The 72,089-nt window shown below is 36.1% G+C and overlaps 2 protein-coding genes across 3 annotated transcripts; one reads left to right on the top strand and one right to left on the bottom strand.

The window, feature by feature from the left end:
* Nucleotides 1–12,126: 12,126 nt before the first annotated feature.
* Nucleotides 12,127–19,879, top strand: LOC129279372 (uncharacterized). Its single transcript, XM_064111157.1, has 2 exons — nucleotides 12,127–12,368; nucleotides 16,602–19,879. Exon 2 carries the CDS (start codon nucleotides 16,631–16,633, stop codon nucleotides 18,206–18,208), a length of 1,578 nt encoding a protein of 525 aa, XP_063967227.1. The 5' UTR covers nucleotides 12,127–12,368; nucleotides 16,602–16,630; the 3' UTR covers nucleotides 18,209–19,879.
* A 5,187-nt stretch (nucleotides 19,880–25,066) lies between these two features.
* Nucleotides 25,067–34,302, bottom strand: LOC129278578 (activating signal cointegrator 1 complex subunit 1-like). Of its 2 annotated transcripts, none has more exons than XM_054914720.2 (9): nucleotides 34,221–34,302; nucleotides 33,129–33,309; nucleotides 32,625–32,843; nucleotides 32,104–32,282; nucleotides 30,539–30,628; nucleotides 29,597–29,643; nucleotides 29,019–29,138; nucleotides 28,403–28,613; nucleotides 25,067–27,542 (listed from the first exon to the last, which is right to left on the bottom strand). In XM_054914720.2, exons 2-9 carry the CDS (start codon nucleotides 33,265–33,267, stop codon nucleotides 27,426–27,428), a joined length of 1,122 nt encoding a protein of 373 aa, XP_054770695.2. In that variant the 5' UTR covers nucleotides 33,268–33,309; nucleotides 34,221–34,302; the 3' UTR covers nucleotides 25,067–27,425. The 2 variants fall into 2 exon arrangements, with proteins under 2 accessions (XP_054770695.2, XP_063967228.1); XM_064111158.1 differs by having other exon boundaries at nucleotides 33,129–33,302; nucleotides 34,221–34,273.
* Nucleotides 34,303–72,089: the final 37,787 nt, after the last annotated feature.

The following is a 72,089-nucleotide window of genomic DNA, read 5'->3' as shown; positions in this document are numbered from 1 at the left end:
ATATTCCCCCAATGTTATGCACAAGCGACACACACAGCTACACCCTTTCACACAGGCAATAAGCAACGCACATGCATCGATCGCTTATCGCACACACCGAGCGGAGACACAGAAAAAAACCCAAAACAAACTAACTTCGCCCCATAGAGATGTATACTAACTACGTTACTAGTATACATCTCTATGCTTCGCCCACAGATCACGCAAGAAGCGAAATTCCCCGTGGTAAGCTCCGCCTACTTTCTTGCATACATCACAAGGTGGCGCTATATAATATCGATTTAAATTGGAAACAGAATCATGGATCAACCGTCGAGAAGTGCATTTTTCTCTTCAAACATTGCCTCAGATTTTCAGTTTTTAAAAACACTTCCCGAACATGTTATGATCCCAAACTTTCACATGGGTATTTTTGAGCTGTTAGTCAAATGTTCATACCATTTTCAAAAAGCAATATGATAATTTTTTAAATTGCTCACAAAGTGAAACAATCCCTTTAATTGTCAGTATATCATCGAGGATCTAGATCTGGTACAGTTACATAAACTGAACTTTGTGAAATCTTGAAATCTACGCTGAAAAATGTTCAGACTGAACTTCCCCAACACAGATAAGCGCACGTGGGACAGTGTATAATTATTGCTTTGAGCGTCGGGCCCGACGCTCTACCCGAATCCTGTGCTTATTTGCTGATTTCTCAGCAATTACACAATTTCTTCCAGAATCCTTTGGCACATGCGTTTTATTTATACAAACAGATACTTTGGTGGTCATTTCATTGGATTCTGTACGAACTCATTTTGATATCGTTACCAAAACTAGCATTTACCTTTAAGTAAAATTAATAATGATTATGTTTATTTTCAATTTTAAACACATAGTTAATAACTATGACAGTAGAATTAAAAGATAAGAGGAATAAGAATAAAATATAAAAAGGGAAGGAAACAGAGTGGGAAGTGGGGTACACATACTGTACTTGCAATTTAAAAAATAATTATTTCAAATTGCAATAAATATGAAGCATTTTTTTCCTCTTAAATTTGCCCTTAAATCTTACAATGAGGTTTGTGAGGTATTGTCATTGTTCTTCTCAGGTTTTTTCAGGGGTGATGTCAGGTTTTTTATTATGGGGGGGGGCAAACTGAATGTGAAATTACTGTTATGTTTTTCTGTTGAATGGGGTTTTACCATCTAGATCTGTCTTTTTTGTAGTCTCATTGTTTTTTCCATAGTTTTTCACTGCTTGAATAATCGGAGGAGGCAGTCATCCTCCTGTGGTACTGCCCAGAATATGTTAACATTTTGGAAAAAAATATCTTATTTTGAATTTAAGGGCCTTTAATAATATGAATAATAGCTGGATTTATTACGCGATTTTTGCCAAGGATACAAAACACTGCTATTATTACCCCGACTTAAGCTATGCTGCCATATAGGCACTCAAGTATTCAAGGAATTTCTTCCTACTAGGAACACATTCACCTCACCTGGGTTGAGTGCAGCTCAATGTGGGTTAATTTCTTGCTGAAGGAAAACACCCCATGGCTGGCAATCGAACCCACGTCCCTCAAATTGAAAGGCAAGAGTCATAACCACAAGACCACTTTAGCATCAAAGTGAATATCAGACTTGTTTCAAATTGCAGCACTTGCATACATAACTGATGTTGGTCCAATATTCAACGTCTGTTACTCTTGCGTGGAAATAATAGAGAAATTGTATTAGTGGTATAACCATAATTATGTTAAGCTGTTGTTGGGAAATCAGAGCAGGGAATTCAGAATTTGAGAGACAAATCTTCAACAAAAGCTGAGAGACTGAAAACTGAATTCAAGAGTTGAGTGGCCTTTTAAATATGTAATTTGCGTCCCACCCACATTTTTGGGTGGAGTTTCCATACAAGACAACTTCCTACGTCCCCCTCTCTCCCTTTTCTCTCCCTCTTTCTCTCCCCCTCTCCCTCTCTCTCTCTCCCTCTCTTTGTCTCTCTTTCTCTATATCTTGTGGCCTGCTTAGGGAGCGGTCCGATCTCAATTGCTATGATGCGTTCAGTGGCAAGGGCGGCATGGCAGGACAAAGTTTGAACAGGGTTATAAAGAGGAAGAGACCGTGAGAAGTGCCGATACTCAAAGCAACCCAATTTGTACAAGTTCCTTTGAATAATCACCGCCTTTGTGTGATGTTTTACAGCTCGCGTGCCTTGGTTTCATCCGTACGCCGGTGCTGGGTGTCCGTCCATCATCTTGTTCCACGATAGCATCCCGCACGCACGGAAAGATGCTGAAATCCCAGAAGTTACTTGTTGAATCACTGGATTTATATTATTATTCTTTCTCATCTCCCTTACAGGTCAAAAGCTCTACTCGAGAGCTTTATATAGCAAAGTATTTAAAGGAAACTACAGAATGCAAACAAGGCAGACTGGATGGTAGAAATGAAGGGAGAAGGGTGAGTTGTTTACGTCTCTCTCACTGTGATTGTTTTAATTGGATTATTTCATTGGATATATCTTGTGAATTTATAGCAAGTGCTGTGAGTATGAATAACACTAATGCTGGATAAAGCATTAATTATTGGATAATATTAAGGGATAAAGATTCTGTGTATAGGTCATTAGTATTAAAAAAGAATTTCTAATTGTTTTTTCAGTATTTTTTCAGTATTCATTTTGTTAGAATTTGAATTTGTTCCCAATGATTGTTAAACGCAAGTCTCTTTCTATATTAGAGTATTCTGTTTTATGATATTTTATACTACTTTAATTCAATGAAATCTAAAATGATACCCACAGGCTTATAAATACCAATATACGAGAAATTGATTATTCATAATTTACATTTTTAATTTGGAGGTGCATTTAATATTGTCTTTTTTTTTTCTTTTTTTTTCTTGTCCATTAACTATTTTTATCTATCCTATATCTTATTAGGACATAATTTTTTCTTTTTGTCTTTTTTCATCTTTTTTTACCATTATATAAAACCTACTTTTGGAAATACAAATACCATTTAACATTTAACCATTTAAGTCAAAATATATCAATACAATACCAGTGTAGCCACTAGCCACTCAAGTATAGAAAAAAGGGTTAATTCAATCACAATAGATAAATAATTCAGTCAAATTAATATATGATTGATTGAATTAAATGAATTGATGAAAAATTAACAGAATGAACTGCTATATCAATTCTATGAATTTATATATTAATAGAAATTTATTGTTGATAATTCTATCCTAAGTAATTTGAATTTTTATTTATTTGAGAGAGAAGGGTATTTATTAACTTCCAATGTAATTTTCTTGATTTGGGGAAGTTTAAATCTGACTTTGGATTTTATTTAACTTCATTTAGGCTTTGTTTCAACTTTGATTAATATAATTTCCAATTATATATGTAATGTAAAAAATTAGATAAATGAATGGAACATGGGCAATTATTTAAATGAAACATGAACTAGACTAGCATGAATATAGGAATCTAGACTAATTTCTGCAGCAATAATGAGAATGAATCTTTGGGAGCAGATCACTTAATTAAGTCTTTATTTCCTTTTTTTCATCAATGTAATAACCACCCAGTTCTTCACTTGGTGAAATTCAGTTAAACCTGGGATACTGTTGTTTATACACCAGCCCATCTTTTCTGTAATTTATATCCCGGAATTCCATCCGAAACTACCCAAAATAAAAAAGAAAGACTGACCAAAATCCCCATTGAACATACACTAATCAGTCAAAAAAATTTTTTTTACTTGAAACGAACAATCTTAGTCTTGGGTCGCTCTTATTATTCAGTTGTTCCAAATTTTCATTATGACAAAAAGAACAAACATTTTTGCAATAGTGGACTCTTGAAGATTAGGGGAAAAATGAGTAATGTGTGCTCTTGATTTTTTTTCTGTTTGTTTTTACTACCTACATGTACATGTATAAACAAACTGTAAACATTTCTTAACAAATATTGTGGTATGAATTTTGTGAAAAAAGGAAATTCTTCATGACTGTAGTGAGTATAATATTGGGTATTTGTATAGTGCACATATTCACCCTTTCAGTTTCTCAAGGCAACTCCGGCTAAACATAGAGGTAGAATGGTCCAAACTAGTCTACCAGTTTTGGTGCTCACAGCTTTTTTGGGAAAACTTATTTCCTGTCGGTACCTATTTACCTCACCTGGGTTGAGAGCAGCACATTGAAAATCAATTTCTTGCTGAAGGAATTTATTCCATGGCTGGATTTGAACCCATGACCCTCTGTTTCAAAACCTGGAGACTAATCCACTGGGTCACAATGATCCACATATTAAAGATTGTATTAAAATGTAGCATTAGTAACGCTAGGTGATCGAGCATTTGCTTGTGTAGCCCCCAAGCTCTGGAATAGCTTACCCCTGGAAAGCTCTGTCCGTAAACAACTTTAAATCAAAGCTCAAAACACATCTATTTAATTACGAAAAGCATTTTAGGAGTCCTATAAAGCGCAGTAGATTATATACTTTGTGGATACTTTTTGCACTCTATGAATATGTTATATTATATTATATGATATCATATCACATTACATTACATTACATCACATCACATTACATTACATTACATTCCATTGTATTGTATTGTATTGTATTATATTATATTACAGTACATTATATTATTATATGAATAAACCATATGAGGAAGTTGAGGTCATCAGATGATAAGTATCTCTTAAATGTAGCTGTGACATAAAAAGAACTAGCATTTTTAGGGGTGGGAGCTACTTGTTACAAACTGCTGCCAAAATCTGCAACATTTGAATTGCTTTCACAATGCAGCGAATGTGAATAATCCAGGGCTCTTTTCTTTTTCCCCAAAAGCTCTTTTCAGCAATGTTGGGGGCAAAATTGCCCCAAGCCCCAAATAATTCTTTGTTAGCTGATACATTATCATTCAAGTTTGGAAATGATGTTATATGTTTTTGCCTTCATTTTAGTTTCGAGATCATATATCATTATCATGCACTCCCTTAATAGATTAAGGTAAAGCCGTGGGCGAGGGTGGGGCTATTTAATATATCACACGCCCACCCCTTGTTGCCATGGAAATGGGTATTTGTATGTGGGTGGGGCTGAACAATTTTGTCAAGCAGTGGGGGTAGACAGACGTGTAGTGTGGTTTCACGTGACATGATTTCATATTGATATTTATCATTTTCCTTGAGAGTTTTAAATGCTTTTGTCGCTTTTTTGTTTGAAGACATTGGATGATGTCCTGACATGTTTCTAAACTCTTTTGGAATATACACTGTGATAAGATTGTGGATATTCCTTGTTTTTAAGAGGCATCAGTGATAATTCATTTTGGAAGATCTAGTGCATAGAAAAACATATATGCTGTAGGTATGTTTTAATTTTATCAATATTTATTTATATTACTCTCAGGTTACATCCTTCCTCTTCAACTTCCTACTTATGTTTTCTTATTATTTTTCTCTTTTTTTACCTTTTTTGTCTTTCTCACTCTATTACTTTCTCATTTTCTTCTTCTTTTTCTTCTTCCTCATTTTTTTCTTGTTAATATTGTGCTTTATTCTTTTCCTCTTTTTAAATTCTTCTTCCTTTTCTTCATTTTATTCAACATTTTCTCCTATTTTCCTTCTTCTTATTCCTATTCTCCTCTTTGTTTTTGTTTTTGTTGTTGTTCTTCTTCTTCTTCAGTGGTTATTTTTGTAGTTTTTGGTCATGATGTTATTATTATTTGATTATGTTTCTATAATTATTTAATTATGACTATCATCATTGTAAAATAAGCATATTTCATAATATCACTCAAGGGAGATACAATTTAATCTTGCGATTATTATGAATTAAATAGAAAGAAAAGTAGCAAACTCATTGTAAATGTTGAGTAATCGTTTCTTTTGTACATTGAGTGATGCAAATGTGACTTATTTATTTCACATTTATGAATTTGGGGTCCACAATGAAAGACTGAAATATTACTTCCTTTTTTAACAATGACTATTATTTCTTTTTTTCAAATAGATTAGGTTTAGGCTCTTCTGTTGAATAGTTAGTTGAAATTACTAATTCATGACCAGGATTTCCCACTGTGTATGGAAATACAAACACCCAAAGTATGACCTTATCATGTTTTATCGTAAGGTTACTTAATTATAAAAAAAGGAAAAAACTGTCTTTTCAAAGTCCAGTACCATTCCCAATGACTCAGTTCACACTGTACCAGTTGTTCCGTGGTACAAACACATGGGACTGTGATGACACATTCCTACCCACCCTCCATTCATTCATTGATGACTATTGTTGATATCATGCATGGCTGCGTTCACATGTGGACTGTAGTCTCGTCTCCTAGACCCGTTACAAATCTCATGGCTTCATTTGTGGGAGTAGAGGTGGCATATTTGGATCATATGAAATTGCTTCACACAAGTGGGACTAAAAAAATAGGTAAAGAAATGAAATGGCCTTTAATGGGATGTCAAAAAGGGGGAAAATTATAAAAGAGTATGTTTTAGGGTATATTTCCCCATTCTCCCCATTTTTGTATGTTTGTCCAATAAAGAATTAATGTTTTGTTGATTCTTTATGGTTTTATTACACAAAAGGAGCATAAATATGTGAATATATTTTAAAATTAACTACTGAATAAAATTAGTGCCTTGGGGGGTATAGTTTAATAAGCTGTGATTGAATATGTGTGCAACAACATAGATAACTGCCCAGGGTTGTTTGATTTAAATCATGATTTAAATCACGATTTATATCATTTGATTTTTTTTCAAAAAAATCACTGATTTAAATCAACTTTTTTTGAAAAAAAATTAGTTTTCTCTATTTTCTCTTCTTCTTAACAGATACTTTCAATGTAATCATTTTCATTTCTGTTCCACATGCTTTAGAGATACTTTAAAAGAATGATACACCCTCATGGAGTCTGATTTAACACCGCTGTTTTATTTTCAAATTGTAAAACAAGCAAAAAAAGTACCAAATAGGGTCTGATTTTCTTCCAGACATGATGCTTATTCATGCATCACAAAAGCTGCAAAATCCTTTGTTTATTAGCTATTACCAGCTGTTAGTTGGGAAGTCCCCCATGTGATAGTTCTAGGAAATATTCCTAGCTAAAATCCCCCATGTGATAATTCTAGGAAATATTCCCAGCTAGAATTCCCAAGGGCAGTATAGGAACCCTAACAGGCCTTTAATAATGTCAATTTTGTTGGAAATTATCAAGTTCTTTGAGTACTTCATGCATTGGAGTAACACTTTGGATGTTTTGAACTGACTGATATAAAAATTTCAAGAGTTTAAATGTATACATAATACATAACATTACTTGGGATTCCATAAAATGTCCCTCTCTATAATGCAAATAAATTTAAAAAAAAATAAAAAAAATTACCTGTATATAAGTGGATTATTGTGTCAAATAGTACAATACACAATGTTCAAAAGACTACTTTAACCACTATTATTGGTGTAAAACAGTTTAAATATAGTTTAAAACTTGTTAAGTGTGAACATTATTTTTTCGTTGGAAAAAAATCTGATTTAAATCATAAAAATCCGATTTAAATTTAAAAAAATCCGATTTTTTTTATTTTTAAAAAAAAATAAAAAAAATCAACAACCCTGTAACTGCCCCGCCCCCTTTCTGGAAGTATTGCCCTAAATTTTTAGGGTTCTGCAATCAATATACATGCCAATATGGTAGTCTGACCTTTCCTGGTGCCTGTAGTTCTTAAATGTTAGGGTTTGTTTGATTGGCTGATAAAAATTATTTTGAGCTCTATGTTTATTCATTTATTATTATTTTATTATTATTATTATTATTATCATTATTGTTATTGTTATTATTATTATTATTATTATTGCTTTGTTTAGTTTTCACATAGTTGTTCTTCTTACTTATACATGTAGGAAGAGGTGAAGGGGATGGGGCATTGAAGCTTGCTGCTAGGAAATATCTCCACACTTGCTGTACCTTCGAACCTTCATGTGTACTCTGAATAAATTTTGTAACATAGCTGATTGCACTAGATAATATGATCTCATAACAAACAGCTTAATGTCAGATCCTTGATCTGAAGATACTAAAGTAAATGTCTTTGAAAGAGCACCGGGGGGGGGGGGGGCTTCAGCTCTCATTCTCTCAATTACCATGTACAAAAAAAATGACCATCAAATTGTGATTTTACATTGTAACATTTGTTTCAATTCAGTCATAGATGTAAATGTAAATATTCTGAACTGCCTAAGTCTTGCCCAATACTGGTTGAAATTAAGAGTGCTTTAAAAAGATTAACCTCAATTTTTGTTTGGTTATATGTAAGTCTTATTAATTTTGGACCAGTGAGATTATTTTATATATTGTAAAGTTTTAATTGGAAGTAAAAATGAAATTATGACCAATACAGCATTTCCTATGTTTAAGGATTTCTGCCCTAAGCTTATGTCTTGAATTTAGGGGTTGAGGCAACTTAAAGCAACCTATCATCCTCGTAAATTTTGTTGGATCAGTCATCTAGTTTCTTATCTGTCTAATGACCTTCTTATATAGGAAAGTAATTTCAGTGTCAGTCAAATTCATCACATGCAAGAAAAGAAGTCTGATTATAAAGACTATATTGGTGATAAATACTGTATTCCACCCACCCTCATTTTATGAATGAGTGGATGGTTATCGCATTCTATAAAGTAAAAAAATATGTCTGAAATCTTTGGAACATTGGTCATTTCAGGACATTTAAAGTAAATTTTGAATATTAAAATAGGCTTAGCTAAAACATTTTATTTTTTTACTGTAAAATATTGGTGCATCTTGGCATCCATCGAAGCAATGCCTTACAATATGATCACTTTTGGAAAAAAAAGGTTCTGTATAGTAGACTATTGCCTATGTTTATGGGTGCATTTACACAACCCAGTTAACGTTGCACCGTGATTCATCCATTATTGCTCTATTTTGTAAACTCTAACAAACATGCAGTGTGACTCAAGCCGTGGGGTGGTACAAATACCTCCATGAACTTACATACAATTTGTATTTCTGCAAATCATGCCTGTATTAACTTTGGGTGGGGTTACTATTTATGGAAATGGGCTTGCTAATAAATTCCAAGCTTTCTGCCCCCATAATCTACACGTTTTTAAAAAGGATGGGTGTAACCATATAGAAAATGTTAAACACTTGTTAAATTAGCTCATTCCAATTTCAGAACCCCATTCGAACAGCATGGATTTTATTTGGAAATAAGGGAGCTATATTCTCAACCGGATAGAGAGAGAATCTTAAACTTGTACAACAGGAAATTATTTGATGCCTGCAAAAGCAATTTATTAGGTAAAATCATATTTTCTTTTTATCTTATCAATTTTTTTTCTCTTTCTTCTTTATCATAATAGGCATACATTGATAGATATACTTTATATACTTTTTTTGGTCAAAATTTTGGACAACCATGGATCATAACATCATGACACTCTGTTGGTCAAATTGTTGACCAATCGAAAGTCAACATTAGTAATTGGTCACAATTTCCCCTCAATCTCGGTTGTTTTAGTGTTAAGGAATTGAGATTGCTCATTCTTTTTGTTTTGCATTTTTATTTGTTCAATCTTCAGGATGTGGACCCTCCATCTTTTATTCCAATACTCTGGCTTCAAATGGATAAGCTTAATACAGATTATTAACATCAGTCTTGTTTAGTCAAGCCCTTCACTTGATTTAAGGGGTCTGAATACAAAGCCTACAATGACTTGCGTACTGGAGGCCCTCTCATGTTTTATATACATGTATGTGTGAAGACCCACTTGTTGATAAGTTTCAGTCAGGGTCTGTGCCTGCAGGCTAAATCTTGTTGGTGAATGGAGTGTTTCAAAGACTCAAGATTTATATTTTCTACTGTAGTCTTTGTATGAAGACCTACTTGTTGATAAGTTTTGATCAGGGTCTGTGCCTGCAGACTAAATATTGTTGGGAAATGAAAAGAGTTCCAAAGAGTCATTCATAATATTGCTCATGATATCACTCGACAGGGGTAATCGGCTTGAAATCAAATGAGGGAAACAGACGGAGCGAAAGAATGGGTGACCGACGGGCGTGGATTACGTACCCTCCCTGGTCACATGACCAAAGTGGGAAGGGCGAATCGTGACGTGGGGTCTCACCCTGACATTCAGTGATTACACTCTCGATTCATTCAAGTCACATGATTAGGAACAAGACGTCTAATTCTTGAGATCACTTGTTTTGATCTCTTTCTCTGATTTCTGTGGCTTTCTAGGTTATACCTCCCCTCAATCTGTGCCCCTCTCTGCATGCTTCTCTCCTACCCCCCCCCCACTTAACCCATTTTTTCTCTCTTTGTCTCTTACCCACCCCCATCCGCCCTCCCTCTGTGTCTCTTTCCCTATCTCTCCCTTCCCAAAGTTTTTTTTCTCCTTTCTGATTTGGTTTCATATTCTCCTTTTTCTACTCTTTAATAATTCAATCAGAGTTTACCCACCCCCCCCCCCATTTCCTTCCCATAGCCTCATCCCCCCCCCCCCTTTTCTTTTCACTCTCTCCCTCTCTCTCTCTGCCATGCACTCACCACATAAATGTACACCCTCTCATTAATGACCTCTGTTTGTGATCCTTCCTCCTGGCTTTGTCAGCACTGTTTACTGCGGTCAAGCAGGAAGTTGATAAGTTTACATCGGTAACTAAGGAAATTACCAGATACAAATATGCAGATATTCATCCGTCTGAGTGTATTTGTGCTGCGAGGTGATGACCGTCCCTTTTTAGGGTTCAGCGATACCACAAGGAACTGGGTGAAATGTTGATATTTGGTTCCACCATGTGATTGTATGTTTGAAGATGTGTTGTCATGGTGATTTGGGATTGTTTTTTAATGGACCAATCATTAGTTCTGTCCTTCATCCTGTTTTGTAAGTACTTAGATGTATGATTTCAGTAACAGACTTGTTTAGAACATGATCTGCCTCTATTTGATTAGAAACAAATGATGTGAATGACCAGCTACTTTTTTTCTTTATTTTCCCTTATTTTTATTATTTTTAATGGGTGTAGTTCAGCATATCTTCTATAAAGCTAGTTCTCCCACCCTAGGAATATGTTCCGCATTTCTTTGTCACTCTATATACCCCCTCCCCTTTTCTTCCATTTCATCCATGTTTATGTTTTTTCTTCCTCATCCCCCTACCCCCCCCCCCCCCTCTTTCTCCTCCCCCTATATTATTCATTCATTTTTCCTCCCTTGGCCATTTTCAAACATTGTTATTGCTCATTCTCCTTTATTACATATCCCATACTTTACCCCTTCATCTTAATTATTCTTCTGTCTGCACCCCCTCTCCTTTATATTTCTTCTTTTTAGATCTCTCAATCTCTTTCTTGAATTATCTTTGTTATTCATTGTTATATGTGCAATAACTGCCTAACGATTACTACACATAACTTCCCACGATATCCCATGATGAGAGTCATTGATACAAACCATATCATTCCACAATTCTGTAATAGGCTTGTGATATTAATCATTTATCTTCCTTCATCATCACAAAGCTAATTTAGGCTGGGCATCATTTTCTATCTTTACACCCTTTGTTTTTCTTTTCTTTTGTTTTATTAATTACAACAGTCAAAATCCCTTCATTTCACCGTGGAGGGAAAAGGAAAGAATTTGCTGTGAAATATTTGTTTGGTGTTTTTTTTTCAGCATACCTTGAAATCTTCCATGATGTTATTACTAGTGGGCAGCTTGTTTTGAAATGACTGTCCATTTTGATGATGATAGGTGATTCCCCTCTGGTGATGTCTTCTTGTAATGAAGGATGTCGGTCATGATGCAATCTCAGACCAGTGCCCTGTGACACAACACTAAGCAATCGATCTTAGGATTGATCTTTGCTATTGATTGACTGTAATCACCAATGCTTTGAATGGTGAAAACTGGTCCGATGATCAATTGCGAAGCTGTGTGCAATAGGCCCACATCAATGCATATGAATCATCATACTTGTTGGTGCAATTATTGCACAATCAGTTACTCATAATATCAAACATGCATGTCTGTTCAAGAAACCATCATTCAAACTCTGAGTGGGTCTGTGTATAAGGATGTAGTCTGCTGTGCAAACCCTTCACTCGAGTTTAGGATCTGAATGTGCAGCCTACTGCCTACTCATGCCTTGTGTACTGAAGGCCCTCTCGCCCTGTATTGGAACAGCAAGTCTTGTTAGTTGTATGTTGTGCTAGTCTTTGCGTGGAGACACACTTGTTGATCAAAATTCCAATCAGGGTCTCTGCCTGCAGACTAATAAGGATGTGTAAATGACACTTTGTCTTTGAAATGTGAGTATGAAATGGGCTTGTTGCAAGAAATTTAGAAGTTGAATTGCCACTTTGTCTATGCTCACTTCGTCTGTAATACTTTATTTGTTCTCATTCCAAATGGTCTAATCCTACAACCTGTTAACCATTTGGTCTAATAAATTACCATTTAGCCCAGTTACCATTTCGTCTAATTCCCATATAGGTCATATCCATTTATCAACTTGGTCTAAAACCATTTAGTCTATTTGACAATTAGACCAAATTGAAAGTAGACTCAAATGTGGTATTGGACTGAGAAGTAGACCAGGACCCCATAACACAAAGCTTAGCGATGAATAGCAATTATGAAAGAACACTTCTGATTGGTTCCTGGTCAGTATTTTGTGCCATTCCAAATGGTCTAATCCTACAACCTGTTAACCATTTGGTCTAATAAATTACCATTTAGCCCAGTTACCATTTCGTCTAATTCCCATATAGGTCATATCCATTTATCAACTTGGTCTTAAACCATTTAGTCTATTTGACAATTAGACCAAATGGGCTTAGCTCATGTGGAATATCTGAGAAGAATAAGAGAATTTAAATTGTGACGATGGGCTACACATTGGGTGATTTCAAGTTCAGTGTTGACCTTTTGGTGTTGGTGTTAGGTCAATTTTCACAAGATTATAACACCAAACATAAAATGAAGATGGTCCCGAAGAGTCACTCATGAGTGGTAGAGATGTCAATAATGTGATCTGGGGCCCGTAACACAAAACTTAGCAATGATCGTAGAACATTTTTCTACGATTGATTGCATAGACTACAGTGTACGATCAATCGTAAAAATCAAGCGTAAATCAATCGCTAACCTTTGTGTTACAGGACCCTGGATCAGTTTTACAAACTCTGAATTAGTTTTAGAGCTAGGGGATGCAATCCAAATTTCAACACCAAGACAAACACCGGACTTGAAATCACCCATTGATCTTGATACATTTAGATTGATGTAAGCTTGCTTCTTTTAATGTTATGTCACCAGATTAAACAAAAATTTATCAAAAACAATTTCACAAATAGCCTATGATAATATTGAATTTATGATATCTAGTATTATGTTTCCTTTTGTATAGTTTTTTTTATTTGTTCTTCGTCTTTGTCATTTTCTTTTTATTCTTCATCTCCTCATCATCCTTTTGTTTTCTTTCTTTTCTTTTTTTTATTCCTTGCCTCCTCTTTTCCCTCAATCCTTTTCTTTCCTCTCATCTTCTGAAGGGGGGGAGTCTTTTCTCTCAGGAAAGAGTCTTTAGAAACAAAAAAATGTTTCCTTTTATGGAGTCATCAAAATACATTGTACAGTACCTAAATCTTAATAAAACATGAAACGCAAGAACAAAAAAGGCCATATTCTAGGTCACTATCTAGGCATTCAGAAACCTGAGTCATTATTTCCTTTTCGCTTAGAATATCCATTTCCGAAAGAATAAAATATTGGGAATATTCTGTCTAGTTATCAGTATTGTGACATAATCATCAAACCACTGGTAGAACGTGCAGCTATGTCATTTTTATCAGTGAAGTTTCCTGTCACGCGAGGAAGTACTATGGAAATAGGAAGTAAGCTTGTAGCAAGTAGGAAAGTAATTCGGAAGTATAGAGAGAAGAGGCCTCGTTACTACCCATTGTGACTGAAATATAACTTTAAAAATGGCATTCTGGGAAGATCATCATGGATTTAACACAAAAGAATATTGTGGGGAATCCCACTTGGAAAAAAATGTATCAAATTTGATGCTAGGATTGTTTCCTGAAGTTTTTATTTTCCTTTCATTTTTCCACCGGTAATCGTTTTAGAACCATATTAGGTTTCCCATGTTGGGTCTTTTATAATTTTTAATGATTTTGTTGGTTCTGGTTATACTTCATGAGTTTTGATATAACTTACATTTTTCAAGTAGCATTTTCCATCATTTATTATTAAAAAATGTTAGAACTGTACTACTACTACTACTACTGCTGCTGCTGCTGCTGCTGCTACTACTACTAGTACTGCTACTACCACCACTACTTTCTACTGTTACTACTACTATTACTACTACTACTACTACTACTGCTGCTGCTCCTGCTGCTACTTCAAATTCTTCTTTTTCTTTCTCTTTTTCTCCTCTTCTTTCTCAGGCAAGGTCAATGGGATAACCCAGCCTGAGCCATAACTAAAACTTCTATTAAATGGGACCTTCTGCTTTTGCTCTTACATTAAAAATAAGAAATTACATTTTGCAGGGCCCTCAGGAAGATCAGCTTGTAATTGAACTGGTTGATAGCTCATACCAAATAACATCCCATCTCTTCTAGATACTTTATATTTGATACATAATGTATGAACCATGCTCAGGAAAGTACAAGAGAAAAGAAAAAAAAGGGGAGGACAAAGAAAATAGATAAATAGGAGTTATAAATCAAAGAAACTGGTAACATTTAAGAGAAACTTACGCGCTAGCTCGGGATAGAGCTGCATGGAAAGAAGTTTCTTTTCCACAGGGTTGAGAGGAGTTGGAATAACTTATATTACCCTCCTATTGCCAGCTCCGTATAAGAACAATCACACACGTGTGAGCTATTTTGTTTTTCAGTTAACAAGCAATAAGTTGAATGATGCATTAACAACATGTAAAAAGCATCATTTCTGTGATAACTTGTGATATATATTGATCAGTTTCCATATTAAAATACCTTTTAGACAGTGTTCTAGCTAGACCCATTTTAGTGGTGGTTGCTATATTTCACAGCATTACAAAGTCTTTCAGGCTGAGTTTAGTGGTCTTAAAGCTAAAGGTGAATCAACATCAATGTAAAACAATCTGACATTAGCAAATCATTGAAAATAAACTACTAAAATAAAATAATATAATAATGTTCAATGTAAATTATGTAAACAAAACAAGATTAAACATGGAAATGAATGCAAGTGCAATTCCTCTTTGCAAGGAGTTGGTTTTGAAACACTTTTTATTTGAAATTAGTGGTGGACGGAAGCAGCATTTTTCATGATGAGTGGTGGTCAGAAATCTGTGCCGGTTGGGCGTGACCACTGCTGTCCACTGTAGCTATAACTCTGTTCATAGATATTAAACTTCTTAATCCATTTCTTCCTGCATAGCCGCTATGCTGCTCTCAAGATTTTTTATCAGACATTTCTATGTAAATATTTCATGAAATTATTTCTTCAAAGTCAGGATGTAATGAATCAAATACCTTTCACAAATTAATATAATTCTTAATCCATATCTTCCTGTAAATCCATTTATATAGCAATACTCTTGCAAGACTTTTTATCAGACATTAATTTCTCTGTGAAGGTTTCATGAAATTATTTCTTCAAAGCCAGCTAGGTCAGCCTTTTTAATCGATCGATGAAAACAGGACAGTCATAAATCGGTCAAATTCTATGAATGGTGTTGAGGAGGTGTGTCATGTATTTTTTATTTCACTCCCAGTCACCGCACTTCCTTCGAGCTTTATGTCCTATGATATCCTGTCCATTTCATTTTGGGAATGAGTTGTCAAAATGCTGGGTAATATTTTGTTTGTGTTGGGATTGTTTTTCTTTTGGTTTAATAGGTGCTAGGATGGGGATGGTAGTGATGATGAATATAAATAATGTTAAAGGGGACTTTACCTTTTGTGCTTCCTCCCTGGAAAATTATGGTAAAAGCTTTGTTATAAAGCTTGTCTTCCTACACTCAGATGACAGATTTGTTTTTGATGTGCTAAGCATAACACAACCTACAAGGCAAGCAGTGTTTGTTTTTGAGATACTCGATCTCAAATTTTATTTATTCTTTTGAGAGGAAAAACATTTGACCCATCAAGAGTTATTTTTATTTGTAAGTTCCAATCTATTTGATCAATAAGGAGTGACGTGGCTTCAAGAATTATTCACTATTTATTCGTTATCTTCAGTTTTCCTTTTTTAATGGAATATTTTATTTCTTTAATTCATCATTGAACTGATTCAATCATTTTTTTTTCATCTTTTTTTTTCTTCAAGAAATGGGGGTAGATTTATATACTTTTTAAAATATTCTTGTTACAGTCAGTGTATTGTGGTGTACTTTTCAATATCTTCTGTTTGATAGATAATTTGCCTTCAGTTTTATTGAATTCTTCTACAGTTAGATGGCAATGGATCACCTTTATTGATTTTATATACTTTTTTTTCTTTTGGAGACTAATTTACCTTTCTCCTTTTCTCTGTGTTTTCAGGTATAATTGTTCAAGATATATACTCCAATATGCATCCTAAACTGAAGAACTTCATGCGAACAGAAGCGATGGAATGTGAGATTGCAACGAGCCAAACAGCCACACCTGATGCTGCTGGTGCCATAGAGAATGCATCAGGACCACAGGAGATGGCAGCAACAGTTGCTGCAACACCCAGTGATCCTGGAGCAATCAAGGCAAGGCTTGCTGAAGAGACACCATGTCCACTCCAAGGTACTGAAGCCGAGGAGACGCAGGAAGCAGTTCCGAAGCTGAGACGGAGCAGGAACTCCAAGAAGGGCTCTGAGGATCAAGGTGATGAGGATTATGATACAGATGATGAGCTCCAGTGGTGCAGCAAGGGCATCGCTGTGTTCCTGTCACCAGAAGATGAGAACGAGAAGAAAGGAGAGGCGGACGAAGGTGACAGCATGGAGGTTGATCTATCAAGAAGGTTGGAGACCTTGTCCTCATCTGAACAAGAAAAGAGTAAGTCTATGCTGGCTTGCTTTAAACCAAAGCCAAAATGCTCCTCTCCAAGCCAGCTCTATCCTTGCGGTGCAGCAACGGATGAAGGTAGCCGGATACCGCTTACATCAGGTGTGCCTTCCATGATATCCCTATCAGCGGTTAAACCATCAATCCCTGTTACACTTACTTCAAAACCAGTCTCTCCCCCATCTATCCCTCACACATACACACCAGCTAATGATATCGATATGGATACAGGTGAATCTACAGCTATGGCAGGGGACACAGAAGAGGACCAACTAAAAAAGTGCAGACAGTTTGTTAAGTTGGAGTTGCCAGAAAGCAAGAAGGACTGTCATGTTGGTTTGGTTGGGAATGCTTCTATGTATGCACATTACCCTTTTACTCTAATGGATAACTTGCCACTCATCGTTAAGACTGAGCCCAGCACTTCCCCTTCGTTGGCAACACACTTGCAGAACACTGCCCTTACAGGACACTCATTCATCTCACGTGCATCTGGTCAGAGCAATGGTTTGTATGATTTGCATAGCCCCATTGCTAATCTACCACCAATGCCACTAGGAGATTTCATGAGGATGAGTTTAAATCAACATGTTCTATCACTTCATGGACAAAGACCACACTCTCTCTTCCAGAAACCAAAGACAAAGGTACAGTCCGTCGGCACCACAGCCAAAATGTTCACGTGCCCGCAGTGCGGCGCCACCTTCAAACACCGTCATCATGTGGTTCGTCATATGAGAGCTCACACAGGGGAGAAGCCATTCCGATGCGAGGAGTGCGGCGCCATGTTTGCCCGTAAATGTATCCTGACCAATCACATCCGAACGCATACGGGCGAGAAGCCGTACGTCTGCGGGGAATGCGGCGATGCGTTCAGTCGGAAGCATCATCTTGTGATCCACAGACGGACGCACACCGGGGAAAAGCCGTACGTGTGCCCTTTCTGCCCGACGGCCTTCGCCCGCTCGCACCATCTCAACCGACATCTGAAGACTCACTATATGCCAGAGGGCCATCTGAACAGGAGTCCACTACATCCTGACCAAGCCATCAACCTGCCAGAACATGTCGGAGCTGTCGCTGTCGACTTGAGCATCCCAAGAAGTTAAAAGCCGACCCTCAACTCAGGTTCTTGAAACAGTCACTGACTGACAGCATCCTTATTGTGACAAGAAGATATGATCAAATCATAGAAATTAAAATTACTCTCACTTCATATACTGATGGGAATAATTTTTGTTTCTAAATTGTGCTTTCCCACTGCTTACTGATCCTTTTTTTCAAAATGCACTAGGTTCAATGTTTGCATGAGTCTTTTGTATGGATTAGAAGTCAATGTTAAAACCTACGCAAAGGTGCTCTTTTCCATTCTTATATTGGGATCCTTAGGGTTGTTTACCACATAAATGTGTTATGGGACATGGTAAAGCGGCAGTGGGAAAGTACCTGTCTATTCTTGCATTCCATATAATCGGATGTAATATATCGAGTTTCCACTGCCAAGGAATTTCACATTCACTGCCTTCTAAATATAGGTGTAACCATATGCTAGTAAATTTTCAACTTCTTTTCTTAATTCTCCATTTTGCTTGAAATAAATTGCACCACAAGAGCGTTTTTTCATGCTAGTAAAATTTTTCAAAAGCTTAACATTTTATTCACTATTGAATTTACTCTTGGATGTACATGTAAAATGGAATGCAAGTTTAGACAATTATTGCCAGTGTTCGTATCTATATGTAAAAATATTTGAAGTAATTTATTTTTATTTATTTGAATGGAACAGAGTTTATTTATACAGTTTATGACTTATCATATTGATTTTATTAAGGTCAATGGAAAAATAACTGGTCTTAATGTATTGTTAAATGATGCATTCAGCCAATAAGACGGAACATTAGAAATTCATGTTTCAATGACTATGTGCAATGAATATAAATTATTTGTTTAAATGAGTTATTTCAGAATATGGGGGTTCAGACATCAAGACTATTGTATGCTCATCTCACCTCTCTTTGTAGGGAAATGAGTAGGATGGGGAGTGTACTTTAGTCTTTGATTCTAGACACCTTTCTTTCTTTAAATGTGCAGGAAAGTTAAAAGTTTACAAGATACTGTACTTTCTAAAAAAATGTAAAAAATTGAATGAAATATGGCATTTGAAATGTCATTTAAATAGTAAAGATATGAGGTGATAATATTGCTTTTTACATTATTCATGAAACAAATTTCATTTGAAACTAGAAGTGATTGATACGGTGAAATGTTATGAAGTGGGCATTATTACATTGCATTTTGCAAATATGGGTCGAGAATCAGTTCTAAATAGAGTATGGTATACGGGATCTAAATCAGTCCTCTTTCGTATTCAAAATCCTTGTATAATCTCAAGATTTACAACTGGATATTTGAGTGAAGAGAGAATAATCATTGATGTTACTGCGAAATTTTATTAAGATAGGTATGTGGATAAAAGTTTATTTTAGACCAGGGTGGCGCCAGGTTTTTGTTTCAATAAAGGTGTCAAGACCTGAAAAAAAAAAATTTCAATTGAACAATAGGGGTAGAAGAGTTGCATTGCCCAACCCTCTCTTTTTTACTCTTCGTTTCCTTTTTTTCCTCTTCTTTTTTTTCCTTCTTTATATCCACTACTTCACAAATTATAGGGGGCAAATTATAGCGGTCTTCTGTGGCGCAGCTCCTGATTGTAGAGACATGATTAAGATTGTGAAAACTTTTTTTCTTAAGAATGAAACTATACGTGTAAATCCTTTCCTTTGGCATTATCAATAACAAATTTGAGTACTTTTCTCCATCCATTAGATATGAATTAATTAATTTATTGATTTCCTTTGGTATTTTTTGTTATTAAAAAGTAAACATTACTTGTAGTAGTACTGTAGTAGTACTTGAAGAAATGTCTGTTTGAATACTCAAGGAGTGTGTATCTCAATTGTAATCATGTTTTTGTGTGTACACTGTAATATGTCTTTCGTGTTAAACTTGCCTTTGAAATATTTACAGAGAGATATAATGATATATTGAAATAGTGTTATATTTATTGTCAAAGACATATAGTGTGTTTCATTATTATCTAAAACGTTTGTAATTTTGTATAGTTGTCTTGTCGTGTCTTATTGTGTCTGCTGATTTTCATTAGGGTTGGGTACCCAGCGAGCACACTTATTAGAATTTTTCAAAACGTTCTTTTAAGGCCAATCCATGTTTTTGAAACGTTCTTTTAAGGGTACTTATGTATTTGTCTTCAATGAACTTTTTTTTTTTGTAACATACATATTTAGTTTGGACTTGTATGGTTTAAAAAATAATGTGTTCAAAGTATCCTATTGAAATATAATACATCGGAAACCTTCAAAATTTCAACATTCTAAATACGTGTTGACTTAATGTCCAATAACAAAGTTGGAAAGTTTTCAGAACATTCAGAAAAAGTCCTATTAGTCTATTACAGAAATCAACCAGTTCGAGGGTGTGCTTAATATTATTGATAACATAGAATTGGATGTGTTCAGACTAGTATGCATGTGTTGTCGTTTTGTAAGGATATAGTACAAGACTCCATGGGCATGGAGTTAAATAAGAAACAGATTATGCATGGCATTTTGATTTTTTTTAGTCACCTATATTTTGTTGTTGTTTTTTGTTATTTATTTTTCCATCCCCCCCCCCCCTTTCAAGCGAGTCCATGGACATGTTATTGGAATAAGACGTTGCTGAAAAATCAACAGAGTAAAGTTTTCAAAATCATGCAACATTTCTTTTTAAACTATCCAACTCTTCAGGGGAGGCTTCTATGGTCAAAGAATTGTGTTTAAAGGCGACCGCACACCTTACGACTGGTCGGCGACTCGATTTCAGAATAAAATGTAGTAGAATTTGATGCTAATATTGAGACTTGGAATATCTTACTGTGTAATGTTCTAAATCATCATACGAATACCTATGTTCAAATCTGTGACTATGCTATCATCCTCCTTAGAATAAAAAAAATCTAGTCGTAATGACGTCATAGCAGTCGTACGATTGACTACGATTTGAAACTAATTTGGCCTTTACTCAAAAATAAAAGCTTGCAATCTTTCAAAATGGTTATATTAGTATTCTTTCAATTGATTTCAACCTCAAATAAAATGATATGTTCCATTCACATTTTCAGAAAATAAGCAAAATGCGATTTGTTCCAAAATCGGATCGCGAACAGTCGTAAGGTGTGCGGTGGCCTTTATGAAACTTTGATAAATAATAGTCATTTGGGAGGAGTGTGTCATAAAACATAAGTTATGTACAACTTTACAAACGACTGGTGATCCTTTCTTGTAGTAAATGATATACACCAAATTTTCATTGATGTTGATTTAGCTTCTAAGAAAGGGTCACTAGTCATTCGTAGTTTTTCGTAACTTACGAGCAGCTTGATGAATCACCCACCTGACTGAATGGACAATTCTGATTGGTTGAAAATTACGCTACTTTTTGGATTCAATTGCAAATATCCCTTCAATGGGGCCAAGACATTATGTTCGCAACATGTTTCAAAATGTTAAAAAAACATCTTCCTATTCATTACTGTCTGCAGATTGTCACTCTATCTTTAAATCCTTCTTGACGGTATAAGAAGGGTGTGGTGTATAATCCTATGCAAAGATATCTGATATTCCAGTACTTAGCACCTTTTTCTTCGTGGTTACAAAGGTGGCAGTGTTACTGTGTATCATTTCTCCTTATATTCTAAGCCCTGTTTCTTAAAGAGTTAAGTGTGAGTTTAATGTGACTTAAGTGTAACTTAAAATTATCATCAATGCCAATATGCGCACATGATATTAATAATGTCTCCGCTGAAAATGCAGTATTATGCCGTGTTTGAGTATATCCTAACCAATAATGGTAATATGTGGCAAACTGCAAGCAAATGGAGTGCCGTGGTGTACAGATGGGGGGCTAGGGGCACTTGCTCCCCCCAAAAAAAATCACAACCATGAAAAAAAAGAAAGGAAAGAGAGAAGGGTGAAATATGATATCTAAAAAATATTATGTCAAAATTTGTCACAACATTGGATGTTTGTTATAAAATTATCAAAGTTCTTAATCGCAAATTGTTATAAAGTTTGGCCGATACACCACATCTAGACCCCTTAAAATGTTTGTCTCATCACAGCCTTCATGCATATTCTGAATAAGATGTTGGGTTTTAAAACACAAGCAAATAAAAAAGACCCCCCCCCCCCCGAAAGCATGCATAGTCTTGTATTGAAGTAATCTCTCACAGAATAGATATGACCTTGTAAAAGCCCATGGAGTCCTGTTATTGAGAAACAGTGCTATATTTAATGAATCCCTCATTTATAGGTGGAGAAAGATGAATATGTATGTAATTAAGTTATTCATATTTATGAGAGATTTCATCTGAGAAGTGTATACACAAAGCATGTTAGGTAGCAAAGGTGAGCATGCAGTATTTGATTCAGAAATATTAGGTATAAATTTATGGAAATATGAAGGATGTGTACCCTATAAAGGAAATAAATTATCATTATTTCTTAGGAATACCTTAGTATATTTCCTTAAAATGAAATACTGCATATTATGTTACAATAAGAGCTTATTTGTTAGGTTTTGGGGTTGTTTTTTTATCCATGTAAAAAATGATATTTTTCCCCTTCAAGTTTTATATTTCCTATATATTTCTACACTCAAGTCTGTGGGATAAAGATTTCTTTTATGCTATTCCAGCTGAGCAGTGATCACAATCTTTACTAAATTCAAAGAAATAGATGGGTAAAGTCCACGTTTTTTTCCTGCTGGTGTTTTGTGGTCAGTCCAGAGTGGGTAACAGGAACAAATACAGGGGCCCGTTGCAGAAAGAGTTGCGTTTAAACGCAAGTCAAAAAATCAATCGCAAGTCCCAAATGCGCGCTGTTGATTGGTTGAAAATCAAGTTGCGAATGATTTTTAGAGTTGCGATTGATTACAACTCTTTCTGCAACGGGCCCCAGATCCTGTTGACAGTTGTGAGAATTGGTCAGTATGGTATCTTTGATGTGTCATCGTGGTTAGAAAATACTTAGAACCGTCCTTCCTTAATCTGAGGTGTATACCTTGAAATATTTTAAAATGTAATCCGTTGTAGCAACATTTTAATGAAAAGTTGCCAATCTAGAGTGTGTACTGATTAGCTTCAGTTTATGATCGTATAGAGTCAACTAGCCAAAGAATATCAACTCCTTAATTTAGAAATGTTTACAACAGATTTTTATATTATAGTCAGAGAAGTTTTATACATGTACATGAAAGGAACATCATTCTGAATGATGTTATACTATCATCAAGAAATTATATAGGATGTTTGGGTATGACTGGCAAGATTTTCATAGTGTATACCATGTATTTCATGTTGCCTTATGCGTATGTATGAATTATTTGTTGAGATGATTTATTTTTCTACACAGCCAGTGGTCTTTGTACACAAGAAGCAGAGCTCTTAGTGAAATAATGAATATTTAAAATTATTTTCAAGATATGTTGTGAAATGTGTCTTTCTCTCTGCTCTGCAGTACATGGATGAGATGAATTTTGGTGTTTATTGTCATGACGATGGTAAAGGTGATTCTGCTGATTGTGATGATGGTCATGAAGATATGTCAGATTGAAGATTTGAATTATTTGTTTAAGAGAGCGCGATAAACTGGTGGTGACTGAATTATGTGAAAGTAGCGATAGTGATGACGACTACAGCGGAGGCAGTGGCAGCTATGATTGATGATGATAATGATCATTGGTGGTGGTGGTGATGATGATGACGACGACGACGATGATTCATCATCATTGATGGTGGTGGTGTAGGTGATGGTGATGATCATTGGTGATGGTTGTGGTGGTGGGGTGGTTGCCATAGTGCTAGAAGCCATGAAAAGTATATAGGAATACAAGTTTGAGCTGATTAATGGATGTAGAGAGGTTACATCAGAAACCACATTTGTAAATTTAGCCCCAATAACATCATCAGTAAATAACAAGTACAGAACACTGATAACTAGGCTTCTGCTGAACTTTGCTGGAACAAGGAATGGACAAATCCACATTGAATTTCAGACAGTGATCTCAAAGAAGTACACAATTTTCATAAATTCAAGATTCATATGCTTTGGTCTTCAAATTGGCAACAATGATTAATTTTCTACTCATTTTTATACTTTGAAAAAAAAAACATGAATAAACAAGTTATACAGTATAACAAAGGTTAAACTTGTTGATAGAAGCAGAATCGAAACAAAAATTTGCCATATCTCATTTTTTAATAGCATGTTAGCTGTATTCATTGTGTTGCCAATTTAGAGTGTGTACTGATTACATAGCGGGAGACACTTTCGATACAGCCTGATTTCCTTGCAATATAAATAAATTTGTTATCATCTGAAGGGGAATTCCACATCATTTATAATTCTGTTCTGATTTTATGTCGATCGTTATCTATTTTGATCGATTGCACAATAATAGCCCAAATAGAGAATATTTTCGGAATGTGCCAATGGAATTCCTGATATAGGCAATGGGAAATTCCCCAATGAATATTAGTTGGCTTTATTGTTTCCCTGTGTTTCTTGCACACTTTTCTTTTTAATTTCTTTCCTTTTAAAAATATATCAAAAAAGGAATCCTGGACTTCTGTGTTTTTCTTTGATTTCTGCTTCAAAATGTCAAAATGAAGGACAGAAGTAGAATGAAAACAATAACATTCCCACACAAATTAGGTAAAAGAAAAAAACATGATTTTTTTTCTTGTCTTTTAATTATATTTCATCATTTCAAACTTCATAAATGTAGGCCTATCTATTTCTATCTCTCATCATTTTAGATGATGAATTATGTGCAATTGACGTGAAGGCAGGTTTAAAGATAACCTAAAGAAAAATGGAATGACAAAGGAGAACCCCATTTTATGAAAAGAATTTGAATTTGATATATACTTTATTGAAGTCACAATAAAGAAAGAAATTTACAAAGTCAATACAAAGACATAATAAAGATTGAGATAGGCCCAGGTTATGACGCACTACTGTCAATGCAGGGCAGTAGTATAAAACTTAATGTATTTTCCAGACCAATAAAATATTACATTGTTTGTCTTTTATTACTTAATAATATTCTTTAAACATATAGAGTATTTCAGCAGTAGATGTATGGTTCATCCTTTCTTAAAACTGGTCATCAATTCAAAGACAGAAAAATATTCACTTGAAACGATTGTACTTGCAAATGTTGTGTTCTATCATCATTATTCTGGACTTCTTGCATTTTCTACAGGGAAACTCTCTACAACGCATCAATTCCTTTGAAAATGCAAGTCAATCACAATGTAGAGCTGAGAGGCTTTTGTCGAAAGTTGTTGGACCGGGACAGCATCAGAATCTCTTGACTCTGGACAATGACATATTTGCAATTGTTCGTCCGGTGCAAATCTTTGGATGATCTGCTGTCCCAGTCCACCAACTGTCGACAAAAACCTCTCAGCTCTCCATTGCGATTTTGATTGCATTTTCAAAGGAATCGATGCGTTGTAGAAAGTTTCCTCGTAGAAAATGCGAAAAATACCTATGACCTGATCAACACGTTTTCCTGGGGTGCATTTCACAAAGCATGATTTTCTATAACATTTCATACAAGCCACTGACATCCTTGCATTTGATTGGCTGGGAGCTGGTTTGTCAGCAGAAATAAGTGATAACTTCCCTCGTGAAATGCTCTAGCTCCTAGCATATTTCTGGAAGGGCTTCAATAGAAGCACAATGTATGTAATGAACTGAGGATTATAATAATATATGTATGTAGTTAACTGAGGATTATAATGATAATAAAAAATAGAGTATGACTATGACTCTAAGACCCGTATTCTGAAGTCTGGTTTAACTTAAACTCGGGTTTAAAGTTGTGGTTTAAGTATGGATAACCAATTGTTACATAAATCACTAACAGTAGAGATATCATATTACAGCTCATTTGGCTCTCAAATCATTCATAATTGTCTAAGAAGTTTAAACAGATCGTCTTCACCATCGATGAATCAGGAAAGAGCAAAGTAAACATAAGAAACATACAACTTAATAAAAATTTTGACACTTTTGGCTTCCCATAATTTTAGCACAGAGATAGACCATGATCTAAGTTAAACCTGACTTCAGAATACGGGCCTAAGGACCCTTTCTCACAAAGAGTTGTGACTGATCCAATCACTCTCAAATTATGGAAAGCAATGAATATTGTAATTCTTTGTCTTGATCATACTGTGCAATCAAGTTCACAAACCATCAATGTGATCAATCGTTAAGCTTTGTGTTACTGGCCACAGGATGGATTCAATGTAGGTCAAGAACCTTCGATACTGCCTGACACACCGTCCAGCATAAAAGTCATTATGAAGAAATTAAGTTGAAATGACATACACGCTTGAGGGAATAACATCACAGAAATGCCATAATTGAAATTGATGGATCTATCATAACACTCCATCTAGTTTGAATGGATCAATCATAAATTTTGTAAAACAGGGCCCATTGGCCTTTAGTCAGTACATTTGATATCTGTGTTCCTCTGAAAGATTCTTCAAGCATTATGATTCAATAAGAAATCCTCCATTGCCAGTAAAGAGAAACAGGTCTATAACAACCACCCAAAGGGGGACAGGAAAGAATGGTCTTTATAAGAAGATATTCCTTGTGCTGCACTCAACCAAGGTAGGTGTTTCATAAAGCTGATCGTAAGTTAAGAGACACTTTAAGAACGACTGGTGATCCTTTCTTGTGGTAAATGGCATATTCATTGGCGATGGTTTAGCTCGTAAGAAAGGTTCACCAGTCGTTCTTAAAGTCACTCTTAACTTACCAACAGCTTTATGAAACGGCCCCCAAGGTAAGGTAAAAAATACCAGCAGGCAATACTGCCTCAAAAAGCTGTAAGCAAGGGAATCTGTGGACTGTCTCAGCCAGGGTTACATAGGAGCACCTTGAGCGAGGTCAATATGTGCGCTTTACGAGTACCCTAAACTATTATCATTATTATGGGCAGGTTCCTTTCATAACATGGTTCAATGGAGGAGTACTCATCAAGGAAATCTAAATTTGTCCTTAAATCCGAGTGATCGCTAAGTCAGGTTCCACTGAAGGATTAAGGCACCATTTTTCTCTTCCATTCTATTGCCACTTCCATTACACATACATCTTCTTAATCTTCACTATTTCGTCTGCTCCATATAAGCAATATTTCTGTTTAGTTCTTGGTCCTATTTCGAATGTGTTTCACAAATAGATTCTTTCAAGGCAGGGCCACTTTAGCTGCAGCCCAGTAGGATCCATCTTCTGCGTAGTGCCTCCTCTCCGCAAGATGAAGAGAGTCAACATGAAGTTCTCCAAATGAAAAATCACCATACATCTGAAATACAAGTACATAAGCAAGATTTAGGACTCAGGGGTAAAAACTGAACTTTTGTTCATGATTTTTTTTATTTCTCTCGAAAATACAACTCATATACTTTGCATCAGAAGAATGTTTAATAAATTTGGTTGTAAAGCTACACACAAATTTATGCATGACTGGAACATGTTCTTAGGTGATAAGTCAGTTACATAGGGGTATATCATTTAGCACAAGAAAGGGTAACCAGTCTCAAGACATGTTTCATTACACCCAACATTTAAACTTTTATTTATTTTCTCTCACTTATAAGCAGAGGTGTGAGTGATCACAAATAAAAAGAGCTAAAGAAATTAATAAAGCTTAAAGGTAAAAGAAAGTAATTGCAGCAAACAATTATTTCATGAAAAAGCTTTTAAAATCAAGGTCAATCACCACCATATTATCATATATCTGGATATGTTAAATTGAAATAAACTCATCTTTGTGAAATCATGAAATCTTAGGTGAGAACCAATAATTCTGATGATAACTAACACAAAGGCATGTGTGGGACAGTGTATTAATATTGCTTGGAAAAATACCTGACATTTTATGGAACTCTGTGCTTATTTTGCTCATTTCTCAGCAATTACATATTTTTCCAGAGCCAATTGGCACATATTTTTTATTTATACATACAAACACTTTCGTGGTCATTTTATTGGATATCTGTTCAAACTCATTTATTTTATTCATTATTTATCTTTAAATTGAAAGAGCTACCATACTTTTTGAACAGAGGAAAGCTTACATAAGCGGAAATTAAACTGGAGATGAAAACCAAATATAACTGAACTCTCGCACCCCCATCTTTATAAACCCAATCCCAGTCTCACCTCAAGAATCTCACTGGCATCAAAAGCTTCTCTGTTCCTCTGCTGTTGACCCCGACCTCTGACCTCTGATCTTTGATCTTTGACATCTGGTGCTCTGAAGATAGAGTTCATAAGGGTTGCATGAAGCTTGACCCCAAGGTCACTGCGACTGTCTTGACAGAGTTCTGAGGATACAAATCTATCCTGGATTCGGTTGGCAATCTCTTGTAATCTGGAAATATAAGAAATCATATATGACATGAAGAGCAAATTTCTTTTTCAGCATGACAGACTTGGTGAAAATCATTAAAAATACCTGGAACATAGATATCTTTGGAGCTAAGCGAATTCTGTCTACCTAAAGAAATTCTTCGGCCAAGCCTGATTAGCTTCAGGCAACGATCAAGACAGGGAAAAGTTAGATGACTTTACTGTAAGGCAATTTTCAGTGGCATTATGTAACGTCTACTGGTAACAAATCTCGTTCCAATCTAGGTGATTTACATCTAAATGTCATTCAATTACCCATGAAAACACACAACATTCTTCCTTTTAAAACCAAAAGGTCTTGTAAACCCATTGATAGTAACTGTAGTGTGAAAGAGGTATGAAAACAGCAATCTGTTTTTATATCTACCTGTCTGTGCCATCTTGCATCCTAACCTTCCCATAGAGTACATCGACCTTCCCCGGATCATCGTTCATGTATTCCAGTCCCACCATGTCAAGCGACAGAGGGCGTCCTTCAAGCAATGGACTAGTATAAAGATGGAGAGACAAATGAATGATAAGCATACTTTCAACAATGTCTTATTCTTGCGTTGTATCTCTTGTTGGATAGAATTTAATATTTCTGTTACTGCCTGCTCTTGAAATTCATCGTTAAAGATTTATTCAGTCGTATGAACGCAGCTTGATAGATGAATTGACAAATGTTTCACAAAACAAAATAAAAATACACATCCAATTCACAAATATGCAAAATTGCATATTATCAAAAAATCATTAAATAATTGCATACATAAATAATATTTTGAAAGTCCCTCTCTTTCTTCACTATCACCCTTCTTTAGCAGCCTTCATATGAAAATTTAAACAAAAGGGTTGAAATTCAATACTTCCAATCTTTGTTGCTGAACTTATTTTTTTAAACAAATTTCTCAGTGTAGTACATATTCATCACAATACAAAAGTACAAATAACAAAAATACTTACTTGATAATATTTTCTAAACAGTCATTCAGAATCTCATGTGCTGCTTTCTGGATATGAAAGTATCAGACAAAATATATGCCAATGGTCGATTATAGAAAAGGGAAACTGAAAGAATCATTACAATATTTTGGTGGAGCATGATTAAAACCTCCACATGCAGCCATGCTTAGGTTCATGGTAGCCAAAATGATAACCTAGTAGACTGCATTGAGATCAGTGTAAATGAATCTTTGGAACCTTACCAATTTACTGTGATTTCAATTGGGCTTAGATGGTATTCATACAGCCACACTGGACCGATTCCCACTAAACTTTGGTTTCAATGTTTTTTATCACACTCCACCTAATCATGTGACAAAAAAAGGCTTGTACCTAAGAGGTGGGTAGCATCCCATTGCAGGTTGAATATAAATTCAAAACTCTGTGAAACTAATCGTAGTGGAGTATCTAAAAATAATTTCATCATCCTTATTCATACGTGTGAAAAAGTCCCAATGCACCATTTGGGCAAAACCGGGGGGAATGGGGGGGGGGGGCCGCTTTGGACGACGGGTCGAGTTCCAGCCAATGCGACAGACCCCTACATTCCCAACACACCGTTATGGCAAAACCAAGGGGGAATGGGGGGGGGGCGCTTTGGACGACGGGTAGAGTTCCAGCCAATGCTACAGACCCCTACATTCCCAACACACCCTTATTGCAAAACCAGGGGGGATGAGGGGGGTGCTTTGGACGACGGGTCCAGTTCCACTTCCAGCCAATGCGACAGACCCCTACATTCCCAACACACCCTTTCGGCAAAACCTGTTACAGCAACAAGACGATAAAAAACACTGAAACCAGATGAACTTTTACCTTGATAAACATCATATACCATCCTGGTATGAAAGGTTTTTTTCTTTTAAATAGTTTAAGAATGAGTTTAGGATAGAAATGACATACCACTTCTTGCTTTGTCATAAGAACCAGAGTAACGATTGTGAGATGAAGACGGGATGCGATCTGGAATATCTTTTCATCAACACCAGAGCACTGGAGTTAAAGAAAAAAAACAGATTAAAGGTAAATTCCAGTTCTGGTAACGATCTCAAAATAACTTTTTACAGAATCTAATATAATGACCACCCACGTGTCTGTTTGTATGAATAAAAAATATGTGCCAAAGGATTCTGGAAGAAATTGTGTAATTGCTGAGAAATAAGCAAAATAAGCGCGGATTCGGTCACTTCCGTCGGGTCTTTATTCCAGCAATAATAATACACTGTCCCACGTGTGCCTATCTGTGTTGGCGATCTTCAGTGTGATCGTATTTCAGCTTAGATTTTATGATTTCACAAAGTTCAGTTTATGTAACTGTACCAGATCTAGATCCACGATGATATAGTCATACTTAACCTTGGTTTTACAGACTTTCTCACGAAATTAGTGTTTTACTGCAACTACTTTCATTTAGCTTTAATAATGATGAACCTCTAATGAACCCCCCCCCCCCCCCGGGAGAATTAGGGTTAACAGAGTAATAGTGCTTTCTGTCTGCATATGTATTAAAATTCTTAACTTCTTACAATATCTTTCAACAAGAGTATAAAGAAATATTTTATTTCAGAAGATTTTTTTTCATATAGCATTTTACATTACCACACAATAAATACTATCTTTTAATAATATATAGTATTAAATATTCATCATGGTATTTCCAATAACAGATTTCCCTATGAATTTGATGAAGAACAATAAATAATTGGTATGTAGATTAAAAAGTATCTGTTTAAATTAGAGTTAGATTCAAGCCAAAGAAGGGAGTTTATAGACATCCTTCAGTTTTGTTTAAGTGAACTTTGAAAATATGGCATATATAGAATAAATAGATATATATATTACCAATGCGTAAATTTTTACATCATAAAATTCATTTAGTTTATGTACTATTAAAGGCCAAGTCCACCTTAATAACAAGTTGATTTCAACAAATCAAGAAAAATCAGACAAGAATAGCACTGACAATTTCATCAAAATCAGATGTTGAATAAGATATTTAGAGCATTTTCATGTTTTGCTAATTTTCAAATAACAGTTATATGCAAATGCACATCCTTGTTGGTATGTGAATGAGAGGCGATGATGTCACAAATTCAGTGTCTTCTTTATTTCACTATATTACATTTTTTAAATCATTTTGATAGATTTGATAATAGTGTCACGACCACACCACTGTAAATTATGATTATGTTCTAGATCAAAATAACTCTAATATCATAATTTAATTATATAATTCAACAGAAAAGTATTTGTTAGCATGAAATATCACGGATTCCCCATTGCATATGGCTCATCATATGCATATCACTCAAAATCGAAAATTCAAAATTCGTTTATTTACATCTGATTTTGATTATGTTTTATTGCTATGTATGTTTGATTTCTCTCTGTTTTATTCAACTCAAAATCTCATTAGGATGAACTTGACCTTTATGAGACACGGTGGGGATCAAAATGACCATACTCACATGTTTACATTCCTTTAAGACCTCCTCTCTGAAGAAATTAAACCTGTCCATGATCTCTTGGCTGTTTAGAGGAATCGCTACAAAGTGAGTAAAGGGAGTCTTCTGACGAGCCGTGGCAACAAGAACATCGATTCTTGTCTTGGCTGAGGACACACCCTGTCGAGATTTACCGCTGATGGCTAATCAGATATTTATAAAATATAAAAACATAGGGAATATGATAACAATATATATACTTGTTTTACAAACTTTCTTACATCAATATAACTCGAGCAGTTTAGACTATAATCATCATCATCATCATAACCATCATCATCGTCATCACCATCACCATCACTATCACCATCATCATCACCATCATCATCATTTTTATTTATCATCATCATTTTTATTCATCATCTTCATCATTATCCTCGTCATCATTATTTTTATTCATCACCATTATCATATAATCATCACCATTATCCGCTTCATCATCATCATCACTATAGTCAGGTATCAGCATATATTGCAGTGCTTACTTATTTCATCAATATGATCTCTTGCTCTCGGAACATGTATCTGAGTCCTCGTCTCCTGCTCTATCCTCTTCTTTGTTTCACCTTTGACCCCAATGATGTAACCAAAGAACTTAGAAGGAACATCCATCGTCAAACGGAAGCCGTCTTTTGTCTTCTCCATCTCCAGAGGGTCACATGACACCGTATCCGTCATCTCTGCATCATACATTTCTTCATCATCTATAAGATAAAGGGATTACCAAAATTTCAACACGATGCTAACTTGAAGACAACAATAATAAATAGAACAAAATGTTTCACTAATTGGATCATGTTTCAAGGTAATTCCATATTTGGGTACTTAGTATTTGTCATATCCAGCTGTAGAAGCACAATATGGTGGTATATTGTCCCCAGTGAATACAGGTCAACACTTTACACTGTTAACACATAGACATACCACTTCTTTTAGCTAAAAAGTACATAAAGGAGATGGGGGAATGATGATAATAATGAAGAACTTACATATTTCATCATCTCCTTCGGTGTATCCACCCTGTTCTTCACCGATGTTTCTGGATATATGAGGACTGGTCATTTGGGAGGGATTCCGTCGGTAACACCGCCCTCCGATAGTGATGATTGGTGGCTTCAGAATATCCATAACAACTTCAACGGTCGACACTCCTGGTCTTTATTCTAAAACCTCATGATAAATACAAAGAAGTGATAATAATATCAGTGTATGTTTCATTTTTTGTATTATTAAATTAGTTTAGAGTTACAAATAAATTTTATTTATTAAATTAAAATCATACAGAATAAAAAATGATTTATAATATGAAATACATCAAGGGATGCATTAAAATTTAATTCTTAATTTTTAATGAACATGATTTATCCTCCATGCCCATGGGCTTATCATCATCTTCATAATAATGATAATCATTTTCAACATCATCTTCATTACTATCATCACCACATCATCATTATTATCTTCATCATTATCAACATCATAATTATCATCACCATCATCATCACCAACACCACCATCATCACCATCATCATCACCATCATTGCCATCAACATTACCATCATCATGGCCATCATCATCGTCATCATCACCATCAATCATTACCAGGCATCAACATCACCATCATCATGCATCAGTTACCATCATCATCATGCATCGCCATCATCATGCATCATCACCATCTCCCTCATCACCATCATCATCACCACCATCCTCATATCAACAGCTTCTTGAAACAGTAGCAGACAAATCGACAAGAAGCTTACTATCTCCAAATAAATCATAAAGTTTAAATAAGAGTTGAGTTATGGTGTTGTTGTCGAAAAAGTGTCATCACGGTTTATTACAGTCATAGAGGATACAGACAAATATGTGGGTATGTGGGACTGTAATAAATTTGCATTTCTGGAATACAAATCTATAGGGTACTGGAACTCTCATCTATTTGACTGGAACTCCAAAGATACACCCCTAAATATCAAATTGAAATAGACATGTGAACAACATATTAATCATTTTCATTTTGGAAGTATATGAAGTACTGATTCGATTGCAAAATACGTAAAGCTTCTGAGATTTCTTACCCCAAATTTGTACAAATTCGACTCAAGCAGAAGACGAAGTAAAATCAATTGTGAAAGAGCGCCAGCTGTTGTTGAAATCATTATAGATCTACAGTGAAAGCAAGAGAATCGTGGCCCGGGATCGTGGCAAGAAAAAAATAATTTAAAGGGATGCTCCGGGCTGAAAATGTTTATATCTAAATAAATAGAGTAGAATTTACAGAGCAAAATGCTGAAAATTTCAACAAAATCGGACAACAAATAACGAAGTTAAAGTTTAGCAATATTTTGTGAAAACAGTTATATGCACGTCATGAATATTCATTAGGTGGGCACCATGGGCTGATGATTTCACATCCCCACTTCCCTTTTTTCTAATGTTATTACATGACATCATAATTGTTTCATTTTTCAATACATGTGTGAACGATATGTCTCCCTTTATAATGAAATAAGTTGAAGCAAGGCATTTATCCTCATTACCAGGTCCCTCGGAGAGGACCTTAAGCCGTTGGTCCCCTGGTTGCTTGCTCACAGGCATTCGTGCTTTCTTAGCAGTCAGGTAAAAACGGTATATAAAAGGTATAACGGTATGAATAACTTAATTTCATATAAAAAAATACAAAAGAACAAGTGGGGATATGACATCATCAATTTGCTCATTGAATATTCATGAAGACATGCCGCGAACTATTTCACCGGAATAATGCAAATCTTTAAAATGCCATAGTTTGGTTATTCCTTGTCCGCTTTCGATTTTTTTTTTCTGATTTTTCTTTATCTGTTTAAAACATATTATTTTCAGCCTGGAGAATAACTCTATACTTTACGTTAAACAGAGAACCCTAATCCTAACCCTATATGATATCGCCCAATTTGGTGGTTAGAGCAGGATGATGTTTGGCCATATTATACCTTTATAATAGATTTGAGCCTTTCTGGGTAGGCATCTGCCTAGATGGGAAATCAGAAGCTGCGGGACAATTTTGAATGTGGGGGCTGAGTATCTGAAATATTTATACTAATACATAATATTTCTGTGGATTTGAAAAAAAGACACACCTGCACCCATAGGCGGCGGAAGTGGGGAGACGGGGGTACAGGTCCCCCCCCCCCTAAATTTGAGGTGGGGGACGATCCCCCCTAAAAATTTTGTTGATGACCTTTTTTTTTTTTTTTTGGCTTGTCAAAAAATTCTGTCGGCCCCCCCTTTAAATTTTGGTTGATATATAACCTTTTTTTTGTCAAAAATTTTGGTGGCCCCCCCCCCCCCCTAAATTTTTTGGCTTCCGCCGCCAATGCCTGCGCCAAATGTGAAGAGGCCACTGTTTTTTTTCAACCGTTGATTGTGAAAATTGAATACTAAATAGGAAATACATGCAACACCCCCCCCCCCCCCGCGCGCGCTCTGCAATGCTTTTATTTTCTTTAAAAGGGGGAGAGTGATTGGAATTTAAAGAGCTATGGAAAAATACCCCAAAATTTCAAACCTTGATAATGATATCGAGTACACAGTCAAAATTATATTTTTGTTTGTATATATAACACAGTTTACAATAATTATGAACCTTGCAGAACGTGGTTTAAATAAGTAAATTGTCAATACATTCAGCATGGTTGCTTAATTAAATTGTTAAAATGTATCAGGTTCATATAGTGAGCATTTTACAAAATTTTAAACAGCATTTTTACTGTGTAATAAACAAAACAAAAGTAATACACTGTTAAAATAATTTAAAGAACGCTATTTACTATGTGAATTGCACAGAAGTTGTTTAAACCGTTTAAATAAGTGGTTAAAATCTTAAACAACCATGCTTAATTTATTGATAATTAAATATTGGAGTTTAAACTTTGTTGTTTAAGACTTCAATCACTTGTTTAAAATGTTTAAACAACTACATCGCGTAGTAAACAGCGTTGTTTCAAAATAACAGTGCAATGCTTCAAATAATGTAATGTGTAGTACGCCCATACCCACACACAAGCACGCACACACAGACACACCTACTCAAAAGATAAATAGATTAAATTTGAAATAAAATTATCAAAAGTTCAAGCTAGTTTAGAATAAAAAGCCTACCATGCCTTTGATGATTTTGTGCTTTTTATGATTTGTTTTGATTTTCAATTTTAGTTATTTTCTTTTAATTAGGACCCCTATAAAGAATGGTGATATTGTGTAAATGTCACTGAAATGAGCTGTCCTCAATTGTAAATATTTTCTTGATTTTCATGTCTTTCATTTATGATTTTTATGGATATAAAAACAAACAAAACTAAAAGCAATTAAAACAAACAAAACTATACCAGGCGCAAATTGTTCCAATCGAATGAACCCGGTATATAAATGCAGGAACGCAGTAAACTGTTCGATTTTGCTGGCGACTTTGTTAAAAAATAGTAGGGAGTTAATTATAAAGGGTATAAGCCCGAGGTATAAGTCGGTATTGTTAAAAATAGTGGGAAGTTATAGCAGCATGATAACGGGTATAAAACACAGTTATCGGTATTGTTGAAAATACTTGGGAGTTAGCAGCATAACGGGCCCGGATAACCTGGTAGAAACAGTTCTAGATATTGTTTAAAAAAAAGTGGGGAAACATAACGGATAGACCAAGCCGGAGACCAACATAAACTTTTCTCGAAATTGTTTTATACGTTTTTCAAATATTAAGAAATTAGATAGTCGTTGGGTTTGATAATTAATTCTATGTTTAACTGTTTGCCAGTCTAAAATCCAAAGTAACAAGAACAAAGTGTCGATCTTCAACACAAAGAATGAAAAGAAAAAAATTTCAAAGTTACAAGTGAGTTTTATCAAAATTAAAATCCCTATGAAAATCTCAAGCTGCTTGAGCTCTTGAGGGAAATATCGAGGCGAAATCTAGAGTCATGGCTTTCGCAAATGTTATAACTGCAATTTCGAGTCTAGCGCCATCTTGTGCTTAACCTATTCTTATTTTTTCTGGTAGCATTATCTCGAATGGATTCAGAGTGAGGGGCCTGCCGATGATTTTTTTGACTTGATATCCTGCATAATTCACACCTTTCCATTGGAATGTAGAAGAGGAATGTTATATTTTTGTGTATCTCTGCAATTAGGTTAGTATATAATTGTATATTTTACCGCTTTTAGCGAAGAATATCGTGGAGAATGTTGTCTTTGTGTTGTGCGTTTGGCGATGATTCTGTGTGACAGAGGAACGCTCTGTCCGCCTGCTGTGTTGTGTCGGGAATGATGAGCAAGACCTCGGTAATAAACTGGGCGTGAGTGAACTGAACTTGATTGTACGGCTGGCAAGATCAGCTACATCATTCGTGCATGTATCCACAGGGGGGGGGGGGGAGGTAGGCACAGCCAACTCGTACCCCCCTCCTTTTGATAAGCACAATTAAAATTTGTAATGTAGAAAAGCCGTTAAAATTTAAACACAAAACAACTGTGCCCCTCCCCCTTGAGAAAGTGAGGTCTGAGGACCTGTCTTTTTTTGGCTTGTCAAATTGTTAATGTGGACGAAATGTATTAAATTTGTGGTTGAAATCTTATTTTTTAATTTTTTTTTCTTGTCAAATTTTTCTTTGGGGAAATGTGCCCTTGTTGTTGTTGTTGTTCATTTTGGGCCCCCCTTTTGGAAAATCCTGGATCCCACCCTGCATGTAACACATGTATGTCTTTGGCAATGGCATGATGGGATATATCTGATTATCTTACTTTTACTTGATAATTTCTTAGAATTCTTTGTGATGCCTGATATGATAATGAAGCAAAATTACTACAATCGAAGCGACGTGTCTAAGCGCTTTACAGATATATTTCATTATTCCGGTCATCTGATTTTATCAGTCATTCCCAAACACAACGTACAGTATGCAATCCTCCACTCCCTGTGGAGTATTCCAGTCAGTCAACGGTGAGGTGCACATGGTATTGACAAGCTACAATGACTTTCACATCCTACAGAGTTCCCATTTAGCACCTGGGTCGAGAGTGGCAAAGTGTGGATTAACGCGCCTTCATCATCATCTGGTACGGGATGAAGGCGCAAGCCTGTAACTCCCGGTCGCTTCTTGTAGGATTGGTCACTGAAACCTACTACTTCATGAGCCCTGTTGTTAGCATTTGTAATTGTATTAGGTTTTCAGGACTTAGACTATTCCAGTCATTAATTACTCTTCTAGTACTGAAAGACTTATTTCTCACATCCAGTTTGTAGGGACAGTGATTTTCCGTTTCAAAAAATTGCCTTTTCCGTTTCAGAAAATCTCAAATTCCGTTTCAGCATGTCAGAAAACGGAAATTCCGTTTCCCCATAGACTTTGTACACACGGAAAAGTGACAATTCCGTTTACACATTTACATGCACACTCGCACTGGTCAAAATTTGTATCTGCTACTGTACCAACAACACAATAAAATCCGTTCTAATCGGATCTATGCGGGTGAATAAAATATTTTGACACACCCATTTTGCATGCATACATCCTCACCTTTCATATTATTAGCATTATTTCACGGTGAAATGATATTTCATCGATAATTTTGGGGGTTTTTGGACATCGTTATCATCAGTCAACGTCTTTTCCCAATCCGCCATCTTGGATTTTAAGACCAAGATATCGTGCTGTTACATCTTCAAACGTAGAGGGCAGCAACACACAACTGTGTACATGTAGTTGAACGATACATGTGTGCATGTGAAGCCCAACCCGGCCGGGTACGGGTACGGTGCGGGGTACAATCGAGTGTGCTGATGTCGAGTGCAGTCACGATGTGTGAATTGTCGTGATAGTAGCGAAGTGAGATCGTGTTTTCTGGGTTTTTTTGGCCATTTAATATTCTCATTTTGTTGTGATTTTGGAGTAATTTCTGTTGCTATTCTGGGTATTTTGAGGGAAAATACGTTTTCCGTGATTTTCCGTTTGAAATGCCATTTTCCGTTTCAAAAGGCCCTTTCCGTGAATTCCGTCCGTTTTCCGCGATCGCGGAAAATCACTGTCCCTAAGTTTGCTATGGGATTTCAATAATTTCATGGAGTGACCTCTTGTAGAGTTACTACCAGACTTGGAGAAGAAATGGTCTGGAGAAATGTTGACCAATCCATGCATAATCTGGTGGACCATTATCATATCTCCTCTCCTCCTATAATAGAGTGAGTACATGTTAAGTTCCCTGAGTTTCCTTTTATATGGTAAGTTTCTCAAATCCTTCACTAGTTTTGTTGCTCTCCTCTGTACTCTCTTAATCTTCTTGGCATGTTCTGTAAATCTACTGTTCCAGATGACGCTCCCATATTCCAGATGTGGCCTTATTAATGTCTTGAAGAGAGTTGGCAAGGTAGATTTGTTTAGTTGAGTGAAAGTTCTCTTTACAATTCCAAGCAGTTGATATGCCTTATTAACAGCTAGAGACACATGCTGATGAAATTTCAATTGATTATCGACTGTTACCCCAAGATCCTTTTCTGCAGCTTCTGACTTCACTTCTTGTTCCAGCATATAAAATTTTGCTTCTGGATTATTCCTTCCGATGTGTAGAACTTTACATTTACTGCTATTGAACGGTAACTGCCATTTTTCTGACCATAATTGTAGTCTATCCAGGTCTTCTTGCAGATCTTTGATCTCTGATAAGTCACTCACTATATTGTAAAGTTTGGTGTCGGCAAATAAAGCAACATTACTCTTGTTGACAGCAGATGATAGGTCATTGATAAAAACTAGGAAGAGAACGGGTCCGAGAACGCTCCCTTGCGGTATTCCGCTTGATACTGGAGACCGTGGAGATAGTTCCCTGTTTACTCGTACACCCTGAACTCTTGTTAAAGGATGCCAGACCGCGGTGGGATTCGAACACACGACCCTCTGTTAAAAGGCAAGAGACTACACCATGGCTCCTCCAAATGATATGAAATGTGATATTGACCAGGAAGGCTGAAGGATGATCATACATTTATGCAGTTGTTTAATATTGTGCAAAAGAACTTCTTCAAATAGATCAATCAATTTGTGTGAACATGAATTGGTGGGCCGTGGGGAGGGGGGTGGGTAAGCAATTAAATCCAGTCTGCAGCTGATTGTCTTTGCTTTTTTAATAATAGGCGGATATTTATAAGCGATATGTTTAGTACTAGATCTACATGTACAACAACCAGTGACTTCCTTGTTTGCCAAGAACCCCCCCCCCCCCTTCTCATCTTGCTTTACAAGTTGTTTGCTTGACTCATGGAGAATTTTCTAACAAAAGAATAGTTCCAGTACATGTGCAAGTGTTGCACGACCTCCAGTCAAGTAAATGCGACTACTTAGTTGTGCCACCTCTCGCACCAAGTCGTACAACGTTGAACAACACTTGCACGATGATCGCCCGACCGATGGTACGACCCCGGGTACGGCCTGATGCGAGTGAATCGATCGTATTTGATCGCGTTCGGATTTTGAACATGTTCAAAGTTCAGATGTGACCAGCCACGACCACCTCGAGTTCGTGCGACCGTCTACAACGACTGCGAGTGCTCGCAAGACACCAAGAGATCGATCGTGCAACAACAAGAAAAAACTGTTGCAGGCGGTCGTAAACTGGTCGGACGTCAATTGTGAAAGGGGCTGAACGGTCGCATACATGCGAATGCAACGGTAGTGGAATGTAGTAAGCCGTAATTTCGATCGGTCTTGCAACAGTCTCATATTATCGCACCCAGTCGCAAGACTGGTCTCTGTAGGTCTCCAGCACATGTGCAAGTGTTGTACGACCTCCAGTCGACTAAATGCGACTATACTTAGTTGTGCCACCTCTCGCACCAAGTCGTACAACGTTGAACAACACTCACACGATGATCGCCCGACCGATGGTACGACCTGTTGCGAGTGAATCAATCGTATTTGATCGCGTTTGGATTTTGAACATGTTCAAAGTTCAGATGCGACCAGTCACGATCACCTCCGACCACCTCGAGTTTGTGCGATCGTCTACAACGACTGCGAGTGCTCGCAAGACACCAAGGGATCGATCGTGCAACAACAAGAAAAAACTGTTGCAGGTGGTCGTAAACAGGTCGTACGTCAATTGTGAAAGGGGCTTTACAAAGAGTTACGATTGATCCGATCAATTGCAACTATGGACGGCCAGCAACGTCAACATCTATTATGTATGTTCAAAATATTGTCTAGCTGTTTTCTTGAAAATTCACCGTGCTTCTCTTTGCATACAAAGGACATTGTGCAAATTTTTCATTAAAAAAATTATGACATTGATGGATTTCCATAGAGCTGCGATTGATTGGATCAATGGTAAGTCTTTGTAAGACGGGGCCCATGAGTCAAGAGTCCTGGCACTTCTGTACAATTTGTCCATTTGCCTTTATAGGTACCGGTAATTTAATCCTGAAAACAAAATCTTAAAAATAACACATCTTATAAAAAGTTTGGTACCGGGTATAAAAAAAAACAGAGCTGATCATTCATTCTTTTTTGTATGATTTGTTTTCCTTTATAAGGGTGACATTTATGTTAATGAGATATTCATAAAAAGAAGTGAAAGAAAAAACTTTGGAAGAATGTAATATGTTAAATCCAATCCATAATACTTCATGTGCTTTATATGTATTTCCTCATTAGGGGATTTTCAGATTTTATTTGGGATTTTGATGGGAGATGAATGATAGGATAGGCATACTGTACTATCCTTTTTTTCAGAAATATTAAAATGAACCGAAATGATTAAAACGTCTTTTAGATTGACATCAATCTTTGCCAGAATTTAATCCAAGTTTTGTTTTTTTAACGAGACTCTCTTGACTTTGTTCATTAATTATGCTATATAGATGCTTTTTTAATTGATCAGTTCTTTCATCTGATGTAAATCCATAGAGTTTCATTCATATACGCTTGCCCAGTCTGTAGCTAACACGGTTCTCTTCATGTGGGACCAGGTTTACACACACAAACACGCACAAGGTGATAGCATGTATGCCGTGTGCCCTTTTTAATGGGAAGTCGTCAACTTAGTCAGCATGACTCAAAAGGATACTCAAAATTAAGAGCATCTGATTTTCATTCGAATGCAACACGTTGAGGTAGTCTGGGCAGGTAGAGAAGGGTATGTGACTGTGTCTTGTCTCAGGCTCGACATCTGACAGCATTTAGAACCGATTCATGGGATAATTAAGGAAAGATAAAGGTGCTCACGGATAGTGGGATTCGGTCAGCTAATGCGGCGCTACATTGTAAGTGGCTATGCTTGATATTTTTATCAAAAATTTTTTTTTTTTTGTTGTTGCTTAATCCGACTTGTATCTATGTGGTCAAGAGAACTTTGTTTTCCACAAGTGTAATTAATTTACATGCTCGTACACTGTAGATATATTTTGCTTCCAAAAGAACGATGCTGATAATGTACATGTGTAAATTACTTGTTATAAACTTGCAGATTGGGTTTGTACTTCAATAAAGTGCATACTTTCTCTTTCCTGTCACATTTTCTTATCAAATGAAGAACAAAGAACATTGGTATTTCTGGAAAGTTTTGTTTGGAGACTGACATGTTGGGCAATCACTGTTATAATGTACATGTACATAAAAATGTACATACTCCGTACATGTACAGTGTATGTATTGTATACAGCCTTAATTGTTGATGTTAGCACATCATACATGTACTCTCATGTACATGTACATGTATGTAGCCTACATGTGTACACACCAATTTGCTATGTATTGGAGTCAATTGGACAAATGCTTTGAGCATCAGAGGCCCAGAACCAAAATTTCACTCCAAAATAAAAGGCCAACTTCAGGTTGATGCATCTGTTTTTTCCATATCATACTCATGGAGGCCAAGTCATAATAGTTCCCATTCACACTACCAACTTTTAATGTATGCATGTTCTTGGAATCTGTTTGATGAGTCATATTAGTCGGAATGTCTATGAAGGTTGGCCTATTGGAAATATCAATAAAAAAGTATTTTGGGGGCTTCAGCACAATTTAGACAATATTTCCATTGCTTTTACACGTAAGTCTGTGCATATAATTATAACCTTCCTTTTGAAAGTGTCAGTGTGAACATGCTGTATACTACTTTTACAGATCTGTTTTGCTCTAATCTCAGCACTACAGCTGTAGGTTCATTACACCAATTGATTAGTGTAGAACTTGACAAAAGAGAAGTGTGTATGAGAGTTCATTGAACTTGTAAAGTGCAGGTCAATGAGGTCATCATACTTTAATAGTAAGCAGCTGTCATATGCAGCACCTGTCTTGTGAAAGCTCAGGTTTAAACAGTCAAGCCCTGTGATTTAGATCAACACTATGAAATTTTGAACATTGTTTTATGATAAAATAATACAGTTTAAATCTGCATAAAGTCAAGCTTGCATTTGAATAGTCGTCTGTTCATAAAAATTTATAAGCATTTTTTTTGGTCTAGATTATGCAAACCATTTTCTTTATAAACTCACTTGTGTTTGGTATTAAGAGATATCTGAAATGCAATGAAATGTGTTAAAATATGTTCCCAATCAAATAGATTATGGTATGAATTTGGTATGATCTTTATTTTCAACAATATAAAACACTATATATAATTTCCTCCTTTTTTTTGTCCTCTTTGTTTTTACATTCAGTATGACTCTTGCTACATTATGCCACAATGTGAATGATATGTACACCTACTTATACAAGCAGGATCGTTTTAATTAATTTTATAAAAGAAACATTGCCAATTCATGATACCTTTAATATTTACATTTTTATGACCTGAGTATTCAAAGCAATGGTGGAAAACATATTGCTTTCACACATGTACATGTATAGCAGAGCTTCCAAGTCTCCCGGATCCTGCGGGAGAATACTGGATTGCGATCCAATCTCCCGTTCTCCCGACCCCATGCCAAAATCTCCCGGATAATCAGGATTTTTAGCTGTTAAATTGTAAAATTCATACAAACGACTGTTTAACGAGTCTAGCATGTTCAATTCCCTAACACCCACGTGGAACCTCCTTATCACATTTTCATTTTACCCAGTAACTTCTACCAGTTTTTGTATAATCGTACATTGATTTCCCATGTAAATGAAGATAATTTTACTGAACGACTGGTGAAGTAGTCTAACAAGCCATTTTATTTCCGGGTTCTGCAATGTGTGATGAAAACTCTTAAGCGGTACTCTATGCACATGGCCCCCGATGCGCCCCGGCGGGGCTCCAGCCGGCCGCGCTGCGCCAGGAAGCTCCGAGAAGGAAAGTTCACGAGCACTGCGAGGCATTTCTCGTAAGCTTGCTTGCGCCTTATTCGAGCTGAAACTGTGGATCAACGATGGGATTAACAAGTGGATTACTTTTACACCTCGACTTTCAGTTTCAGGAATAATTTTATTGACAATCCTGAAAAATTAGAAGCAAAGTGGAGATTTTTTCGCCTACTTTCACTTGGGTTGATCGGATTCGAACATTTTCTCTTTCGTGAGTGAGCTAGCCTGGCGCTGGCTCAGTGGCTGGCTGAGCTGTGCGAAGCACGCCCCGTCCCGATTTATCCACACTACAATCGCATCGCCAGTGACCATGGAGATCATGGAGATGGAGTCATCCAAGACCAAGACGACAAAATACTTGTCGAAGTATAAAGATACTTTTCAAGCAGAATGGGACTATGTGACAGTTTTCACAGGAATCCCTCAGAGACTTTAAACAGTCCACATATAAAGCTCATTTACCATGTTTACCACTACTGCAGCCCCTTCCCCCTCTGGCCAATTAAAGGTATTTTCATGTTGAATGCATTCTTTTATGAATTATTTAAAAAATCTACTGTATTGCCTGAAGTGTATATTTAGTCAATGACAATTCATGAATTCTCTCTAATGTGCATTTCATCTATCAGAATTTTTTTTGATGGTTTAGACAGCTGTCGGTTACTATCAAATGTTGTTTCTTAATGTGTTTCGCTACCCAAAACTCCCATCCGTGGGACAACGTTCCGCCGCTCCCTCACAAAATCATACCTCCGCGAAATCTACTGGATTCTATCATCCCAATGTTGGCAGCTCTGGTATAGGTCTATGAATATGTTTAGTACATTTGACTGTATCTTAGCATCTGGATGATGTATGTTGAGTGTGTGTTCGACCAGCTGCGTGGTTCAAACTAGGAAAACAGTTTGTCTGCATGATCATCAAGACAGACCAAATGCAATGTACAGAGAGAGAGAGAAAGAAAGAAGTTGGGGGGGGGGTTGAAAGATAAAAGGAAAAGGGGTGGAGAGAAGTAGAGAGTTCTCAGATGCAATCATTTTATGGTTATCCCAGAACAGTCCCGTTTCAGACTTGTTATATTGACAAATTTATGTACAATTTCTGAAACAAATTTACCATCAGCCAATCAAATCGAATTATTTTAGTAGCTTTAAACTGTTATAGCAATTTTTTTTACAAGTTTTGTGAAACAGGGTCCAGAACAGCATATGCTTGTAGTGATACAATGGATTTTTATGTCCGAATTAAATGTTAATGAAATAAGGGACTGAGCATTCCAACTACATATGACGGTTCTGTACTTATTTTTCACGGAAAACAATTTGGAAAATTTGCTGCCACTTATATTTTGTACATCAAGTTCTTTTTGGCCAGCTACATGTAAAGTAATCTTTTGGATGGCCAAGATCCGGATGTATTTACACGAAGGCCTGCCCATGCATGTACATACATTTGCAAGGCCCTGGTTGAGAACAATGTTTTAATCACTGAACAGGCTGCCCTAGGTAAAAAAGACAAATACATAAAAATAAATAACAACTGGATTTTTAAAGTGCTTTTTGCCTGAGGATGCAACTTTCTTCCAAACGGGAACCCATTCACCTCACCTGGGTTGAGTGCAGCACAATTAGGGTAAATTTCTTGCTGCGTAGGAAAACACCCCATGGCTGGGAATCGAACCCACGGCCCTCAGATTGATAGACAAGAGTCATAACCACTAGACCACGATACCCCTAATAGGCTTACATGTATGGTAGATAGCTCGGGTATTGTGTGTATGAGAAATACATGCACATTTTGTATAGATCACAGCCCAAATTAATTATGTACATAAAGAAACATACATAGTACATGTATTGACCTACATGTATACATGTACATGTAGAAGCTGTCAATGTACATGTAGCAATGCACCCCTATGAACATATATTTGCTACATGTAGGCTATACATTATACAGTAATGTTCATGTGTGAAGGGCTAAATAATACTCACTTGATTTATATTGGACTTTGAAATGGTCCGATGATAAAACAATAGATAATGAGTATACAATGTTTTTGGAAGATTGTATTGTGTGGAGATACATATTAACCCGACCTCCTGTAGAATAGACACTTGACCTGCTGTTTTTAGGAGAAGATAGGAATTGTTGATTACGAGATCCAGTTACCTATTGTCTCATGGTATTTAGGCTGTCCCCCTTATGACCTTTATGTGTAGATAGTACATTTATTTTTTGGAAATATGTCCATAAGTAGCATTAGGCGGTGCTGCACCATCCCGAGTTTGCTCAATCTCGAGATTTTAGCCCGATCAGCCCTCTTCGCGATTAATCTCGAGATTCAAGAAACCCCGTCTGCACCATCCCACGAAGAGCGATTCCTGCTCGAGCGAGGCAACAAGCCCGATATTACGAGCATGCGCACTTTCGGATCTTGGAGTTTCAACGGCCCGCGCTTTTGAATAACTTCCTGCGATATGCAAGCAATGTACTCCTTTCACTAGCACTTTCGCCGAATTCAACCGGTGTTATGCAACAATCCTCTCAGCTCAGCGAGTGAAGAAGTGATGTATTCTTCGTTAAATATGATGGCGGAGTAGGAGGCAACGACAGAGAGAGAGAGAGGGAGAGAAGGAGGAAAGAAATGCTATTTGCTCACATTTTGCGAAGGAATAAGACAACACTGCTGTCAGTGTTGTTATTGAATATGACCATCGTCGATGAGCGCCTCCCCCTTCGGTCTGGTCTCTCCCAAAATCCATTCACTGGTGGGACACCATCGTTGCTTATGAACGCTATTCGCATGTATAAAGTTGACTTTCGCACGTGTTTATGTTTTGACCAAGGCGGAAGTGGAACGCGAATTGCATTATGGACTGACGTCATGAATAAATTACCCCGAGTCCAATCTCGAGTGCGTCTGCACCGACGAATTAGCGGGATAATTCGTAAAATAGCGCGCTATTTTGCAAATAAACCCGAGTTGACTTGGGATTGCAATCTCGAGATTAATCCTACGAACTAGCGCGATAATTGCGTCTGCACCGCCAACTATCTCGAGATTTTTCAGATCGGGATAATTTGCCGGATCAGAAATAGCGCGCTAATTTGAAAACTCGGGATGGTGCAGACGGCCCTATTCTCTTTGCAGGCATTTTTAAAAATCTTGCATGTATATGAAACAAACCAACTTTTACCATAAACTACATGTATGTATTATAGTAAAAGAAAAAGGCTATAGGGCTACGATTCAATATATATCGAGAGTATTGATTTTGTTTCTGGGAAAAATATTTACATGTAGGGACTCAGGGGGATTTTGCTAAAAAAAGGCCAGGGGGTGTTTCACCAAGATTTATGATTTACAGTTGCACTTTAATGTCCAGTTGCATGCCGCAATAAAAGGCATCACCGCATTGGTGAAATCATGCTAAGCAGACGGACGCTACTGCGTATTAAATCAATAATATTGCACGTTGAATTATCATGCGCGCGTCAGCGCTATAAAGCGTGACTTTACGTCATGCTTTGCTCTTTGTGAAACACCCCCCCTGGATATTAAAAAAAAAGTCCTACATACATGTATCTGATACATTCAGCCTTATGTAGCATTGCTTGCGCATTGTAGTGCATATAGGCAGAGGCTGCAGCTAATTATCTTTGCTGTTACGCTATTAAAACGTAAGAAATAAGTCTGATGCGGAAGACTGCGCATTGTAACAACAGCTATTTTAAATGCAAGACCACATTTTTGAAAGACTGCTATGCATAAAGTCTTTTGTATAACATATTTTTACATAGGACTGTACATTACTTTATAGTTGAGAGCTTTTCTCTTATGACCCAAAAAGCTATTCAAATTTGTAAAGCAAAATTATTCCCTGCATATGTCTGACTGCAGACTTTAGTATTCCCTCCCACCCACTCCCTCTCTATTTCTTGCATTCCTTTTCCTTTTTTTTGTTCTTTCATTTTTTCCTTTTCTCCCCTTTATATTTTTTTCCGTGCTGACTGTCTGTACATGTAGGTAGACTTTATTCTGTCTCTCCCTCCCCTCATAACTGTCTTTCTCTTTCCTATGCTCTGTTTCTTTCTCCCCCTTCCTTCTCTCTTTTTATCTATTTCCTTCACTTAACAATACCAATTGTACCTGATTTCCATAGCCCTGCCATGCCCCTGGGTTGTTGACAAAGCATCCCAATTCAGCAAGTCCAAATGTCATGCAATCTTTGACAGTGGAATGGAAGGTTTGAAAATACGCAAAGATACAGGAGATGAATACTCCTCCCATCCCATAGCTTTGCTTCAAGTCATCGCATTTTAAAGAGATAACGGGACCAGCTAATAACATTTCAGACCAGTACTATGGATTTGAAATTAATTACATACAGTTTATATGTTTCTACATTTTGGTCAGTGAATGATAGAGAGAGAAAAAAATCATGGTATACAGCCAAAAAAGACAGTACTTGCAGCAAACAATTATTTGATAAAAAGTCCATTATTTTCAAGGTTAAAGGACAAGTCCACCCCGACAAAAAGTTGATTTGAATAAAAAGAGAAAAATCCAATAATCATAACACTGAAAATTTATCAAAATCGGATGTGAAATAAGAAAGTTATGACATTTTAAAGTTTCGCTTAATTTCACAAAACATTTATATGCACATCCTGGCCAGTATGCAAATGAGGGGACTGATGACATCACGCACTCACTATTTCTTTTGTATTTTATTATCTGAAATATGAAATATTCTGATTTTCTCACCCATGTCATTTGAAATCGAGCTTTATTCCTCCCTGAACTTGTGGAATTAACATTGTTTAACATTATGTAGTTCAGTCAAGTTTTACATTATTGTCAATTCTGTATAAAATGAAATATTGTATATTTCAAACAATAAAAAACAAAAGAAATAGTGAGTGATGAACATCATAGACTCTCGCATTGGCATATCACTGAGTTGTGCATATAACTGTTTTGAGAAAAATATGCGAAACTTTAAAATGTCATAACTTTCTTATTTTACATCCGATTTTGATAAAGTTTTCAGTGTTGTGCTTGTTAGATTTGTCTCTTTTTATTCAAATCAACATTTTTCTGGGGTGGACTTGACCTTTAATTATCAAAATATTATCATACATCTAGATCTGGTACATTTAAGTTAAATTGTCTTTGTAAAATCATGAAATCTCGGCTCAAAATCGATAATTCCGATGATCACTATTGCAGTGTAAAGTGCATCCAATGATCCACTAAAAATACATTCTTATTTTGGGCTACTTGCTTTGAAAAGACGAAGGTTGAGAACTTGCCAATTGAATTTTAGAAGTGTAATGAGGTGTACATGTACCGGTATGTACATTCTATTGTTGACTTTGAACACAATTATTGTTGACGTACACGTACATGTAGAAAGAATGGCCCAAAAAAATTACCATGTTCAATTTCCATACATGTATATAGCATCTCTTTTGTTTCATCATGAAACAGAAAATTGATAACGCTTGATATTCAGACACATATTAAAGCCAATGCATAGGCCTACATGTACTTTGTTGCATACACATGTACATGGAGATCAACTTGCAGCTAGTAGAATGCTTTGTATCCGCTGATGCAGTGCAATGTAAACATGAATAATGCAACACTATTCCACCAGACTGCATGACCTATGCCAACCAAGCACCCAGCTTCCAGAGGTCACAAGAGGTCACCGCACTGACATCAGGCATGAGGTATCATTGCCATGGCAACGCAATTACAGCCCGTATTTTTTTACTAAACTTGGCAGACTGGAGATGAAAGTGGGAGGGATGTGATCCACTACAAATTGGCTTGAGCTCCCATTTTGCTGCAGGCGTGCCAAAATGTTGATAGGCCTAGAGCAATGCTTGGTTGCTCTTGCCCTTTGAACCTCGGCTTCCCCAAGAACCATTCCAAACCAGGGTTTTTTTTCTCCAGCTGAAGGGGTTTCGAGGATAATGTTGCGTGATAAGTAATTGATTACCCCATTCACTGGAAGAATTTAGATTGATGGAAGGCTGTATTGTTGAGATCTAATATAATGTATTGAATGTACATGTGGCTTCCAGCCCCACCTTGTACACACTTTGCCAGCTCAAAATTGTCATTATCAGTGGAATAAATGAAATTTATTCTCTAAATTGGCCTACAAGTTGGTTTGCTTTTTTTTTGGGGGGGGGGGTAGGTGAGGGTTGGTACAACATCAATTGCTGTATGCACAGAAATGGGGGGGGGGTGAGGCAACCATCTCATACCATTTTACTGTGTGCAAAGATTTCTTGTGGGGGGATCCTCTTCCATCAGTTGCTGTGTTTAAAGATTTCTTGTCATGGGAGGGGGGGGGGGCAGTGGAGAAGTTTCCTCCCCTAATGTATTAAAAGTTTTCAGAGGGTGGGTTATTCCTTGGGAAGACAGTAAAAAAAATATATATATACATATATTATCCAGAACTGTGGTTGGTAGCGGACATTTATTGAACTACAGTATTTGTAGGAAAGCAAGTAGACCCACAACCTTCATGGTACATGTACATCAAGGCCTAACATATTGGTTGTATTTTAAAAAAGAAAAAAATACCTCGGCCAAAGTGATTTGCTCATCTTCTGGCCTTTCTGGTATGATTTAACAGTGATATACTGTTCCTTGCCCCATGTATGTCTGGGTCTGTCATAAACATGTCTGTTTTATTACTCTCAATATGTTTTATTGAACACTCTGAACATGGGTTCACATAAATATCAAGTTTTAAAAGGAATTACAAAGAGCAGGCAAATGCTTTCGCATCCGGATGTAATGCAAGATTTATTTGGTTCATTTTGTTTTGCGGAATTGTCATAAGTGAACATAAAAGGAGACATTTATGAAACAAAGAAGATAGGGTAATAGTAATCAGAGATTGATGTATTTGCTGCACAACTTCTATAGGATTGGGAAGTGTACATGGATGGGTATACCGGTAAGCAAATTTCTTTCGAGTGTCGGGTGTAAACTCATGGTACCGTATGTATGATCAAATTTGTTCAGAATAGATTCCTGATTTTTTTCTTGTTTCAACAAAAATGAGTTTGTCTTGGATAAACCTTTTATTCTTGTTGGAATGATTGCAGTGTAATTGTTGATGATAGTAAAAACGAGGGAAATGAGTTTGTCTTGGATAAACCTTTTATTCTTGTTGGAATGATTGCAGTGTAATTGTTGATGATAGTAAAAACGAGGGAATTGAATGTGTTTACATGTTCTTCAATACATGTACACGTATGTTCTTTATTAATGTACATGTAGGCCTACATTTATATACTGTACATACATGTATGAAGGTAAAAGCTCGGTATAAGAAGTAAAAAGGCCACAATTTTCTTTTATATTTTCTTGATCAATTTTTGTATGGAATTGTAGGGCTCAACTTTGTTTTGAATTCAAAGTGTTTCAAAAATCTCTTCTGACCTTAAACATTTTATCTTTAGTCCAGCAGTCCAACAAGGGTGTTGTTTGTACTGCTTAACTTAAGTTGCTGATGACAAATCTCACAGAGCTCTATATTAGCAAGCCATTCAGCAGCAGACTTGTGCTAGTATCTGCTAGCGAGTTGGTTTCCGTGCTAACGAACCCGATATCCTGCGCTTTACCCTTGTTTGTGTGAGCCAGTGAAAGAAGGCTTATTATCGGCTTCCCCCACAACTGGGCATGGGCTGCCACAATTCTCCTTCAAAGTGCCAGAGGAAAACAAATTGTAATGAATTGTTTTTTTTCTTTTCTGAGAAATTGGCTTTATTTTGACTCTTTCATCATTTTGTTGTTGTTCATTTCAATTACAGGTTGACAGCATTCATGTTTGTTTTTACTTTCTACGTTTGCTTTGACAAAGATGAAGTTTGAACAGGATTACAGGATTTTGCGTAGCAGAAAGGCATTTTTTTTTAAATGTAAATTCAATATAAATTCACTGTCCCCAGTGTACATGTATGTTCAATAAAATGCATAAATTCAACTGTACTGTCATTAACAATTAGCTTGAAAAGGGCCCAGAACTGAAATTTATCTCAAAATTATTCTGTCTTGTTTTTATAGCATGGACCTTCTAGATCTATATTCTGTCATTTCTAATTAAACCGAATTTACTGTATATTGTATCCCAACAAATCCCATGATTTTTACTTTTAAAAGGTACGGTCAAGAATTTACAGCTGTGGATGGAAGCAAGACTATTACAATGATACAGCCTGTAGCAATGTATGTGCATGGACCATGGACTGCAAACGACAGTATTTGGATTGAACAATCACTTCTCTATTCATTAGCCCATATCCATTTTGTACCCAGGCACCGGGTTCTCTTTGCCATTTTTCATCCATATATGTACTGTACATTTCCCCAACCTCTCTGCTTAGTTCCATCTCACATGTGCGTTGCTGCTCAAGACACATATACAGACCTATTTTCCCCACATTTGATATTAAAGGCCAAGTCCACCCCAGAAAATTGTTGATTTGAATCGATAGAGAAAAATAAAACAAACATAATGCTGCAAATTTCATCAAAATCGGATGTAAAATAAGAAAGTTATGACGTTTTTAAGTTTCGCTTATTTTTCACAAAACAGTTAAACGCACAACTCAGCGATATGCAAATGAGAGAGTCGTGATGTCCATCACTCACTATTTCTTTTGTTTTTTATTGTTTGAATTATACAATATTTCAATTTTTACAGATTTGACAATAAGGACCAACATGACTTAACCATAAACTGTTAAAATAATGGTAATTCCACATGTTCAGGGAGTAATAAAATGTTGTTTCACATGACAATGGGGAGAAAATTAGAATTTTTCATATTTCATATAATAAAATACAAAAGAAATAGTGAGTGGGTGACGTCATCAGTCTGTCAATTTGCATACCGTCCAGGATGTGTATATAACTGTTTTTGTGAAATTAAGCAAAAGTTTAAAATGTCATAACTTTCTTATTTTACATCCGATTTTGATGAAATTTTCAGTGTTTTGCTTGTTGGATTTTTCTCCTTTTATTCAAATCAACTTTTTGGTGGGGTGGACTTGTCCTTCAATAAATGCTGGAAAATTACACATCCTGCAGCTAGTACTATCAGAAAATCATGATCATTTTTGTTTAGTGCATTAACAAACTTGTATTTCTTTAAGTGTTTTAAGGGGGGGGGGCTGAAAAAGAAAGATGTTCTTCCTCCAGGCTACAGTTCTTTCAGGAGTTTTGCAGTCAGACCGCAGGTCCCTATGCTAATGAGCAAAAAGGCCAGATTCATCCAAATCATCTCGTGGCTGAATCCTCCTCCTTGCAAAATCTCGTGATTCGTGAGATTTTCTTTCTCTAAGAATTTACCTGTTTTGAACTCAAGTTAAATGAAATATTATTGCACCATCATATAGAGTAAAAGTTACTCTTTTATATTGGTCATTTATTTTGTATACAATATTTTGTTAAATAAGTAAATTTCTGGCCTGAAAATGTGCCTCAAAACTGAATTTTCTTCCTCTGTTTTCTTTTGCAAATTGTGCAAAACTTTTTATTTTGAGCCTCAATGATATTTATATCAACATAAAGCTGAACCTCTGTACTTTTTCACAATGCCACTCTTGATATGCAGCACCTTTTAATCGGGTCAAGATCACACTTTTCCCACCAAGGTACAAGACGAGATTTCTGAAATTTTGTACTTGCATGAAATCCAGATTTCTGATTGGCTGGATAAGATTCACAGAACAACAGGCGCGGGGTATTTGAGGAGATTACCACATGGGAAGTGTGACCTTCCCACGAACCCAGGCACTGGAACCGTTGGAATTTGCCAGTGTGCGGTCTCTTTGACCAATCAGAGTGCAGTATTCTTGTTTTCAAGCTGCTTTATGTACTTGGCAAATGAAAAGTGTGATCTTGACCCGATTAAACCAATTCTTATTTTGAAACCTATATCATTTCAAAGCATACATATTCAGCTTTATCATGATATAAAAATCATTTGGGCTCAAACAAAAATAAAGTGTGAAAATAGCAGCTTTTGTCAGGTGAAAATATTTATTTTGTAGCATATTTTAGATCAAAATTTTAACCTATATTACAAAATCTTTGAATAGATCCAAACACATGACCTGAAAGAATGATTCTTCTTCTTTACAATGGTACCAAATTCATGAAATTCGATGCACAATTAGAGCAGCAATGACCGAATGAAAAGAGGTGTTTTGGTCCGCATCAAGCTCATTAAATATGCAAAACATCTCAAGTCATGAATATCACTTGGATGAAAGAAGCCACTTTCTTGGGACCTGCAGTGTGACTGTTTGACTTTTGAAGAGAAGAGAACCTCATTCAAAATAAAATATTTCTTGGTAATTTACTATAGGACCTACATGTACATACATGTATTCCTCCTACATGAAACACTGTACTTCTCTTTTTTACTGCCAATATCATCCTTATTTTTTAGGGTTAGTAAATTAAAATATTATGATTGAATTTGTCCTTAAAAAGAAAAAAAAATTACATGTTTATTTGTATTCTTGAAATCTGGCATCAAAGAACCACACAATACATAGATCAAGCATTTATCTGTAGGTTGAGGTAAATCAATAAATTTCTAACCAGAAAAATGGCTTCCAAGCATGAATCTTGCTTCTGGTCATTTTCATTTCCATTTGGAGAGCAGTAGCCTCTAGATGTTGGCGATTGGTCAGTCATTAGTGTTTGTGACTCGAATCACTGGTTTTAATTGGCCTTATTTCTGAGATTTACAACTTGTGCGATAATGGCCCTCTTAAGATTCTCCAGATGTGTCCCCGGTAGTTGAGAAGTTGTTTTGCAAGTACTTGTACACGAATTGTATAGGCCTAATGAGGAGCTTCTTCAACCTGCATCTGATGCCACATTAAAACTGGTGTTCATTTAATAGTAGTCTGAATGCATTTTGATGAATGAGACTAGATTTGTGTATTTTTTAGTGGAGCAGCATACAATGTTTTGATTCAATCCAACTGGAGGTCTACTGTACATATCCTTCAAATGAAATAGGTTCGTTTCATACATGATATACTTTGCATGAGATTGTCCTCTATCACATTATTAATATCCCTCCCCCCCCCCCCCCCGACATGTGTATTGTAACGTTAGAGGACAACGATGTATTCAGGCAAGACAATTTGGAATCCTGTTTTCAAATCATCTTTCTATAAATTCCATTGCATTCATCGAATGAATGAATGTCAAAGATAGAGGAGAATACATGGAGCAGAAAAATACAGACTGGTCCATAATGATGTTGAATGGTCATGTGACTAGTTTACAGTGTAGATGTACATGTAGGGCATTGACTGTAATTAATACAGCTTCCCTGGCAGCGGAATAACAAGCGAGGGCTTCCAGGGTCCCCAGCTTGCGCATTCATAATCAATGTGCGAGGGAGTAGCTAGTATGGAGTCAGGATAAATATTTTAAGTCTTCATAAAAACCACATCAGCATGCTATTATGCACAGTGAAATACTTGTATACAGGGAAGCATTTTATATAAAATACATGTATAGGCCTAGTGATGATTTTAATTGACACATGTGTTATAAGCTACTGAAATCCTTGCATCTGATTGGCTCAGAACAAGTTTGCTTATGAAAATCACTATAAAACAAGATGCTTTCACATAAAACACTCCCCAATTATATCTCATTTTATACTTGTCTTCATAGCTAAAAACACATGAACAAGTAAAATCAATTTCATTTTTAGTGACAGAATATTGATCTCATATTAGAATTTAAAGAATAGAGTTTATCTTGTGTATTGCATCATCACTGTCCTTGAGTTAAAAAAGGGGAATTTTGAAAAGAATAAATACACTATATAAATAGTCTAACTTAGGTGTTATTGTAACAAAGATGATAAAAATTGAAAACTCCTCAATTACAAACTCATTGTTTTATGAGTGTATCGTATCACACCTTACATGAACATGGATGACTTTATTTAAATAGGAGATGTGCAACAATTTGAATAGTGTCAAAATTTAGTTTCTGTAGATGTCGTGATTTACACATTAATGTTTGATTTTTTTTTCATTTTGCTTTGATCCCGGAATTGAAAACAAAATATTAAAGGGATTCTGGTAAAAATCCATGACTAATGAATAAACCACAAATTTTCAAAAACGCCCGAAGCATCAAAACATAGGCTCAGGTGGGAATATCAGGGACAAACTCACTTCAATACGGAAAATCACAAAGCGCACATGATGTGTTACTAGCATGTAAGCTGTATGTAATTATACATGCATTGCCTTTTTGCATGCATGTGTTGTGAGCAAGGGTGGATCCAGTATTTATACAGGGCGTGGGAGGGGGGCAAACATTTTCCTAAAAAACAGATAAAAAGGGGAGGGGAATGTCAAAGGTCACTATCAATTTTGGAAGCACTTAACCTTTAACTCTTTAAATGCCGTTGGCAGCTATACGTGCCCTTAGCCCTCTAATGCCATTGGCACGTATGCGTGCCCAGAGAACTTTTTTTTTAAACCAATTTTACAGCCAGAAAATCAACACCATATTTTCTGTTTTTTATGTTGTTATACTGGCCAGGAATTCACCATTCATTTTATCATATAAAAAATAGTGGTTTACATAGACATTTTTTGAGTAAAATTGTATTTTTGCATCATTATTTTCAAGAGTTGATTTCGGATATTGCCGCGATCTGAATCAAGATTTCCCCTATTGACACGTGTGATATAACGGTTGTGTGTAGCAATACACGTACTTCTATGGGCAGAGCAACGGCGAATGTGTGAAGACATTCAGCTCGGAATTGACCAATGACCGAGCGGTACGATGTTCCTCACCCAACACTACTCGCCCATTCGCTATTGTTACATGAATATTCATGAGCTATCGATCGGGTCTTTTGCAGGCCAGTATGGTAGTATTCTTGTGTCAAGGCTTTTTTCTGCCTGCAAATGTGCACTGTTTGGGGATTTTTTTTTTTTTTTGGGGGGGGGGCGGGGGAAAGGTCTTATACATTGTTTTTAGCATTGTCACAAAATTGTTCTCGTTATAAATATATGAGTAAAGAAGCCTGTCATTTCCAACTCTCGTCTGCGCACTGCAATCATCACACTCATTATTTATTTATTCGTTTCTTATTGTTATTAATATTATCATTATTAGTATTACTATTATTATAATTATTATTATCATTATTGTTATTGTTATTGTTATTATAATTATTATTATCATTATTCTTCTCTTTCACCTTCTTTTTTAGTATAAAAGGGATGGTCCCGGCTGAAAGTATTTATAGTTTTATATACAAAGCAGAATTCACTGAGCAAAATACCGAAAATTTCATCAAAATCGGATAACAAATAACAAAGTTATTGAATTTCAAAGTTTAGTAATATTTTGTGAAAACAGTCATAAATATTATAATTACATATTATGTCATAAAAATGATTGTAATCATATTAATTGCATTTCTCCTGCAGCAAAACTCTCTCTTTATAAACTTAAGATCAGGTAAATAATGGTTCATATTCGTTTGTGTTTTTATAGCCCTACCATTATAAAAAAAGAATTATTGATATTGTTACGCTTATTAATATCATATTCAAACTTCTCACAAAAATATGAATTGTTCAATTTTCTCCTCGAATAAAATAGGACGAAGCAAAAAAAAGTGATAATTAACCTCTCCCTGCGGCGGAGCCGTTTTGGTACATTGCTGGTATTTGGATCTGTGGCGGTGTTTTCCGAATCAATTGCTAATTGCGCCAAACTGAAGTGTTTTCAGGATTTTTAGTAAATGTAAATATGAAAGAGCAGACATTTTTTCTTTCTAGAAACAAAGGTGTCGCTTCTCAAATCAACAGAATAGTTAAGAAATTTACGAGGAAAAAGTCGTGTTATTTTGTAAAATCTTCGCTTTTCCCCAAGTCAATAGGCAATGTGTACAAAAATGTGTAAGGGCAATCAATGCCAGCAAAAAGATGATGGGTAAATTCCCCTACACGCTGAGCTCTTATGTCAAATGTGATATCATATACTACTAAACGAAAAAAATGAATCAAGCAAAATTGATAACAACACCAAATAATGTACCAAGTTTGGTGGAAAAAATAAGCATCAAATTTGCATCGGTTACGGAAAGAAACCTAAATATTATTTTGATCATCAACAAAATATATGATGTCAATGTGGCAAGGGCGAAATAAAAAGTATGATGTGTGTAAGGAAGAAAAAAAAGAGAAAATGGGAGTGAGCAAATCAAGCGAGTAAACGCACTTTTCATGATCTTTTATTTACAAAATTCTGTGAATGTCATGCATTTTCCGCAATGCGTTTTTTCCCCCATTCTTCATCATTTGTTTTATTAGCGGGATATAATTTATATTAATCAATGTATCATTTCTTCCGATGATCCGCTTTCTTTTGTTTCTCCCTTTTTGCCAGCAAAACGATGATGGGTAAATCCCCCTACACGCTGAGCTCATATGTCAAATCTGATATCATATACTACTAAATGAAAAAAAAAATGGATCAGGAAAATTTGATAACAACACCAAATTACGTACCAATTTTGGTGGAAAAAATAAACATCAAATTTGCATCGGTTACGGTAAGAAACCTAAATATTATTTTGATCATCAACAAAATATATGTTATCAATGTGACAAGGGTGAAATAAAAATATGATGGGTGTAAGGAAGATTTAAAAAAAAAGAAAAGTGTGAGTGAGCGAATCAAGCGAGTAAACGCACTTTTCATAATCTTTTATTTACAAAATTCTGTGAATGTCATGCATTTTCCGTAATGCGTTTTTTTTTATTCTTCCTCATTTGTTTTATTAGCGAGAAATAATTTATATCAATCAATGCATAATTTCTTCCGATGTTCCACTTTCTTTTGTTTCTTCCTTTTTGCCAGCAAAAATATAATGGGTATATTCCCCTACACGCTGAGCTCATATGGCAAATCGGGAAGCATAAACTGGATTACTACTAAATGGAAAAAAAATAATATATCAAGCAAATTTAATAATTGGAAATGTAAATTGTACTAACATATCGAGTATGTTGATTGTGCATAAGTCCTACTGCATGAATATTGACAATGCACGGTATAAAGAAACTTAGTGGTGTCACTTATATATCATTTGAACAGCAAATAATGTCCATTTAATTTTTATTTCAGGGAAGGGGAAGTAAAATTAATCCTTACTAGATTGATATTTTTAATGACGGGGTAATTATAAATATCACAAATAAAGAGGTGTAGAAAATATAATTTCTGATATTGTCGAAAGCAATATCTTACTTTTCTGATAGATGATCCATTACAAACATATTATTTGAATAAACAATCGTAAGGTTCAACAAATTATAAAGATCTAAATTTCTCCAAATTGTTAGTAATTTCTACCTTCAAACCCCATTGCTTCGTTATTTATGTTCCATCTTTTATCTTTCAATTTCCTGTATTTTTGATTTGTCAAGGATTATATAGCCTATACATTTCTTCAATCATAAATCTTATCTTTATCCTTTATTTCTAAATATGCAAAATAGGCTTCAGCTACAAGGTGTGCTGTTTCCCCGTGATTTCTTGTTCTCATTCTCGACATTATCCATGCCATCTTTACCATCATCCCTATCATTATCATCATCATCATTTAGATTACAGGAAATTTGACGTATATTGTCGATGCTAAATGTCTTAAAGTCGAAACAAATATTTGAATAAAAATTATGTACTTTAATGGCAATAAGTCAATGGAAGGTGTTGGGGAAAGAGACGGAGGAATCTTAATCTTGATCTCAACGGAGAGAAAAGCTATTGTGCGTATCGGAACCTTTGAAAGTATTCAAATCAAAAGACGCGCGCGTGGCCCGATTTCTATGAACATCCTGTGCTAAATTGCTCTCCTCGATAATAGGTCAGGAGGGAGTGCGGATTAGACATTCCTCGTGAAAGGGAGTCTGGGCATCTATTGTTCATGACTTGGTGGCATGAACAATAAAAATGCAGTCGCTATCAGACAGGTGGCTACTTTGCTCGCTTGCGGAATGAATGAAGCCTAAAGTTTGAAAATAATCAATTATTCAAAGACATAATATGCAATGGGGCCCTTTTCTTGTCTAAAATTGCCATTATATTTTCATATTCATATTGCATGATATTATCCACACGAAAAAGAATATCCGGCATGTATTGTCCATTCCTTGGCATGTACGAGATGCATAGTTGGCCCAGATTACAGTCTATAAATTGTCAGAATACCAGTCTTATAATGACTGTAATCACAAAATTCTAATTGCGTAATTATTCATTATATTTATCTTAATTTTGGTTACCCTGGAAGCCGGGGGGGGGGGGGGGGGGTCTCTTACTTCAAAACGGATCAACCTTAACATTTTTTGACAGTTTAAGAATGAGTGTTCACAAATATCAACGTTCATAATATTTTAAGCGATTCATTTGTCCGACCAGGACACCCAGTTTTTGTACTGCTGTAAAAAGTAGTTGTAGTGTAGTAGTAGTAGTAGTAGTAGTAGTTTTGTTACTCTCATTATAATTCATTAGCTCACTGTAAATAATCGTTTATCATTTAAGCACAGAATCTATGCAAAGATATAAAAGTAAAATAAAAGTGAAAAAAAAACACGGCATGAAAAAGAAAGGAGAGAGAGATCAGAGATTACGAGAGATGGATAGATAGATAGATGGAAAGAGAGAGAGAGAGAAAGAGAGATGTGAGATCAGTTATTTACGTAATAATGATAACGTATGAATATTATGCTAGAATTATGTTTTGTAATAAATACATTTAATTTTGTATTCAACCTTGGTCATCACAAAAAGGGCTAAAAATCAACATAAACATTTCCACCTGACCTCACTTTTTTGTAAGGCGAGGGGGGGGGTCAGACCACAAATACAGAACAAATAGAACTAAAATTTCTTTTTGAAAATTTGTATTGAATTTATTTTTAGTTTGTAACTGATCTGTATTTCCTCTTCTTGATTCACGAAAAATAAACATTTTTTCTTAGTTCTGTGTACTTTGCCAAAAACGCCCATATTATTTTGTGGGATTTTACACCCCAAACCCGTTAGTATTGAATCTGTCCGATCCCTCTTTATCTATATTTCAATATATCATCTTTAGTTTTCTATATTTTGTCTCCTTCTGACTGGCAATAACTTTGTTACAGTACGAAAGCCCGTATAGTATGTACGACGAATCGACCCTGACAAAATATGGCCAAACTTTACACTGATTCATGCTTTTGATCGATAGTTGAGAGGGTCGCAAATGTCTGTTGCCGACACTGGATAGAAATCGCCTACATTATCCAAAACAGTATATAGTTGAGTGCATCGCACACCACAAATCGTATCCAGGTTACGATTTTTCTAAAAACATGTTTTGCATTACGACAATATTGACAAGAATTGAAATGACATAAAATTTACACTGCGCTAATAATTTTGTTTCCCCCATAGCGGTTGTTTCGGAATACCGCGCATTCTGAAAAATTACAGGGTCTTGTTTTGAAGACTACACGAATGTAAGGGTACGGTTGGCTGCACTGTGAAGATACATGGCTCTAATATATTATTGTGTGTGTTTGCGTGGGGATCGCAGCTGTGTTGTGATTGGTCACTTGATCGACGACAATGCCCTTTTTTGGAAAGGTCGGTTTCTATTTCGTGTGTATAAACCCTCTCACATTTCAGAGGAAATAACTTGAATAGCAAAATAGTATTTCATTAAAAAGAGCATTATTTTTCATATTTCTGTTTGCTCAATTTCATCAATAGATACGTCATTTGAAAGGGTAAACATTGAACTTTAATTTTATCCTCTTAATTTTTTGGTATCTCTACAATTACTCAGGTTATTTACTCTTTGAAATGTTCATGAAACCGTAATTTTCTAGGTTTTACTTATTGAAAAAAAACTATGTAAAATATTTCATCTTTTCTCAATTTTTCCGATTGCAAATATGAAAGGTCATAACATGATCATAAAGTTCATGAACCATGCATCATTTCATATGTAGAAGGTTTCATTATACAACGTACGGGTAAAGAGATATGACCGTTTTAAAATCGGTCTCTGCTTACGTTTCGGTCAATTTAGGATTCCCTCGAATATCCCTGGCACTATAGGGGTATTGGGCATGGCATAGTAAGAGTTAAAAAGAATTCTGACTCGCAAGCCAAAAATGGGTGGGGCGGGTGTGCCCCCTTTTGCTCACCCTATCTGTGCCTGGTTCTGAGGTAATTTTTATTTTGTACATGAGTGCACCTGTTATGACGGTGCACAGCAGGAGCAAATCAAAGTCATTTTTCATGCCTTTATAGCCTACATGTACCTGTCATCCTACAGGGATTGTGAGCCTCTTAACCCTTTTAACCCAAATCGGACCCTAAACATGTAGTGTTGAGGCAAAAAGATATTTAAGTCTGTTTATACCCTCGCAAATTGGATAGTTTTCCTAGCGAAATATATACCCTTTTAAAATTATTTTAATGTTGTTGACACCCTTATTACGTTATGTACATGTATGTATAAACGTGCCCTTTCTTGCAAAAGAGATCCTTTTTACATGTTTTTTGGTCACGCATCGTATCCACTCGTCAATGGAAGTGCCCCCCCCCCCTCCCGGGCTGCATGTATATGTAGTGCCTACGTACATGTAGAGCCTGCATGAATGCATATGTCACTATGCCTATATTACTGGTCGGATCTCAAATAGGTTGTATCATTTTTTTTTGAGAGATTATATGTACACATGTACATTGTAGATGTGGTTCATATTGTCTCCTTTGATGAATAATAGAAAGGAAAACAAAATACACTGTAGCCAGAGTGAGGAGTACTCCAGGAAAAGGTCAACAAACTGTACACAGTTATTGTTTTAATGCACACAGATGGGTTATTGTCCTATAAGCACTGTGTGGGCTGAGTAGATTTCATCCCTTTCTGTTCTAAGGAGTGGGCATGGTAATAGGGATTAAAGGGGATTAATAGGGATTATCGGAGGATAAGACCATGGCCATGATGACCAGTGTAATGTGTGCATGATGCTTGGAGTACATGTGTGTTGAGTGCAGTGTATGATTTATGACAATAAGACATATGTATTTACTTGATGTATTCATGGTTGTTTTATTACGGATACAGTTTCTGTGTACGTTTAAAACCTGTGATACTGTAATCTTTTTAAATTTGAAAGTTTATTTTTTTAATTGTTGCAAAATCATTATTCTTTATCTACATGTATTCTTTTTGGATAAAATATATAAAGCTATCCTTTATTACGAATTCCCCCTATGAATCTGTTTAATTATTGAATTTCTTTCATTGTCATCAATATGTGATGTAGAATTTTAAAAATTGTTTTATGTGATTCATGAAATTTTGTTTGGTATTGAATATATGAATAATCTTTGCACATGTAGGATCATTTGCTTGTACATGTAGGGCTACATTATCACATAGGGGAATTTTTTTTAAAGTTTTACAAATCAACCTGAATCAAATCAAAATATTTTCCTGTAGTTTGACTCTCCATCTGTTTTCATTTCACACAGATTTCCTCTTCATTGGCCATTCTTAGGATGTCTCTGGATTAATCACTCTAAACAGACAGAAGTTGCTGCAGGACAACACCGGTGCCTTGAGAACATACGCATTTCACACTCAACCCCGGACTGGTGCATACGATGAGCGACTATGAGGCTGCTGGATCTCGCGGAGAACCAGTCCCTGTGTCGCCCATGAAGCGGGAGGACTCCATGGCCCTTTCGCAGCTCTCTGAAAACCACGGTCGTTACAACGACACCACCCTCAGCCGCGAGGGTCTCAGCGATCGAGAGACCTCGTACTCCTACGGCGGGTACAGCCCAGCTGCCACACCAACCCATTCGTACAGCACTGCGAGATCAGACGGGATGTCTTCGGGTCGGGATGGCACCACCCCTAGGAAGAAGGGGAAGACAATGTCACTCAAGGTTCAGATGCTGGATGATTCTGTACTTACTGTTGATGTTGTGGTAAGTTTAAACCCTTGAGACTTCTGACTTTGGTTATTCCAATAGACTTTGTACAGGGACAACCTAGTCTACAATTGTAGACCCACATCTGCAGTGTGTGTATCACAGCTGATTCAAGGAGTCTGCATAGCAGACTAGGTCTACTAGAGCCTGCAGTCTACAATTGTAGACCCACATCTGCAGTGTGTGTATCACAGCTGATTCAAGGAGTCTGCATAGCAGACTAGGTCTACTAGAGCCTGCAGATCTGAAATGGCTGGCTTCGCTCGCCCTTTCAGGCTGGTTCGCAAACCAGCTGCAGATCCCACTTCACGAGCCATTCAGAGTCTGCATAGCAGACTAGGGACAACCTGGTTCCAGGAAGCAATCCAGGGGTCATCAACTCATCATGCACCCTGACATTGCATTCCCACTATCCATTTTGATGGTGGATATCGGCTTAATGTTGGAAGATGTAATGAGCTTGTATAGGTGGCCACCTGTCTATTATAATAGTGCAAACCTGTCTTTAGGGGCCAGGAAACCTGTGTCCCATTTGAAAGGAATATTTCTGACAGAACCTGACTAAAAGGGTCACCTGTCTCTATGGCTACTTTCTTTGATTGGGTCGGAGCATATTTGTCCGTGAAAACACTGGCAAAATATGTCATAGATGAATCTCATGTTAGTGTTGTGCCATACACATGATAATGAAAGAAGGAAGCTACAATGTATCGATGTGTTCATAACGTATTATTTTGGGCCCTGTAACATCAAGCTCAGCAATTGATCATGGGGCTGATTTATTGGTGATACAGAACAATTATGCAATAATTTGTAGAAATCAGCTCAATGAGCGATTGCTAAAGCTCTATGTAATAGGGCCCTGAGGACATGTTTCCAAGACGTGGAGCATTGTGGCTCAGTGGACTAGTCTCTGGACTTTGATACAAAGAGCCGTGGGTTTGAATCCTAGCCATGGTGTAGTTTCCTTCAGCAAGAAATTGAACCAGATTGTGATCCACTCAACCCAGGTGAGGTAAATTGGTACCTATTAGGTGTTTATTCCTTAAAATGCTTGTGTACTTGTAAAAGGCTTGCCAGACTAAAGCTAAGATGATAATATCCATGTCCTTTGAAAGGGCCTAGAGATGTTAACTGGTACATCAAGAACCAAACATTATTGTCATAATAATCAAAGCACATTTTAATCTCTTGATAAAAAGAAAGGAAGGAAGTTTGATTGGTTATATCCTTCCTGAAGCTCTTTAATTGTGTGGTTTTGTGAAGTCTTATGAGGTTGTTTCTCTTAATCTTATTCATCGTTTTTCAATTGACTCTAATTTCATGCTAATATCTCTGCTTGTAACAAAGATTTTTCTTCAACCATGATTTCAGTTTAAGGCCTAGATCAGGGAAAAAATGCACATAAAAAATAGAAATTACACAAAACTAATCAAGGATAGTGAGCTATTTTCCCAGTTAACACCACTAATAGGTCTGTTTATATTTAGTTTTTGCTGCTTCTAATAGTATTGCATGAAGTTGATAATTTGCAAATCATAATAATTATACTTGCTTATATTTAGCACCAATACCTCTTTATCAGAAGGCTCTAAGCGCTCTACAATAACGCAGCACAATCTCCCTTGCTTTTATAGCCAAGCTACTTTACATGTACATGCTCAAGCGTTTCAAAGGATAAATTCCTGTCAGGTACCCTTTTACCTCACCTGGGTTGAGTGCAGCACACTGCGGATCAATTTCTTGCTGAAGGAAATTGCACCATGGTTGGGATTCAAACCTACGACTCTCTGTATCAAAGTCCAGAGACTAATCCACTGGGCCACAACGCTCCACAAATCTGGAGATCTGTATTACCTCTCTTGTCCACGCTCTACTGTCGGTATTGATTTCTAGTGGATTACCACATTAAAGATGCCTCCAACATTCTGTTTCAAAATGAAGGATTTCATCTTTGATCCTTCTGCCGGAATCGAGCTACATGTGGGAAGAGATAACTTCCTTCCCTGTAGATGGTATTTATCTCAGACTTCTTCCCTTTGACATTTAATTTTAATAGACCACTGTATTGGTGGAGATTCTCATGGTTAGGCTAGCATGCGGCTTACCAATGTAATGGATGCTTCTGTGCCAAATTTAGTGTGAAAATTGGCTTTCTGCTACCCACATAAACCGGTGGTTGTAATCAAAGTATAAGAAACAGACTACTGCTTGAGCAATTGAGCTACATTAATTTACCTCCTACCACCATTGGTAGATTTGTAAATAATGGCTTTCAAAATTAGACCTACATGTATTAAAGCCTAATGTACATGTATGATTGCATCGATTTCTATCGATTTGTTTGGATCATTGAAGCAATCTTGAAAACAGAACATGTGTAAAAAGAAAACAAAGTTTCAGATTATGTGGTATCTCACAATTATATTGAAAAACCATGTACAATTTCAGAATTGTCATCTATCAAGTTTATTCCTGTGATGCAATTATCCGACCCATGCTACTGCTTAGATTTATACCCAGGACAGATGTACATGACATTCCAAGGTGAGCTCACTTAACAAGATAGAATGGACAATTACCAAAGGTATTGTAATTATCCCAGATTACAGAAGGCATTCCTTTGCAGTAGATTACTTATAACAGAAAATTTTACCTGCACAAGCATACATACATACATGTACAGTAGTATAGCAACGCCCCCCAATATCCTTTACATATTGTAAAGTGCAAGTGTTTACCTGAAGAAAAAAATCCCTTCATACATCCAAATGCTATCAACCTATTACCTTGATATAACATCTATCCACCAGCCTTCCCTAATGCCTTCAATTGTATCCCGTATGATTTACAACAGCAATTGGGGGCTATGCTTTGATATCATTAGTGCTAACAGGATACCCAACAACTCAGCAACATGAAGCGCCCGACCAGCGTTTGAGAATCCTGCGGCAAGCAGGTAGCCGAGATCTGTTGTGGGCCGCCTAATTGGATTTGTCCACAGAATGGGAGTAGTTTGAGAGGCATGAGCAGGCCCGAGATAGATTTGTAAAGGGAGAGGCAATGGTGAGATATTGAGCAAGAGAGGGATGGAGAGGGGAAGGGGGGGGGGGTGGCAGCAGAGGTGAGAGAGAGCGCTGAGGGTGTACACTATAATGTGGGATGCAGAGAGAGAGAGAGAGAGAGGTGGAGGGGGGGGGGGCTCACAAAGAGAAGGGGATGGGGCAACCGTACAAAATTAATATAAATACAGATTTATGGTAGGGCCTCCATTATGTACTTTTAAACTGACTTAAAATCTGATGAAGGGTGAGAGAGAGAGCTGCAGAGATAGGGGGTGTAGGGAGGTGAGGGAGAGATAAACAGGGGTATCGAGAATGGAAAAGGGGAACTGAAAGATATGAAAATGCAGAAGAAAGATGCCTGTAGAGAGGGAGAGGTGGGGAAAGAGAGAGTGTGAGAGAGAAAAGGAATCATGGTGACAATAATCATAGAGGAAAATAATGAAAGAGGGAGAGAGAGAGATGAAGCAAATGAAATGGAGATTGGAGGAAATGCAGAAAAAGGTTGAGATGGATTGGAAGGAAAGAAGCATATGAATATCTCTTCAGTCACCCTTGGGTGATGGAGCAAAGGAGGATGAGAGAAGAGATGTTTCTTTGCCCATGGCAGAGGAAAGTCATCTACTGCACACTTATTCAAATTTCCTCTCCCATTGTGCTGCTCTCCCTCCATTCCAAACTTCATCCTACATTAGGCAGCCTATCACCCGATTTATACCAGGATCAAATCCAATACATAGTTTTGATTCATACATGTACAGTCAGGCCTATATACAGTCCCTGTTGATAATGGTAAGGCTGTAGTAGTAGCCTTCCATCTGAGTAGACACAACTTCATTACGTATCCCATCATTTGGAATCAAAGTGAAATATTATGCTTCAACTTCAAGTGAATTTCAAATAATAAGGTTACATGTACATGCATTGATAATGGATTCAAGAAAATAAATGAATAATCCTACCTTTTGCTTTGAAATTCATTTAAAATTATTTTTTCCTGTTCTTCATTCGTCATATCCATGCCAAGGGCAGAGTCAAAGAATTAAAATGCAGTTTGTATTATTGTCATTGGTGTAGGTCTATGACATCGCGTATTGAAACAATAGATCACCCCCCCCCCCCGGCTTCAATTTACGCCAGTGTTGGTCATTATTGTTAAATATGGGATTTTGTTGACCATTTGACTGTATAGATAAACAAAATAAAATGAAAACTGCTTAAAATTTACATCTATGAAATATTTATTTGCCTTTTTTTTCTTAAAAATCATTTTGATATATTAAAAAACTATAAAGAAAATGAACATTCCCTTCTTTCTTGACGCTGAAAAGATTGATTTCTGAAAATTTCAATTGATGTTTTACCGATTGAAGCTGAGCTGTAGCGCATGTACACTCAAGCTTCAATTGAGTCCTTAGTTTGAGGTAGGTACTTCATTATAGGAGAATCATCATCAGAGTATAGGACCTCATTCATTATATAGGTTAAGTAGTATTGGATATCTTTATGAAGATTGTGTTTCAATAGCAAATGAAATACTACCCAAAATGATAGAACCTGCATCGAGCTACTGTGAGGGAGTTTACTGTGTGCTTCGGAATGGCAAGATATGCTTAACAATCTGCTTGACTTCAGCAGATATACAACGCACAGCAGAAGTCATAATAATGAATAATGATAATCATAATGATGATGATGATGATGATGATGATATTGGTGATGACCATGATGGTGATGATGGTAATGATAACAACGACACTGATGATGATGGTGATGATGATAATGATTTGATGATGATGATGATGATGATGATGATGATGATGATAGTGAAAATGATGATGATTTGATGATGATGATGGTGATGATGATGATGATGATGATGATGATAAAGATGATGGTGATGATAATGATGATGATGATGATGGTGATGATGATGATTTGATCATGATGATGGTGATGATGATGGTGATGATGATGACACTGATGATGGTGATGGTGATGACGCTGATGATGATGGTGATGATGATGATGGTGATGATGATGATGATGATGATGGTGAAAATGACGATATTTTCTTTTTTCAAGGACAATTCACAGCATAAAGTTTCAGGAATTTTTTACCACAATGTGTATGATAAATGGACAAACAGTAAAGCTTTGAATTCAAACAATTTCAATGTGAACTGAAATTAATGATACTGTACTTGCTGAATATGCACTGTAGACAAATTTGTTCTGCTTTTAACCTTTGTTCACTTTATAGTTCATTTATGTCTATTATTTTCATCCATCTCCTGTATCTTAATGATAAAAATAAACACAATTTCTAAAGAGTGGTATTTTTAGAGCCTTAAACTGTTTGTTTCATTTCAACTGGAAAGCTGCCCTTTGTTTCCTTAGATTTTTTTTCTGTTGACATGTAGGCTGATTGCTGTATTTATTCAAGAATGTCCATAGCACAAAATTTTGCTCATTCATTCATCCTGGAGCTAATGGTCTGTATCAACAACAAATTCATATTGTGTTTAGCACTGATAAATATCTTATTTTTTACACAACACAAATACATTTATCTGCAAGACTTGCGAAGGTTGGGAGATTACAGACATATGTGTGAACCTAGCTATGTGTATATTATTGGACCAGTTGAAATAGGGCAAGCAGTAATGGACACAGTGCATTAAGAATATTGATTATCTTCCTCTACATTTCAATATAAAGGCCTTCTTGTGTAGTTGAGACTCGCTCAGTCTTGGGAATTAATCAAATATAAATTGATGTGTCACCAAAACGTTTACCCAGTGATGTACTTAAACATGACCATTCTTTGTTAGCCATGTGCAGTTATTTTATCATGATAAATAATGAGTCACAAAATATGGTACTTGGATCAATACTTGCATTCGATAGATAGGGATGGCCTCCTTGTATAATAAAATCTGTATTTCTCTTTTTTTTCTTCAAATACATTAATATTTAATTATTCAATCTTGTATTGAAGGATTCCTTTAAAAATGAAGTAAATAGAAAATAACTACAAATAACTTTATAATGTGTTCAGGGAAGAACGTTCAAACACCTTATCTGTCTGTGCTAACAATCCAACAATATTGGGATTCATGACTCATAATAATATATGAATCAAGTTTATTGTTCACTTTTTCATCATCTAAATATGCAGTACTCAAAAGGTTCAAAAGATTGGTATTTGCTTTCAATGTTCACTGTATCACTGAACAGTCCAAATTGTGCTTGCAGTTATTTTTCTGTTATCATTGTCGTTGGTAGGCCGTTTTGTTGATAAAATGTTTGATAACCAGAAAAGCATTTATTATCAATGAAATATCAGTGATTTTCTAAATGCATTGGACAAGTAGAATCAATCTCATCGAAAGTCCACCATTCTGTTGCACAGGGCCAGTTCGATTGTGATTGATCCAATCAATTGCAACTACATTGTAGAATGGATGTCAGTTCCAAAGAGTTTTCTATGATTGTATAAGTGCTGTATATTCAAGACGCAATGAGTGTCTTGACAATTCAGTGTGCTTTTCTTTGCTTCCAAAGGGACAATTAAATTTCATGTGCAAAGAATAATTATGATATGGATGGATTTCGTACATGTAATTGAGGTTGATAGATTAATTCAAAGTCTTTGTGATATGGGACGCTAGTAGTACTACATGCAACTAAAAATCAAGAAAGGATAAAGGTCCTATTTGATCTGCTCACACTGCAGAGGCTAAATTTAATACATAGGTGCAAATGTATGAAATGTGATTTTTTTTTGTCAACATTGATTGCAATAATTTCACTTTTTGAGATGATGCAGAACTTTGCATCGCAGAAAACATGATGCGCATGAAGATAACATGAGAAGATGATATGATGGGTAATGCGAGTAGAGCTGGCAAATAGCGAAACACTTGTCTTCAGTACTCGACCAGCCGCTACCATGACACAGCTGTTGTCGGCCAACTTTCATGCACCAGCCGCGGGCATGGTCCGAATGATACATGTATTAAAGGGACTGAACGTATATATTGGACTTTACATGTGCATAGTTTTGTAGTTGAAGGTCATGTATTATTTTTAGAAGACTGTCAATTTGATGAGGATGGCTTGCATGCATAGACCTACTGGTCGGTCAAGTCATTTTATATGATTAGTTTGATCAAGGAACCTCCTTGGTTTGATACATGTTGGAAGTGACATGTATTATTATATCCCTGCATTTAGAATATTTCTCTATCTGTTTCATTTTTTGGGGGGAATTATTTGATTTTATACTAGACCCTATCTATTTTTGAACATGTACATGTCACTTAAAATTTTTTAATTATTTTCATATCATTTTCTAGGTTCATTTCAAAATGATTTTTCTTTTAATTTGGTTAATTGTCGAAAAGATTGGAATTTAATGCTTTACTATGACTGAAAAAAAAAAAAAATTTGATGTTAATACATCTA

The sequence above is a fragment of the Lytechinus pictus genome, chromosome 16 (assembly GCF_037042905.1).
Source record: "Lytechinus pictus isolate F3 Inbred chromosome 16, Lp3.0, whole genome shotgun sequence".
Classification (NCBI taxonomy): Eukaryota; Metazoa; Echinodermata; class Echinoidea; order Temnopleuroida; family Toxopneustidae; genus Lytechinus; species Lytechinus pictus.
This window is presented reverse-complemented; position numbering and strand designations above follow the sequence as displayed.

Bases quoted from the DNA above. Each gene is read 5' to 3' on its own strand.
- LOC129279372 (XM_064111157.1), top strand. From the start codon at position 16,631: ATGCATCCTAAACTGAAGAACTTCATGCGAACAGAAGCGATGGAATGT.
- LOC129278578 (XM_054914720.2), bottom strand. From the start codon at position 33,267: ATGGATATTCTGAAGCCACCAATCATCACTATCGGAGGGCGGTGTTAC. The intron at 32,283-32,624 runs GTAAGCACTGCA...ATATCTGATTAG, and splicing joins AGATCATATTGATGAAATAA to CCATCAGCGGTAAATCTCGA. The intron at 30,629-32,103 runs GTGAGTATGGTC...CTTTAACTCCAG, and splicing joins TCTTAAAGGAATGTAAACAT to TGCTCTGGTGTTGATGAAAA.